Here is a 72089-nt window from a genome sequence, read left to right as displayed (position 1 = left end):
GAGGAGTTTCTGACAGCAGCTCATACAGCTTTCACAGGATTGGGCAATAAATCAGAGCTCACCCTGCAAGCCCCTCTATCAGTAGACTTTTCTACATGGGCAACTTTGCACTGATGGGGGAGCCAAGCATGGAGCAGAGCTGAGAGTGTCATGATGGGATGGCAGGACTGGTGGTTGCAAGATGACGGATAGGATGAGCACTCAAGTTGTACCTCAGTAGATGATGTTGACTAGCAGGCAGCTGCAGCGCTACACCACTTGCAAACACCCAAAATAGAAAGGCTTTTTCACTGTGCTGAAACTGTTTTTTTTCTTTACACCCAATCTGAGAATGGAAAGAAGGTACAAAGATTAAAAATGATAACCATAACCGCTGGGAAGCATCAGTGACAAAAAGTCAGAAAGCATCAAACAATCACAGCGACTATGGTGGGAGACAAAGACAGCCGAGGGACTGTGAGGATTCAAATGCTGTTTGATCGGTCACAAAGTTGTAGAACTCCTCTAACAAGCTCAGCAAGCCAAGTTTACGGACCTCTCATTTTGTGTAGCAGATTGTTGGGTGTTAGTGTGCAGATGGAAACAAAAGGCAGTGGACTGGAAAAAGAAATGGAGGTGGTTTCATTCGAGCCAACTATCTGTGTGATATTTTTCACCAGCTGGTCACCAGTGGATACTGACATGAGGTATTTGATGTTTTTAGTCACTGAACCTTTCCAACATCAGAGTATGATGCCAACGTGGCAAATTTTTGTTCCCTAAACTACTGCCCAATTTGTCCCGACAGAAGCGCTACATTCTTGTATATGGAAGCACTCTTAAAACACAGCTTTGACTAAATGATTTAATTACCGAATGAGGGGTTCTTTCGTCTCATTGTGGGACCCCCAGTTCAATTATATGCATTTTGCGTGAAATTTAATTCAGGATAAATGACTAAAGCATCATCAGCATTATCTTTCTGCAGGTCTGCCATCCTGTGGGATACTAAAGCCAAACTAAAAGCACAAAAAAATCTATAATTCTGATGTCTTCCCCAAGAGTCCATAACACAGGTGTGTTGACAACAGTGTCTCTGTCTGTAGCATAGAAACTAAAGACACAACCAGCATAACTAGTCTGATTGTAAAGTCTTGGGACTGAATCGCAGGGTCCACTCTTACCAAACAGAGAGAAGCTTTAGCTTTGCAGCACTGTTGTGGACATTTTTAACAGGGCTCAGCTGTGTATACATGACCAACTGTTGCCCCCTACAGCACATAACTGGAACTGCAAATGCACATTTGTGTTTTGTCATTTACTTTGCAGATTTAGAAAGATGTGCAGGGACAGTGCAGAAACATGTATTGCATATCTATAGAATAACTAAAATCAGCTTTCCATTCACCCTAAACATATCCATCCATCCATCTTCAACCTATTAGCAACAGTCTCAGCAGGGATGTCAATGACCCAAAGCTTGTGACCATAGGTGACAGTAGGAACATACAGTAGATTGATCGGTAAATAAGAGCTTCGTCTTGCGACTCCTTCTTCACCATGACAGACCTGTACAGCAACCGCATCACTGCGGAAGCTGCACCGATCCGTCTGTCAATCTCACGTTCCATCCTTCCTTCACTCGTGAACAAGACACCCAAAGTACTGAAAGTCATCCACTTGGGACAAGGACTCTCCACCAACCTGAAGAGGGCACACCACCCTTTTCTGGTCGAGAACCATGGCGTCGGATTTAGAGGTGCTGATCCTCATCCGACTCGCATTACACTCAGCTGCAAACCGTCCCAGTGCACGCTGAAGGTCCACGTTTGATGAGGTCAACAGGACAACAATGTCTGCAAAAACATGCGTAATGGGGAGAAAAGTCTAAGTCAGTCCAAAGTAACGGCTGTAGAAGGAAGTAAATTCACACAACTGTTTTGTTTTCACTGGTCTACTCATTATTTATATGTTTCTTTACATGTTAATATTTTTCTTACATTCAGTTTCTGTTTAAAACTGCTCTTAGCATCTTAGTATTTCGGCTTGTGACCACTTAAAAACATCTCATGTGTTTTATTTTCTTCATGGTGTAGGAGGAAAGACTGCAGAGTATGAGCTGTTCCCTTCTGAGACCAGTTTTTTTTTTTATTCCTTTGTAGTCACTTTCAGAGAAAAGAGACCTTTTTTTCAAAAGACAACAGCAAGTTCTCTAAATTAATTGGCAAGATCTGTTGTTTGTAAATTGCCCTCAAGAACGACCTGAGTGTCTATGTGGAACAAGATGACAAAATGTGTCTGTGCTTTCCAGATGTAAATCAAGAAGAGCAAATAAGAATCAAAAGAACTTGCTTAAGACAACAAGTGCTGTCGGCCCATTGTCTTGGTAATTTGGATCATGTGTTTCATGAGTAATTTTATTTTTAAAATGTCTAATTTCGAAAAATGTGAAAATGTTTTGGATGATCCATTTTGAGATTTTAAAGACACAATAATATCCATATTCATTTCATTTATTCATTTATTTCAGGCAAGGCAAGGAAAAAAAAACAACAACAACAAACTAATTAATTAAATAAGCAAATAAATAAGCAAAGATCATAACTCAACAATACAATTCTGCCTGAAAGGGAGTGGGAAGAAGAAAACGTATTTAATCCCACCCCAGTTCCTGATTCAGAGATCAACACACTGAGCTTCACTGCTGCTTCATTCAAGAACAACCACAGAATAATTGCATCATGATGGCATCACCATGGGCAACAATAATTATCACACTGCAATAGCAATTCCACACAACAATGTAAGGAAGGCACGATATACCAACAATGGTAATGGACAACCGCGGTGCACTGGCGTCGTGCCCGGAGTGTCCCCTGCCTCACGCCCTATGCCACTGGGATAGGCTCCAGCTCCCCATGACCCGCTGCGGCGGATGTAGCGGTGGTAATATGAAAATAACTGACTGACTGGTAATGGACAAATGGAAACAACAGTAATTAACAAATACCAACGATGGTAAAGAAACGCTGAGCACATGTTAACAAACAGAACAGCAGTTTGAGTTAAAGACCCTCATCTCTACATTTTGACCAGACATGATGTTTATATAACAGTTTGAATTTATGAGTACTTTGGCACTGCTTGTGTTGTGAGTCCAGGTTGTTCCAGAGTTTCACTCCACACACAGACACACAAAAATGTTTACGCGTGTTTGAGCTCTCGGCAATGAAAAATATCCAAAATCTCGTAAATTATGAGACCTGACTGGAGTTATAAAAAATCGTTGGAGGTTTGGTGGTAATAATTTGTTGAATGCTGTACATAAAACTATTGATGTATTATATTGCACAAGATTGTGAAATTTTAGCAACCTTAACTGCGTAAACAGGTTATGAGTATGTTCAGGAAAACCAACCTTGTGAATGATCCGCACTGCTCTTTTCTGTAATATGATCACAGGATTTATTGTGTTCTGATAAGTATTTCCCCAAACCTCAACACAATATGTGAGGTATGGGAGGACCAAGGTGCAGTATACAGTAAGGTATAGTTTTGCATTATTTATAATTGAGAGGGTTTTGGAGATTTTTGTTTTTATGTGTCTGACACGGGGTTTCCATGACAATTTACTGTCAGTTGTAACTCCTACAAATTTATTTCCACTTACAATTTCAATTTGAGTGCCATCAATACATATTTTCTGTTCAGACATTGTGTTGCGATTTCCAAACATCATTACCTTGGTTTTATTCATATTCAAAGATAACTTATTTGTGTCCATCCATTCTTTTACTGTGTTTAGTTCCCTGAGTGTATTTACAAGGTCAAAATGATCACTACTGTAAAATATATTTGTGTCATCTTCAAATAGTATGAGTTTCAGTACTTTGGTTGTGTTAAATATATAATTTATGTACAGATTAAACAGTTTTGGCCCCAACACTGACCCTTGGGGGACACCACAAGCAATGCGAGTACATCTGATGAATGTTGACCCTTTTTTACTAACAGTACCAGCCCTGTTAAATAAAATTTTAACCAGTCCCAGCCAACTCCCTAAATCCATATCTTTCCATTTTATTCAGTAATATTGCGTGATTAATAGTATCAAATGCTTTTTTCAGATCAATGAAGAGACCAACTGCATACTTTTTCTGCTCCAGTGCATTACTTATTGCCATTGATGTAGTTCTCTTGGTTCGTTAATTATATGATGTTTCTCAAGAAACTGTTCAAGTTGAGAGTTAAAAAGTTTCTCTAAAATTTTTGAAAATTGAGGCAAAAGTGAGATTGGTCTGTAATTAGTAAATGCATGTTTGTTTTCATTTTTGAAGAGTGGAATTACTTTAGCAATTTTCATTTTGCTTGGAAAACAACCAGTCTGGAATGACAAGTTACAGATATTCCAGTGTGATATGTGTTAGCTAACAGTCTGTAACATATACAAAGTAAAACACCCTTGACATTTGTCTACAGGGGAAGCAGGCAGAATAATATCGTGTTACAGGATGTGTGTTCAGCCTGAAGCTAAACCCCATTACTAAATAGCCATAGGGTCTCAACATGTTAAAAATAATGTATTTTGATGGATTGTTTTCCTGGCAGTTATGCCTGTCCTGAATGGACACCTTTCATGGTTGGTCAAAAGTCATGCAGGTTCAAAATATGATCATCAACCAAGGTTGATGATCATATTTTAGTTCAGCAGGTCCTTAAGTGAAGAAATTTGTAAGCTTTAAATGAAACCTATTTTTATACGATTTTATTGAAGCCAATTCTAGAAAAAAAAAGGTTCACGACGAATACACAAACATCAAGATGATCTACTCAGTCATATTTTAACTTGAGAGGCTGTTATACATAAATTAAAACAAAATGAGAAGTAATGACTGAATTAAAATTACACAAATGAAACAAACTGTAAAAGAAAACATACACGTAAAGAAAAATTATGACAGCCTTTCACCATAAACAGGTTTTCAGGAATAATTTAAAACAAGATACTGATTTTGTGGATCTCAGGCTGGCTGATAAGCAAAGGAAATTCTGAATTTATTCAAGACCGGGCCATGTATGGATTTAAAAGTAATGAGCACAATCTTAAAATCAATCCCAAAACAAATGGGCAGCCGGGGTACGATCATCAAAACATTTCATGGGGAATGTTTGACATCTCGCAGCAGAATTTTTAGCACTTTGGATTCTGTTGATTGATTCATACCTGTTAAAATACCATTACAATGGTCCGACTGCATACAAATAAAAGCATGAATGATTGTTTGAGTCATTAAAGCTCAGCATTGATAGCGGTGGTGTAAAATGTAAAGAGAGTGAGAAAAAACAAATAGAGAAAGAAAGATACTGTAAAAAGGATAAATGGGAATAATGGTGAATTGTTTGATAAGATTACCTTTGATATGCTACTGATGTCTTTTTTTTTTTCACAGAACATTATTTTACATCCATCATCAGAATGATCAAAAGAGCAATTTTGCTTTTTAAAACCATATACAAACTCAATAAAACACCATTAGGCCCCAGGTCTGGGTTCAAATAAAGGTCTTTGTTGATGTGAGGCAGCAGCGGTGGACACTGACACATTTTTCTCATGAAAAGCACATTATCTGGTAGAAACGATTGTTAGATATATTACACCCTACTGATATAATCTATTGTCCATTGGTGTAATTTGTTCCTGGGTAAAAAGAGTCTCGTAATAATACCTCTCTGTGGTACCGTAGATGTTTCACACATCGTTAAATTTATTTGAACTGATGATCTCTGCTTGAAATGGATGGCCTCTTGCTGACTGAATCTTGAAATTAATTGACGTGTTTTTCAGAAGGACATTCAGATATACCTACAGAGAACTCACACTCCCCCATTGTGTACATTTACAGATCTTTTGACTGAATCTTTTCTTCGAAACCTCAAATTTTAATCATATACCACTGCAATGGAAATATTTTTTCTGATGGTTCAGGTAGGTTTCCAGTACCCCAAATATATTCCAACCATGAGATGCTCCTTCCTCCGAGGGGTAGAAGAAGATGGAACTAGAATTTTATATGACCCTGCAGGGTCATCTCAGTCGAATCTAAAGGTTGAATATTTTCACTCAGAATACGCTGGTAAAGAAAGGGGAAAAAATGCAAAAGGCTTTTAGACTGATGGTGATTTCCGTCTTGATTTGCTTGTGGCCGCCTGAGTCAGCATTTGGTCACAGCACATTTCGTTACGGACTCAGTTGAATTTATCTTGCCAGTAATCGAATTTAAATGTGGGAGGAGAGAGTAGGCCATGTGGTGAATACTATCAAGGCCAGAGTGCTAAAAAGTTTCTATTCACACCCAGCTGAGGACACAAAGATAGAACATTAATTTTTCATGATGCATTGCCATTTGCCATTTCTTCTTTTACAGGGGGGTTTGATAAAGTGCTTCCAAAACTATAACTGTCATGCATGACAAGATAGTCTCAAGTGAGAATCTTAATTACAGACTGAATATATTGTGGTGCTGCAGGAGATGGATTATGATCCTTACCTCCCCAAAAATGTCCTTGCATGATCAGGGGTGTCACTGCAGATGGATTATTCATTCATTCACATGATAAATTCATCTGTTGATTTAAATATGAAAGACTTCCACAGATGGAGGATGGCAGGGTATCTTATCCCTGAAGCAAGTCAGTCTCAGCTTTAGGTCACATGAACAGCTTGGCAACAATGTCAAAAAAATGTTCAACTTGCAGATTCCAGCATATTTAATGCAGCCCATTTACAGTCTCTGTTGAAATCTTTATTGGTTTAAAGTTTGATTGATGACATATTTGTTGTTTAAAGTGTTGCTTCTGGCTGAGGGAGTCAGGTAGTTTATTGGCCCATCACTGCTAGTGCTACAGTATTACATTCCATTTGCATTCTAATTTTGTACAAATCCTCTACTTGTTCAGTGGACCTTAGTGAGATGCATGCACAGGTTTATAATAAACAGGGGGTATCATTATGCAGATGAAAGAAATATTACATCCAGGAGTCATAAAAATGTCTGGAGTGCGGTTGGTGGTGGTGACTCGAGAAAATGCGGCACAACACTGCTCATTGCCTAACGTAAATGTCATTATGGAAGGATTACAAGGGGAAGGACAACAGGTGAAGTGAACCAGTTGTCGACATGGATGGCAGATTGATCATTTTAGCATGGTAGTGTGTCCACTGTTGAATATTGAATGCTGATTTGCTCAGAAGATGTACATGGCTTTTAATAATCAGATTTACTGATCACAAAGCAAATGTAACTGGTGATAATTTTCTGCTAATTGGCATTTATGGAGAGTTGCTCAGCATGAAAGAGGGATGGTGAAGAGAGAAAGGGCTGTAAGAGAATGGCCGCTGTGGAGTCACTCGCAGAGGCTGCCTGTCACATTAACTCCTCTATGGTGAAATAAATAAATAAGAATAGCCAAACACTCAGTAGGAATGAAAATTGTACATTTTAAGAGCCCTTAGTTGGTATTCGGAGAGAAAAACTGTCCATTAAGGTTAATTTTCATTCTCTTTAGAGTTACAGTAATGGACAAAAGCTCCAGCAGCAGCTAGAGTTTGCCCGAGTTGCCAACTTAGCCAAGACAAAAGACAAACAACTCAATCTGAAACTGAAGGAACCGCATAAGATTTTACATCCTGCAGAAAGCGTGACTGATTTTTCATGGCTTTACAGTCGCATAGTCAGCTAATGGAAACATACACGCCAAGATAACCTTGACACAGATTGCTTATTTACTGCTTCTATTAAAACCATCAGTCAGGTTGTCACCATTTTGTTTTAACACATTTATCATCATGGTCAAAGTTGAATTGAGCTATATTAGTCTTTATCTTACCCCATCATGTTCATGCTGTATTCATACATTTCTTTATAAGGAGTGCAGCGGGGGCCCCAGGCCTTCTTTCTTAGTGGTATTGATGTGATGAATGACTGCCACGGGCTGACAGCACCTGCTGATGGATGGTGGGATGCTAATGGCCAATGGTTTAAAGGCCTTCTCCCACAGTAACTTATAGCATATTGAGAGGCTTTTGTCACAAACCTGAACAGATTATCATAGCCCTAAATTTCAGAGTTTTAACAAAAAAGGTGGAAAAACAACGCTGGTTGATTTTAAGCCACATGTGCGATGAGAGGTCCAATGGAGTGAAGCAGGAGGTGCCTGGTGTTCCATATGCTCCATGGCATGTGTTAGCGTAACATGGAGAGCACTGCTGTAAAATGGATATGTTGTTTATAGTGTGCAGAGTGCTTATCTGGTAAAACATCTGTGCAGATGGCTTCAGGCGATAACTCAAGGGATATATCATTAGGAAAGAAATAAAGCAGGACAGATTTTACATTCTCTGAAGTTAAGAAAAAGTTGTTCAGTATATACAGTACGTCACACAGCGTGCAAGTTGAAGTTTGCACATTAGCCATAGAGAAAGAGGAGTAGACTAGGAACTGATTTGGAACCATCAAGTTGAGAATTCTGTATTTCCAGTGTCGCTCTTATATCTGTGAGAAAGAATGTACCTTCTCAAGAGATCCTCTCTTTATCCTTGGCAAGCCTCTCTGAAACATTTATGAGTGGCAGTCTCACCTGTCTGCAGCTCTCATTATTTGTGATATTTAGAAGCTATGTACACAGTGTTAAAACCACATAGAAAAGGACTTACAGGGCAATGTTTGATTTAGCTCTAAGTTAGCTCAGTTACTGAAGTCAAAGGGTTCTGATTTTAGCAAATAGGTGGGGTGACTCTACCGTTCACTGTCTAATTGGCAGACCTGCCAACCAAGATGTTATTTCAGCAGATGTTCTCCTCGTGGCAAAAAAGAAAAAATCCCCCAGGGAGAGGAAGTCATTTAAAGCACAGTCAGTCTGGTGATAAATTCTGCCTTCATGAAGGTAAAGAGGTCTGTTACACATTTGATTCCTGATGCAGTGTACAGTAGAAATAAAAACGTGTCAAGCAAGCCAAATATCCCCTCTATTCCAACAGTATGGGTGTACAGAACAAAAAGATGTTGTTTGCAGCAAACATCAGAAAAAAATTGGTTAAACTAGGAATGAGGGATAAAAGGTGGGCAGGGAAAGTGATGAGACGCCAAGAAGAGCCACTAGTGGAGTAGGTAAGTGGCTTTCAGAACAGGCAGCAGTGCATTGGACCACAGGTAGAGTGAACGATTTGGCAACAAGTGGAAGGATAGCCGTGAGTGCGCCAACACAACCAGGGGCGGAGTTAGGAGCAGATGAAAACACCCAACCATAAAAACATAGAAAGTGAAAGGGAGACATTGGAAACACAAAGGGAGACATTGAAAGTCTGGGACCAAAGCCTAGACCACAAAATTAGCTGCTTTGTAGCTTTAGTTTGTTTTCTAACAAGTCCCAACATATCCTAGTGGAAAGAAAACGAATGAAACATGAGACTTGAAAGACTAGTAGAGGATACATTTTTTTGTTGTTGTTGAAAACACATTTTGAAGCAGAATAGACTACACATTTCTCAAATAAACCTTCATTTTATACCACAGGAAGCTGTACTTTGGATGCTTGCAAAGACGTCCTGAAACAGCATTGAAAACTTTGATTTTGAACACCGTGAGGTTCTCAATTGCTCCATACTGAGTGACATCACAGAAATATTCATCCTGGTTCCTTGACTGACTTTTTTTAACACTCAATAAATGTTAAAGTGGTGGCTTCTCAGCTATAAGAAAATTTGCTCTTGAAGAAAAGTAATGGCCCATTACAGCTTGTACTCGGTGAGCCAACTCTTTTTTGACACTTTGTCATAAAAGTGAGAAAAGAAAAAAAAAATTGTCACCTTGTGCAAATTTATCCCTGTGGAGCTGCGGTGCACAAGTTATCAACGGCTAATCGGGATAACATCCAGGAGAGCTGGAAATAATTTCAGGTCTAAATTGAGCATTCACAGCTTTCACATTTCATTCACTTCCTTACTTCTTCCAAATGTATCTCCTCTTAAATCTCTCACTTTCACACCTCCTTCCTTCTTTGTTGATATATATTGCCATCTTAATCTGTCTCCTTAAGTATTGACAGCACACGTCTGTATCAAGTTAGATAAACACCTGCTGTCGTGTCTCTATCACGGACTTTTGCATAACAAAGAACTTGATATGTGACATGAAAGATGTTAATTGGCTGAAACGTGTTATCTCTGTATTTCTCTGCACCGACTGTGTATGTACTGTGGGATATTCAGGCTCTGCAGAACTAATAAACACAGACAATATCCTGGAAAATCTATGAAGGGAAGCAGCAGTGACAAAATATGTTGTGTGTATGTAATTTGGCAACATGCGTGCATCATTCTCTGTTTACGAACAACACCACAGGTAATCATTTTCTCTATCTACATTACACAAACACAAATACTAGTATATAGCATATTTACTTGAACCATCTTAATTTCATCTTTATGAGGAGAAGGAGCTGTCGATTTTCTAGGTAGGTGGATCTATTTAAGTCGATAAGTACAGAAAATAGTGGCTAAGAAAAGTTCATTTAAACACCTTAAGAAGCTTGGCAACATAGATAGCAGCAATTTGTTGTACAGATAACATAGTCTGGGACATGCAGACTCTATCCAGTTTCAAACCACAGTCTGAATGTAGCTTGGCTTTAGTAAGATAGTTACCAAGATCCAGGCATGAAGTTACAGTAACTTCTCCTTTATTTAAGAGAAGCATTGGTGCCGTCTGTCATTGTCATCCCTTGAGAATTTTCCAGTTGGGGCGCAACAACTCCAAAATCCTCAAGTGAAATTATTAACCTCTGCTAAGTACACATGCTAGTGAACGTTAGAAATTCTACAGTTCTGTAAATAATGCAACACTTCACAAGTAAAGTTGTAACGCAATGCATAAAATGACTACAAATAACTACAAAAAAACTTTATATACAGTATATCAGAAAAAATAACTGGGGACAGAAATTGAAGGTTTCACATGCTGTTAAAGGAATGTGATGTTCTGCTGTGACCAAACATGTACAAACATTTGCCCCTGGCAGCTCATTTACCGATTATGTCATTGCACCAAGACCTTCCTCTAGAATTTAGAATCACATTAGCGTTATTAGTTTGATTGTAGATTTCAGGGATACACTGAATTCATTTGATCACCGTGAGTGAGTACAGCAAGGGAAACAACACGTACATAGAATTTCTTCATTATGACACGTGTGTCTGATTTCAGATTTCATAATCCTTTGAACAAAAAAATTGATATGGAAAGGGGAAGCAAAAAAATGTAATCAAAATCTGTTCATAGATGTTTTAGTAATTCTGCTAACACAGACACTAATAAACTATAACAAACTAAAGTATGGCCTCTAGGAAAAAATAGAAAAAGGTAACACATTATCAATCTCACACTGTCCAGAACCTGCACAACTTGCTGTGCCACTGTCCGATGTGACAGGCCTCAAATACTTTTTTGTTTGTGTTGTTGTTACAGGCTGTTGCAAATGTTTTCATTGTACATTGCAGCGTGTGCCACCCAAGATCAAGTTCTTGTTCTAGATCAAGGATTTTTCCAAATAAGTGAACAAAATGTTTGGCAATGAAAATCCTTTCACTTCACTCAATGTAAAGTGAATCACTGCTGAGGCATTAAAAAAAACTACAACAGACACCCCTGTGTAAGTAAATTAAATGTAGATGTCAGAAATCTTCTCATCAATCTCTCAAGACAGATTAAACCACACCGAACGTATACCAAATGTCATAAGAAAAGTGTTCATAAAGTACAATAGCAGACTGAAAGTGAGAATCTCACACCGAGACAGTAACTGGCATCAAATTATTTTCCATATTTCTTCAAATAAATTTTTATCTTAATTTACAGATGTTGCCTCACTTGTTTTTGGACACTTCATATTCACTGAAGCAGCTGTCATTGATTTAATTAGGCACTCTTCCAGTTTAATCACATAATCCCAACAGCACACACTTGCATTGCGACTGATTAAAAACAACTCAGTTGCCGGACATAAACATCAAGTGGAATTTCTTCCTGTAAAGTGCTTCCCATTTTTATGTTTCTTTATCGGTTCTCCATTCCGCTCTTAGCCCATCGTCACAGCACCAAGTTGCTGTGACTTTGTGCTACTTCCAAGTATGTGATTCAACTCTTACAAAAAAAAATAACAACTGCATATTCATCAGTCAGGATTTATTTGACTTTTCCACAGTGGCTTTGCATAAATCAACTTTGAAAGTGATCCCTGTAGGTTCATCACAGAAGTTGAAAGGTGGTAAAAACCCAGGATCGTTTATTATTCTTCACAAAAGTGGGAGCAATTTGTAGCAACAGTGTGATGTGACCAGAAAGTGTGTGAGATTTGAACTGCTTGACTTTGGGTCACCTCCTATAAGTACTGAAGTGTAGGGATGAGCTACTCCTACACTGCTGCATTGTGTGTTTGCTACTTGTGAAAAGAATGAGTCTACGGGACTTGGTGTTGCATTCATACACACACACTGCAGACCTCTGTGGATACACAGATCAATATGAGTGATGCAGTTTCAAGTGAAGAGATACTTGGCTTGTTGACACCTACACAAAAACCAATGCTTACAGAGACGTAACACGAAAGCATTCTCCTACGCTTGACATCACTTGTTTAACATGTATCTGTAGTGTTAATGTTATGTTGGATTGTTGTCCAGATAGATAAGAGATATTTTCATTTCTTTGTGTTGTCTTTATTATTGAGTATTGATTGCAGTAGAAAATGATAAGTCTGCTAAAGAAACAGAAGTCAACCAATTTATGGTATAATTATCATTTGTTTCCTGCGTTCTTTGAGAAATCTTGGAGAAGTCTACAACAAGGTAGTATTACAACATAGAAAATTAATATTGTTATCATTGATGTCATCAAGGATTGGGACATATTTCAACAGCAGGCCCTCAGAACAACCTGGAACCTGGAGCACGTTCAAAACTGTGAAGATGAGATTGGACTTCAGTTCTCCCCATCGCAATACTACCAACACCGTGTCTGTTCGACACAGTTCTACACTTCCACAATCATCTCCTCGTTTGACAGCAATGATATATCAACCACATACCAATGTGCCTTCCATTCATGACATGTGCAGCTCTAGAACCAGGAAAGGGGCAGAAAACACAGAATCTACCATATTGTACAGCTTTCTATTGCAACTTTATATTCATCTGAAATTCCTTGGATATCGATAAAATCTTTTCCAATAAAAGTGATTGCGATTGTGACACTAGGCCTACACATTGTACAGAGTATGGAAAGGTCATCAATAATGCAAAAATAGTCCAAGAAACATTGCATTAAATCGGGATTACCGCTAAATCTAAAAGTGACAGTAAAAATGCAGTTTCTTACAGATATAAAGTTTATGTTTCCTATCAGACATATTGGTCAAACCATGGGCGCCATTCCATCCTTATCGGGTGGTTCAACCACCTGCTACTTTTGGTATTAACAGCATCTCTGTGCTACATTAACAACTCAGTCAGCCACGTAATAGTATTTTCACATTTGAGTGTCATTCCACCTCCTGTCCCTCCCCATCCAGGCTTTATCTTGCTCCTACTGCTGATCTGTTTCCCAGCCTTAAAGTACCTTCTACACTGACTCCTCTGACCCTGCTTAGTTATGCTTGCTTTATTTTCCCTGCCTTTGCACACCTACAACTCTCCCTGAAGTCCTAGCGTTATCCTTGTCCATTTATTGTTTCCCACAAGACATTTTCATTAAGATCATGTCAGGATAGACACAAAACATTCTGAATTATGTGTACTCAAGGGGATGGAGGCGTAAAGGTCTTCTGTGTGATTTGAACAGGCTTTACATGGCTCCTTTTAGATAATTTGATGTAAATTAAACAAAGCCAAATTGGAGACAAAGATAAGATGAACAATTGGAAGAGGAATTAAAGAAATAGAGTACAACCTTGAACATGGGTTCCCGACGTTCGGACCCTCATTAACAAAAAAAAAACCCAAAACATTTATTTAGTTTAGTTTTTCTTTCCGGACATGTTTTTCCAACAGACTTCACCTTCATCACATTTGCAACAACAACCACAACAACAACAACAACAACATCCAACAACAACCAATGCAGTCAGAGACTGCAACATCCCGCCACAGCCCTGAATTCAAAATTTTACCCTGACCTACTGATATAGGTCAAAGATCAAAGCTAGTGCTCTGACCTACTTTCATAGATCAAAGCAGTAGCTTTGATCTTACACAGGCCTTCTCCCTCGTCTTTCTATTTTATCCAGTTCTTGAGTGGACAAAAGTTAAAATTTGACCTTGAGCTAGTTTTCTCAAGGTCAAGGTCATCATCTCATTTTCATCTCCTTTGCCACCTGAGTAATGTGCTTTTCTTTCATCTTTCTATCAGCAGTGGTTGCAAAGATATTTGGTGGACTAACGGACGGACGGATGGACGAACACACAAATGCTGACAATTACAATACATCACTTCTTTGAAGCAGGATGTAAAAAAGAAAATAGGCTGACGGGTAGAATCCAATTGGCTTGTGAAATTCCCGTCCCCAGATTCAACAACATCTCTCTCATTTTAATGTTATCAACCAAACTCGTACATTAAATTTCACATTTAGATTATTTTGGTACATTGCTGTTTTGAACAGTACATTCAGTCCCGATAGACATGCGTGTTTGCACACGTCTTTATCAGTTCTTGGAGTGACTTCAAGTTTTGTTAATGACCTTTAATAGTCAATATTCATGCAATATAATGAAAATGAATTTTTAATGAATTTTCCAGTCCCTCCATCCCTCTAGGGATCCGAGCTCCTGACGCTAAACCACCTGATTAACTTCTCCTCAACTTGCATTCATCCAAAGAATTTCCATAAAACAGGTTTCAATAATAAAAGAACACACAACACTGAAGTAACACAAGTTCAAATATAGTGAATTTCCATACAAAAAATGCATCATGCTCCAAAACATTTCTTTCTGTTTTTCCAATCATATCTTTGAGTTTTCGGCCTGATAAAAGTCCAATCTTTCCCAATGATGAAATGATCCGTGATTCCAGCTTGTGATAGGAGCATAATAATGTTGCCTCTTGCTCGCCTGCAGTGCAGTGCTGCATCTTATGCTGATACTAATCGTAACACCACGGCCTTGTCTCAAACTGATGATCACTTCCTTGTTGATATAGAACCTCCGAACTTTAGAATTACCTAGAAAAGAAGACAAAAGGTAAGAAAAGTAAAATGAGCAATAATTATACGGAAAATCCTAAAATTTTGGTTCACGATTAAATGTATTTAAAACTAATGACTTAATGATCGACTTTCCTGGCTTGTGCATAAAGTTAACTGGCTATTACCATGCTAAGCTAAGATGAGGAATGTGGTATACATAATTACCAAGCAAGTAAATATTCATATTGTAGATAATATTAACATAAATAATAATAATATTAATATTAATAATAAAATACATTTTATATATTAGGTACCTATATATTAGGTGACATGCACGGTCACCTCGCAACACAGATGAAAACAACAACAATGCACATTTATTTGCATTAAAATACATATTAAAAGACATTACAATAAAACATTAAAATGTTAACCTGTACACCAAACCACAACCTCACTGTTAGCGGCAACACCAGCAGTTAACCTTTTTGCTAAAGTTAGTATATATCTGTTTTTTATGTTACCATTTCATTGACATGACCATTAATGATGCATGTACATGCTGTGTGAAAAATGTGTTCTCAAAGGGAAAAATAATGTGAAATGTGAAAGCCAAATCAGGTTAGGGATTCTGACATGACCTAACTGTTGTTAGAAATTTTTACACAAATGTTAATGCATCTATTGAATTACACTTGTGCAGAATGATCTGAATTATACTTTTAAATAAAGCTATACACAGATAGCAAGATGTCTTTCAAAGGCATTGAATAATACAGCATCCTCTGGACATGTTGTTCCAATATAATGAGTCAGTAGCACATGAATGGAGAAACTACTTCCCAAAAATGAAAATGCTGTGGAACGTAACATTTGTGAAGGAGGTCACAAGTCAAAAATCAATGGGAACAGCTAAATGCAGAGAAAAGTCAAATAAAAACTCTATGTCACAAGGAAAATTGCTCTGTATTACCTGTGAAGAAAAATGCAGCGAGGCAAAATAAAGCCACAGCGACTCAATTGCCTCCATCTAACCCAGTCTTCTGCATTCTCTTCTCTCACACCAACTACCTTCATGTCCTCTTTCACTACATCCATAAACCTCCTCTTTGGTCTTCCTCTAGGCCTCCTGCCTGGCAGTTCAACACTCAGCATCCTTCTACCAATATATACTGTATATAATCGTATATAATCTTTCCTACCTCCTGGTCAACAGCAGTCACCTCTTCTAGTCTTTGTTCTCTCTCATTTTCCTCATTCATCAACTCAACATGCAAATCAAATTGTGCACTATTGTGTAATAACTCATAATGAGGCTAATGGAAGGCCTGCAGTGTTGCGTCAATTAAAGTTAGTCTTACATCAAACTTTGCAGCACTGACAATGTGCTTAACATTTAAAACAAGTCCAAAATGAAACAACTCCTCCAAATGCAGGGTATTTGGAGCTGTAATATAGAAGTCTGTCTTAGGTCATTCCTGCCATGGTAAGCCAGATCACAGACTGTTATTAAAGGCCATTTGTCTGAAGTGGTATCCTCAGTGCTGTCATAATGAAGCCTCAGTTCAAGATATTAACAATGCCTTGCACTGTATAAGTCATAAATTCCTACGCTCTTCATTAGTGTCAAGTCTCAATAGATCTTTGCCAATTAGTCTCTTTTGTACAAGATATGTAGACAGAATCCAGCGTGAGTAAGTACCCCGACATGGACTTTAAAAGGTATTTCTTTTGTCACTCATATTTTTGCTGTTGCTTTCAGACAACCAACAGGCTTTGCAGTGACACCCTGATTGCAGCCCTCATTACACACAGTATGTGTTCAGCCAGGTACAGTCTGTGAGAATCCAAGCGTGGGACTCTTAAACTGGCTCATAAGGTTTGACAGGACTTTAGCTGGATTAAGATTGTATTTTACAGTTGAAACGTGTGAGGAGAGACAGAAGCTCCCAAACTGGAACTCCTAGCAGTTCTTGATGATGTTTTAGGGGTTTATGAGCACAGTCAAGAATGCTTCTCTGGTTTCCTTTCTTTTCCCGACAATACTGGAAAGAAACAAGTGAACTTTAAATTGAATGCAGTTCCAAGAAAGTTATGGGAGTATTTCCAACCATTTATTTTCTTGTAGACAAGACAATCGCAATTGTCTTGTTTACAGACATTTATCCACCTTGTGGGTCACAGGTCTGCTGGAGCCTACCCCAGCTGGATACAGGTGAAAGTCAGGGTACACCCCAGATAAGACACCATCTGATTGCAGGGCCACATGAAAGACAAACAAACAAACATTTAAACAAATAAAACATTTTTCTTTGTTTTCTGTTCCAAATAGGAGTGTATATATTGGGAATCTCTACCAGTCAGTCAGAACTGAAGAAGCCTTTTGGATCAGTGGTGAAACGACTTTAACCAACCATATGCTCTAGGGTATATCTGTGACAAGGCCTAATATCTGGAAGTGAACGTCTGTCAAAACACAATGTATGAACTGGTTGACAACATTTAATGTCTGAATTGACTGACAAAATATTGTAATGATAGAGATCTTTGTTTATTCTGGGGGACAGGAATTTCACAAGCCTATTGGCTTCTACCCGTCAACCCTTTTTTTTCAGTTGTTGTTGATGTTGTAACTGTGATGAAGGTGTGAAGTCTGTTATATTAAATTTTAAATTTTTAAAAAAAAATATGTAAAAATTTAAAAAATTTAGTCTGTTATATTAACATGTCCAAAAAATAAATACACTAAATAAATAAGCGGTTCAAGCTGACTCTTTTTTGCTCTTCTTGAATGTTTTAGTTTCTCTCAAGCCAGTTAAATGTTGACCTTTTCAACCACTTTTTCACCACTTGCCAACACTGAGGGAATCCCCACCTTCTGCTGACCAGCTTTACTCAGGTACTCATCCATGCAAGACACCCTGCATGGGAACTTTACAAGACTTTAAAACTTTTGACAATGAAATGCACATGATTTCTTCCTCATTCACATGCCATGTGAGTAATGCATCCAGTGATGTTCAGCTTGAGCTCATTCACCTGCAGTCTTAGAGCACTTCTGAAAGCACACTTCAAGTCCAACTCACTGCTTGAGTTTTACTATTCCCTAAAGTAGAAACCCATTTATTTATATTTTACAGCATTTTTATTTCACAGCTACAAGTTCATCAGAGTGATGGGATTTTAAAAAGTGTGGTTTGTTGAAGCTCTGCCATGTTAGTGAGATTCTATAAGCAGACCTGTGTATAGAAGATGTCAGTTCCCCACTTTCATTAAGGACAAAATCTCCACCATGTACTGAGATGAAATTCTGTGCAAACATTCATAGTTCCTAGAGGATGAATCCTAATAACTTTGGTCCCCTGCAATTCCTTCCAGCAAAATCTTCAAATTGTACTTTTGGGATTTTTCTAAAATCCTTCAAATTATGAAACTATAATTCCACTCATATGTTTTTCTTTAGCTGTTACAGAACATGTAATTAAAAACATGATTTTTAGTCTTACAAGAATTAAAAGTGTAAAAATTACTTTTTTAACATGGATTATTAAATGAGCCCTCATGTGTAGGTACAGTATATTTAACCCCTTGAGGGGTAGTTAGCACTATTGCCTCAAGCAAGAAAATTCTTGATTTTTTTAAAGGCCCTAGTCACAAGTGTGGTTAGGACTTAAATGCAATACACTAGGGGAGAAGTCCACATTCATAGTTTTAATAATCAAAATCCTACAAAAAGTTGGCCGAAAATCCGGCAAGGAAAGGACAAATAGGCAAAATCCAGGGAACCAGCAAAATGACATTGAAGTCCAAGAAATCTGAAGAGTATAGGATGGATCATTGACAATCTGGCAGCGAACTGAGTACAGTAAAACCTGAAGGCAACACAGGTGTTAGGAATGAATGGGTTAAGTGAGAGTGAATTCAGGATACTGAGGACAGGAAGGAAAACTGGAACTGGGACCATGAAACCTACAGGTTTCTGCAAACAATGAACAGTTACAGAAAATGCATATCATAAAAATATACAGTATCAATCGTCAGTCACTTCTAGAAAGATTCAGCTAAAAATGACTGAATACACCATACGTAGGTCTTTGGAAAATGTGTCTCTTGCAAAAGTAGACAGACTTAATCCAAGAGTTTAAAGGTAATCCGAGTTTTAGAGTCATCCGAAGGATGTTTGGAGAGAGGCAGAAAGATTTAAAAGAACCATTGAACAACACTGCCCTCTACTGGATTGTTGAAGTAACTCCTAATAATATTTAATTTTTTCAACGTTGAAAACGTCTCTGAAGTATAACACATGTAATAATAATTACATTAATAAATAATAATTAATAAATAATAAAGTCCTTCATCCCCCAAAGTATGGATTTTTGATATCATTTTAACACCATTCAGATTTTGTAGTAGTGTTTCATTACATCATGTTCATTTTAAAAGTAATTAATATTTTTATCAAGCAATTTAATCTTCTTCTTTTCCTTTCAGCTTTTCCTAAGGGTCGCCACAGTGAATCAGTTGCCTCCATCTAACCCTGTCTTCTGCATCCTCTTCTCTCACACCAACTACCTTCATGTCCTCTTTCACTACATCCATAAACCACCTCTTTGGTTTTGCTCTAGGCCTCCTGCCTGGCAGTTCAAAACTCAGCATCCTTCTAAGAAGAAGTGGGGCGCTGAGAGGACTGAGGAGAGGAGACAGGAGTACAGGGAGATGCAGCGTAAGGCGAAGTAGAGGTAGCAAAGGCCAAACAAGGGGCTTATGATGACTTATATGCTAGGTTAGACAGTAAGGAGGGAGAGACTGATCTATACAGGTTGGCAAGACAGAGAGACAGAGATGGGAAGGACGTGCAGCAGGTTAGTGTCACAGTCCCTGCCTCTCATTCCCCTCCTGTCACACTGCTGCAGTATTTTTCCACTCTCCCTCCCTCTGCTCCACTCTACCTGCCGGCCACGCCTACTGCACCAGCCCCCTCTGCTCACCTGCTGCAGATCACCGCAATCAGGCCTGCATATAGTCTCTCCAGCACCTTCACTCCTTGCCAGATTGTTTTTCAGCGTCATGCAAGACTTTCCAGTGTTCACTCCCTGTCTGATCTCTCGGTGTCGACTCTGCCTGTCCCTGACCTGCCATCCTCGTCTGCCTCCCGGTAAACTCACCTGCCTTCTGTCCCTGACCTCGTGCTCTGCCTCAGCATCTCTGGTATCTGCCTGCTCGTCTGATTTTGACTCCTCCGCCTGGCCTCGTCTCCTCTCCTGCCTGCTCCCCAACTGTCTTCCCTGACTGCTCGCCTGGCTACGACCCCCCCGCCTGTCTCCGACCTCTCTTCAGCTCACTCCTCGTCGGCCTCACAGCACGTGCAGCTGGCTCTCCAGAACGCAGAGCATCCTGCTTGTCTTCTTGGTGATAATAAAGGTCATTACCAACTGTTACTGTCCACCTGTGTACTGCATTTGGGTCCAAACCACACCAGTTTCAGTTAGGGTGATTAAGGACAGGGATGGAAGTCTATTGAAGTTAAATATGCTAATTAATTCTACTTTAGCTGTGTCTTTGCCTCAGGATGAACAGAAAGCCAGCAGTTGCAGATATTGGAGCTCAGATTTTTACTGATAGTCGTTTTGCCTGTGAGACTGTAAATCCATTCACCTTATAAATACTACATTTTACTCCCTCAGTAATTTAACCGCTTAGCTATAAGTTAACCTAATGTAGCCGCAAGAGGACACAAGCCAGTGTCTTATTGTGCCGGTCCAAAGCCCGGATACATACAGAGGGTTGCGTCAGGAAGGGCATCTGGCGTAAAACTTTTGCCAAATCAAAGATTCTAGTCAAACCTATGACTTCCATACCGGATCAGTTGAGGCCTGGGTTAACAACGACCGCCATCGGTACTGTTAACCTACAGGATGCTGGTGGAAATTGGACTACTGTTGGTCGAAAAAGGAGAGGAGGAAAGTGTGTTCGTAGGAAGAGAGGGAAGAGGAACGCCAAGAGTACAGGACTGAGAGTAGGGATGTTGAATGTTAAAACTACGACAGGAAAAGGTAGAGTTGGTTGACATGATGTAGAGGAGGAAGGCAGAAGTGTGTCCAGGAGACCAGGTGGAAAGGTAGCAAGGCTAGAAGTTTAAGAGCAGGATTCAAGTTGTTCTATCATGGTGTAGATAGGAAAAGAAATGGAGTTGGAGTTATCTTGAAGGAGGAGTTTGTTAGGAGTGTCCTGGAGGTAATAAGAGTTTCAGATAGAGTGATGAGTCTGAAGCTAGAAATTGAAGGTGTGATGTTCAATGTTGTTAGTGGGTATGCTCCATAGGTGGGATGTGAGCTGGAGGAGAAATTCTGGTTGGACTTTGATGAAGTGATGCAGAGCATACCTAGAAGTGAGAGTTGTCATTGGTGCAAACTTCAATGGACATGTTGGTGCAGGAAACAGAGATGATGAGGAGGTGATGGGCACGTTTGGTATCCAGGAGAGGAATGCAGAAGGACAGATGGTAGTTGACTTTGCAAAAAGGATGGAAATGGCTGTAGTTAATACTTTCTTCCAGAAGAGGCAGGAACATAGGGTGACCTATAAGAGTGGAGGTAGGAGCACACAGGTAGACTACATCTTGTGTAAACGGTGTAATCTGAAGGAGAACAGTGACTGCAAAGTAGTGGTAGGCGAGAGTGTAGCCAAACAGCACAGGATGGTGGTGTGTAGGATGACTCTGGTGGTGAGGAAGATGAAGAGGGCAAAGGCAGAGCAGAGGACGAAATGGTGGAAGCTAAAAAAGGAAGAGTGTTGCAGGACTTTTGGAAGGAGTTAAGACAGGCTCTGGGTGGTCAGGATGTGTTGCCAGATGACTGGACAACTACAGCTAATGTGATCAGGGAGACAGGTAGGAGAGTAATTGTGTCATCTGGAAGGAAAGAAGATAAGGAGACTTGGTGGTGGAGTGAGGAGGTACAGGAGTGTATACAGAGAAAGAGGTTAGCTAAGAAGAAGTGGGACACAGAGGACTGAGGAGAGTAGACAGGAGTACAGGGAGATGCAGCGTAAGGTGAATGTAGCGGTAGCAAAAGCCAAACAAGGGGCTTATGCTAGGTTGGACAGTATGGAGGGAGAGACTGATCAATACAGGTTGGCAAGACAGAGAGACAGAGATGGGAAAGACATGCAGCAGGTTAGGGTGATTAAGGATAGGGATGGAAGTCTATTGACAGGTGCCAGTAGTGTGATGGGAAGATGGAAAGAGTACTTTGAAGAGATGATGAACATGGAAATTGAGAGACAACAAAGACTAGAAGAGGTAACTGTTGTGGACCAGGAAATCACAAAGATTAGTCAGGATGAAGTGAGGAGGGCATTGAAATGGATGAAAAGTGGAAAGGCAGTCTGTCCTGATGATATACCTGTGTGGAGGTATGTAAGTGTCTAGGAGAGGTGGCAGTAGAGTTTCTGACTGGGTTGTTCAACAGGATCTTAGATAGTGAGAAGATGACTGAGGAATGGAGAAGTGTGCTGGTGCCCATTTTTAAGAACAAGGGAGACGTGCAGAGTTGTGGCAACTACAGAGGAATAAAGCTGATGAGCCATACAATGAAGTTATGGGAAAGAGTAGTGGAAGCTAGACTAAGGGCAGAAGTGAGCATTTGTGAGAAGCAGTATGGTTTCATGCCAAAAAAGAGTACTACAGATACAGTATTTGCTTTGAGGATGTTGATAGAGAAGTACAGAGAAGGCCAAAAGGAGCTGCATTGTGTTTTTGTAGCTCTGCAGAAAGCTTATGACAGGGTGTCCAGAGGAACTGTGGTATTGTATGAGGAAGTCTGGAGTGGCAGAGAAGTATGTTAGAGCGGTGCAGGACGTGTATGAGGACTGTAAGTGATCTGCAGTGAGAGCAGGGAACGGATGGAGAAGGAGCTAGACAGGTGGAGGTTTGTCCTGGAAATGAATGAATGGAATGAAGGTTAGCTGCAGTAAGACAGAGTACATATCTGTGAATGAGAGGGACCCACGTGGAAGAGTGAGGTTTCAGGGAGAAGAGATCAAGAAGGTGGAGGATTTTAAGTACTGAGGGTCAACCGTCCAGAGCAATGGAGAGTGTTGAAAAGAAGTGAAGAAGCGTGTACAGGCAGGATGGAACGGGTGGAGGAAAGTATCAGGTGTGATAGAAGAGTTTCAGCTAAAATGAAAGGTGTACAAAACTGTGGTGAGACCAGCGATGTTGTTTGGTCTAGAGACAGTGTCACTGAGGAAAAGAAAGGAGACAGAGCTGGAGGTAGCAGAGATGAAGATGCTGAGGTTCTCTTTGGGAGTGACCAGGATAGATAGGATCAGGAATGAGTACATCAGAGGGACAGCACATGTTAGAGGTTTTGGAGATAAAGTCAGAGAGGCCAGACTGAGATGGTTTGGACATGTCCAGAGGACAGATAGTGAATATATTGTTGGAAAGATGCTGAGTTTTGAACTGGCGGGCAGGAGGCCTAGAGGAAGACTAAAGAGGAGGTTTATGGATGTAGTGAAAGAGGACATGAAGGTAGTTGGTGTGAGAGAAGAGGATGCAGAAGACAGGGTTAGATGAGGCAACTGATTTGCTGTGGCGAGCCCTGAAGGGAAAAGCCGAAAGGAAAAGAAGAAGATGAAGCTATAAGTTACCCTCCAGATTAATATTTCACATGCAAAACATTTCTCCTCTTCATCATTCATAATGCATTACTGTAGATAGAACTACGGCAGCCCAGCAGCATCCATCAACCATCAAACTGATTATCTTCATGGATCCATATAGTCATCTCATATCCATGGGAGTTTTCTGCTTTCATGATTTACACTTGTATTTGCTATACATTGTTTATTCTTCTTCTTTTCCTTTTGTATTTTCCCTTCAGGGGTCGCCATAGCAAATCAATTGCCTCCATCTAGTCCTGTCCTTTGCATCCTCTTCTCTCACACCAACTACTTTCATGTCCTCCCTCATTACATCCATAAACCTCCTCTTTGGTCTTCCTCCAGGCCTCCTGCCTGGCAGTTCAAAACTCAGCATCCTTCTACCAATATGTTCACTATCTCTCCTCTGGACATGTCCAAACCATCTCAGTCTGGCCTCTCTGATTTTATCTCCAAAACCTCTAACATGGATGTGCTGTCCCTCTGATGTACTCATTCCTGATCCTATCCATCCTGGTCACTCCCAAGAGAACCTCAGCATCTTCATCTCTGCTACCTCCAGCTCTGTCTCCTTTCTTTTCCTCAGTGACACTGTCTCTAGACCAAACAACATCGCTGGTCTCACCACAGTTTTGTACACCTTTCATTGTAGCTGAAACTCTTCTATCACACATCACACCTGATACTTTTCTCCACCCGTTCCATCCTGCCTGTACACGCTTCTTCACCTCTTTTTCAGACTCTCCATTGCTCTGGACTGTTGACCCTACGTACTTAAAAACCTCCACCTTCTTGATCTCTTCTCCCTGTAACCTCACTCCACTTGGGTCCCTCTCATCACACACATGCACTCTGTCTTACTGCGGCTAACCTGAGGTGAAATAACCTTTAGTATTTCACCTCACATGATGTATCACCAGCTAAATAGACTGTATAACACTGAAGGATAGACCTCCCTTTGATTGCTGCTGTGTTGAATTGCTTAAGAAAATTCTAATGTAAATGTTGAAGGTAATGTAGACAATCATTACCATTCAACTGAACGTATCTTTTTTCAAATGGGATCATATAATGCTCTTACCAACAAACAACTGTTTTAGCTTGTGGTAAATGATTTAAAGACCGCCAGCAGGGGGAGACAAATACTACAAATTGTAGGAAAACGTTCTAGAACTTACTAGAAGTCCAATTTGTTTTGTTTTTTTCCTGACTGCAGCTAATTAACAATCATTACTCATTTGAATATACGATGAGAAACTTTTTAAAATAAAATTTTTCATGGAATAAAAAGGTCATCCATCTTTCCTCCAGCAAGATACATGTGAGCATTCTTGTATTATAGTGTAAGTGTAGGCAACAAAATGCATTATGTACTGACAGAGAAACAGTACTATAGCAGACACCCATTATGTTCAGTCTCATTGTACTGCCTGTGAAGACAGACCAAACCTTACAAATGCCCCCATGAATGGCTGAAGGTGCCCACTAAAACATAGATATGATTGGATTTGGTAAGTGCGTGCATTTTTCAAATTTTCATAAATCTACACCAACCACATCATATAGGACACTAGTAGTCTCAGCCAACAATACTGTGTTTATATTTTTTTTTATTTGTTTTAGTACAACAGTTCAAGTCAACTAGCCACAGTTTCTATTGAGATGCACAAGTGTATTGCTCATTTACATTCCATTTGTAGGCCCCTGTTGAGTAATCTTCAAGATGACATCCATTCACATGTCAGACATGTTATTTCACAGCTATATATCAAGAAGTCATGTGCTTTGAGAGAAAACTCCATTTTACAAAAGCAGTGGCACAACTATGATCTGTAGGAGCAAAACTAGTACAACCTGGGTAGCAAAGCCAGCAAGAAACACCTGCATGTATAACAGCCGATGCCATGATCTAAAATTGTGCTACTTTACTTTTTTTTTCTTTTTAAATATACAGTAAGTGCCGACAACAGGTGTGGTTCACAGGAACATTTTCAAAAACCACTATGAAATAGGCAGGGATAAAAGACCTATGCATAGAAACATGCTTCCTCAAAAAGGATAAGAACACACTGCTGATTTTCAAAAAAGGTCAGAAGCTGCACTGACAAGCTACACCAAATGGTTTAGACTCAACAGGGAATAGGGGTGATGCACATGTAAAACGAGCTCAAGTACACTTATAGCAAGAGAACTGAAAAATACAAAGTGGAACTTGTATTTAATATTTCAAAAAGGTGAGAAGTGAATAACAACCAAAATGCTGGCTGAACAAAAAAATCAATCAATCTTTGGATACGTAAAAAAACCCTGTACAATCCCCTGCTTGCAACTTTCAGTCTTCCGAAGTTCCCTCTTGGGTTTCCTTGTTCTTTCGAACCTCTTCGAACTTCTTGTCCTATAAAAAGAACAAAAAAACAGGAACAATTAATCAATACATTTCAACATCCTGACAAAAAAATCATTCAAACTAAAATCCACTTCACTTATGAACTAAAATCCACCTTCTCTTTGAACTTTTCGTTCATCGCTGCCATAAGTGCTGTGCGGTTCTCTTTGTTGGCCTCCATCTTTTGGTTGAGCTTCTCTTCTGCCATCTTACTGAAGTTGTTGTTCTCCTCCATTGCTTTCTGCAGCACTTCCTTTCCATGCTCACGCTTCTCTGCTAAATGTTTCAGAACCTCGGCTTCATGATTCTGAAAAATAATGATTAAAAGCTAAAATGTTCATACCTAGCCCATCACATATTAGCAAGACAGAAATGGCTAATGATTAAGAAAGCCTGTTTATGTGTCAGAATACATTCTTACCTTGCGTCTCTCCTCTGCAGCATCCAGCTTCCTTTGGATTTCTTCAAGCGAGACATCCTTCTTTTTGGGAGGGGACAGAGGGAAGTCTCCCTTGCCATCCGGGGTAGCCAGGATGACCTCAAACGCTTGGCCAGAGGCCCGCTTGTCCAGCTCCTTAACCTGAATTTCTAAACACAGAGGTGGTGAAAAAGATGTTTGACAGCACAATGACTTGCATCAAAATCTGACATTATCAATAATAAGAACCATTATGTAGGAGCTTACCTTCTGGGGTTGCCATTTTCAGACGGTGCCAAAGGTCAATTTACCTTAAGAAATAAGATAAGGAGAAGGAGAAAGCTGTGATTGGCTAAGATAGAATCATAGACTAAATTTAGCTAGCTCTTGATGTTTCACTTTCATGTATTGAGACAAAGCTGACTGATGTACTGATGGGGAACAGTAGCGCCACCTAGTGGCCGTCTTCAGCACTACGCGCAACCACCGCCCATCGATACAATATAAACGGTTCTCTGGCTTACAGACACACGCACCATTGTTTGAACCTGTGGCAGTAATCATTCAAACAAAGAATTCGCGCATTGAAGTGTGTGGGTTTTTAAGAACCCGCTAACGGTGGCGTTAGTTGGTAATTTTAAAATGAACGACACAATGCTATTTTTTTTCTTTTCTTTTTTTTTTTGTTGGGGGGGACAAAAGGCTGTGATGGGGGTGGGCATCGTAGGCGCCAACAGGCATGAACTCTACCCATCAGATGCAAGGTCTCAAGTGGAATTAGTGAGCAGACCGAGGAGAAACGATCACAGGGGAGCACCTGTTCCTAACACCATGTGTTTGTGACCCAGGAGGGGAGGACTGCACAAGTGCATCACAACAGACCAAACACGCAGAAAGGATTTGGATCCACGTAAGCTAAATACATAAATAATGTAATAAATAAGCAGGGATCTTAATCTTACAGCTGCCACGCCAAGGAACCAAGTTCCTTCCCTGATTCTTCAATGATATTAATGCAGGATTTGTTTGGCGTTTCCTGATAAACAATCAGAATTACACAAACCCGCATTTAACCTAATAATGTTTTGGTGAATGCCCAAACATTACCTTGCCCACTGTTTGGCATTTGAACTGATTTCGTCTGAACAATGACAAAACATCTCCATCTCCATTCAAGCACAAAACAAAGGCGCTTTGACATCAACAGGACAAGCAGCTGCTGACAAACACGGCGCATGATTCCCACTGAAAATGTCGAACAGCAACGATTTTCTCAAACCGTGGGTGCGAACACGTCTTGATGACAGACATGATGAAGAAAGTCTCTCCCAGGCTGCCCCTCCTCTGTCCTCGTTTGTGTGTCGGTGCCAATGGTGCCAGTGTCTCTCGTCATACAACAGACTAACAACTACCCCTCCTCCCCCCGCCGCCTAAAACAGCACTACCACCCGCCTGTTCGGATTTCAAATCCGAAACGAATACAAATCCTCCGCAACGTCGATAATTTCAACCAGTTACCTGTCTGGCATCATGTTTTCAAGCTCAAGTGCTAACAAACAAAATTCGAAACAAAATTAAAAGGAAAATTTGCGCAAAAAAAACACTGAGTTGGAATAACAAACTTAAGTCGGATGCGTCTCTTAACAACCATACGACTTAAACAATTTACTTACCGACACAAAAAACTAGTTTCCAGTGGATTTCTCGAGCTGTTCGCCGCCTGCCAGTCAGTCACACCCACCTTCCACAGGCTGCGGATGCTGCTCCTCCAGCAGAAACGTCTCCTCTGCGCGAGCGCATCAGGCGCGTGCATTAATGGACCAACGCGCGTGCCGTCACGCCCATTGTGGCCAATAATTGGTTGACTCCTCAGGCGAACGAGCTTATGGGAATTGATGTTTTTTTGTGAATGTAACTTCAAAAAACAACAACGATCTTCACAGCTGATGAGCCACACAATGAAGTTATGGGAAAGAGTAGTTCAAGCTAGACTAAGGGCAGAAGTGAGCCTTTGTGAGCAGCAGTATGGTTTCATGCCAAAAAAGAGTACTACAGATGCAGTATTTGCTTTGAGGATGTTGATAGAGAAGTACAGAGAAGGCCAAACGGAGATGCATTGTGTTTTTGTAGATCTGGAGAAAGCTTATGACAGGGTGCCCAGAGAGGAACTGTGGTATTGTATGAGGAAGTCTGGAGTGGCAGAGAAGTATGTTAGAGCGGTGCAGGACATGTATGAGGACTGTAGGACAGTGGTGAGGTGTGCTGTAGGTGTGACAGAGGAGTTCAAGGTGGAGGTGGGACTGCATCAGGGATCAGCTCTGAGCCCCTTCTTGTTCCCTATGGTGATGGACAGGCTGACAGACGAGGCTAGACAGGAATCTCCGTGGACTATGATGTTTGCAGATGACATTGTGATCTGTAGTGAGAGCAGGGAACAGGTGGAGGAGAAGCTAGACAGGTGGAGGTTTGTCCTGGAAAAGCGAGGAATGAAGGTTAGCCGCAGTAAGACAGAGTACATGTGTGTGAATGAGAGGGACCCAAGTGGAAGAGTGAGGTTACAGGGAGAAGAGATCAAGAAGGTGGAGGATTTTAAGTACTCAGGGTCAACCGTCCAGAGCAATGGAGTGTGGGAAAAAGAGGTGGAGAAGCATGTACAGGCAGGATGGAACGGTTGGAGAAAAGTGTCAGGTGTGATGTGTGATAGAAGAGTTTCAGCTAAAATGAAAGGAAAGGTGTACAAAACTGTGGTGAGACCAGCGATGTTGTTTGGTCTAGAGACAGTGTCACTGAGGAAAAGACAGGAGACAGAGCTGGAGGTAGCAGACATGAAGATGCTGAGGTTCTCTCTGGGAGTGACCAGGAAGGATAGGATCAGGAATGAGTACATCAGAGGGACAGCACATGTTAGAGGTTTTGGAGACAAAGTCAGAGAGGACGTTGTAATTTGTCAGGTTATTAAACCTAAAGAACTCCATCAATCAAGGATCAAACTATCCAAGAGAATAAAGAAAAATAACATCAAACACAAGTTAGACACACAACACAAGTTTGTTCAAATTGTTTTTGTCAGTGTTAAAATGGCCTAAATTACTGCATTGTTAGAAATGTAGTTTTGGTCAAAGCATACTTTTGACCTGTATATTGTTAGACACTCTGACCTTTTATTCTCTCGTTGGCCACATAAAAAGATATGGCGGGCCACATTTAGTCCCCGAGCCTTGAGTTTGACACATGTGCCTTAAACAGATGATAAAAACAATAACAAGCTACCTCTGGTATGCTTTTCTTATTTTCTAGATGTTTAAGCGTCTCCTTCACTCCATCCTTCTTCTTAAGTTATTATAACACATGTCCAATTTTGGCATTAAACTAAATTTTACATTGATACCTTACTTTTTTTTTTGTAGTTTCTGCTTCACAATTTCATCCTGCATTATGAAAATGCAGATGATTGGCTAGAATTCATCTTCAATCGACCCAACCCAAGCTATTGAGTTAACGTCTGTTTTTAGCTCAACATTATTCTGACAACAGGAGGAGTAGATCACAGTTTGTTCAGTCACGTTGGTGCTGCACTAGAAATATTTGTGCCTCGCTATGTACTGTTAGATCTATTTTTACTGTTGCAAAGTGGATGTCATTTAATCTAGCGATCTAGGCCAGTGCTTTACATTTTGTTGAAGACACTTTGAATGCAGAGAGAGGGGAAAAATCCATGTGACTTGGTGGAGATATGAATTAGCTCCTCTGCTCAGTTGAGTCATTTTGTTGCTCTGGCTGAGCCGATCAGATGCTTACACACAGCATGATTCAGCATCATCTTTTACAAAAATAGAGTCACCAAAGAAGCTGCATGATTTAGCACTCTGAAGACGAACACAATTTGTCACATCAGCTTCAGACAGGATTTTTCACTCCCCAAAGGTCACTGGAACATATCCCTCAACTCAGGAGTTCAAACTTAGAAGACTATCACACATAAATAAAAGGCTGAGGACGTTTGAGTCACCGATACACTGCTGTTTATTTTTTAACTGCAGTTGTTAGCTACATTTGGAAAAACTGAGAGTGAATTTGTATAATGCCCTGATCTTAGTGTGGATGTATTAAATAAATGACCATATTTTGCATATACTATTTAAGAGAAGGTCATTGAAACCATTCACAATTGTGCCAGTTATTTGTCTTTGGGATCTTAATTTGAACAAACTGCTATGATAACTTTGGAGGTACAGTTATTTTTCATTTATAGAGTTTCTCATGTTAGTATTGTTTATTCCATTTCCCTTGTTCCCATTGTTTTCCTCTCCCTGTCTGTTGGTGTTGGCATCAGTCTGCCAGTGTGTCTCTAAGGCGTGGCTGTCTGGACAGCTCACGCTCTTGCTCTCACCTCCTCCTGCTCTGCTCACCTGGAGACAATTGACTCATCACTTCAGCCTGTTACCTGCTCCTTAACATGGTCTATTCAGACAGCATTTGTTGTTTTATGGACTCACCTTTTTAGGGACATTTTCGACTGCTACCCTTTGTTTTTCTGTCTCAGATTCACTCCACATGCTGCCTGCCTGCCATGCCTTGTACATCCAGTGAGTTTATCTGCCACTGTCTGCCTGCCTGCTCTTTATCCACTCCAACCAGGAAGAGTTGCAGATTCTTGACTGTATCGTGTATGATAAATCCTTTGTGAGACCTTCTCTGTTTTTGGTGTCTGATTCCTGCATTTTGGGTCCTAAATTTGCTGATTTCAACACTTCAACAACAAAGTATGGATGTTTTTATAGTCTGTACCACTCAACTGCGGTGTAATTGGTGTGATTACAGTATTTCACAAAAAATTATCAACAGAAATATACATGTGTCCCCCACGGGAGACAAATTTGAGTGTACCTTTTTCTCTGTTTTGAATTTTAATGCTAAGCTAGCTGAACTATTGTCAGGTAGTAGCTCCATGTTTACTGTACAACCAAGTAAATACTCCCCAAAAGAAAATAATTTCATCATATCACATCAATGTAATGAACTGTTTGGTATTATTGTTCTTAAATAATCTATATTTAGATTGTACTGCAATGTTTTGAAAGAACCCAAATGGGGACTGGAGTTGAGAATTAGCACTAAAACATCAGCTGCAAGCTTGTAACTATGTTTGACTGCATTGTTCCTGTCAAATACATAAACCGTCCCTGTTATCAAGCATGTTATGCCTCATCTATAGACACTGTAGTATAGACTGTTCCTTCCTTTTGATATTAACACATATTGTGTGTGCAGGAGTATGCAGTGCCCTGGGAGTCCAGTCCCATTCAGTTCAGTGTAGCTGAGCTGCCTTTCTCACTGAAGAGGAGCAGATGGTGGTTATGGCCTGCCAGCATTAGTCTCCCCCACAAACTGGATCTGTGGTCCTTCATGGGACAAAGACGGCTCATGAATGGGAGGTAGAGACCGAGATGGGGAGGGCAGGGGATGCACATCATAACTCTGCATTAGCACAGTCCAGGGACAGAACTAGCCAAATTTTGTATACACAATTTAAATTTTATTGAATTAAAAAGAATTTTGTCAGGTAACTTCTTTGAATTGTCTGGTTATCTGGTCCCACAAAAAACAGATTTAATTGTCAAAGGGGGAAATACAGCTTCTTCAGTGTTTTTTTTTTAAATTTCTTTATAGTCCGGTTAATATGTTTGCAATTTTAAACTTGGTGTTGTTTTTTTCAAATGTCATTTTTCAGTCAAAATATTGGAATACATCGTTTTGCCAATAACGTTGCCATCCAAAGAACAGTGCAGGGGGTTAACTGCTTGGATGTTTCAAGGATTGGTGATAAAAGAGAGGACAGGCGGTTGAATGATAGGAAACACCGGGGGTTACTATTAATCTCTGCATGTCCTACTGAGATGCCACTGTGCCACAAACGCATGAGCAGACGATCCATGGGAGGCATTGAGGGTAAGAGTGAGTATTTCCATTCAGAAGAATTCAGCTAAACTGCTCTGTGCTGTGGCGGTCTGTGAAGCCTGACCCATTTTTCATCCACAAAAACAGATTGGACAGTGTGGGCTGTGTCCAGTTAGGAAGCCTGGCAGATGTAATAAGTAGAAAGAATACAATCACACAAACATGCATCAACAAAGATAAACATTTGCTAGTCATGATGACAGTTGATGATGCATTGATGAAAATTCAAACTGCTTCATAAGGAATATAGAAACAGTATGTCTCGTGTTACCACATTGTTAAGTCTATAGGGCAGTCGTGTTAAGGGAAGTCATAACTTTTACATAACTACAGGTTACATAATCATCGGCTCAGCTGCTCTCCTCCCTGGGAGGCTGCAGCCTGTCTCAAAGTAGTTTCAGCATCCCTGCCCCCACCACCGATTTGCTCCGCATGTGTGCACCCTGAGTGCGGATAAGTGTGTATGTCTAAGTGATGTATCCACATGTGCAGAATTACAGTAAGTAATGTAAACCCAGGACAGAAGTCCCACATTAAAAGCCCATACAAATAGATTTTATATCAACACAATAGGAATAAAATCCATTATTTTAATCAGGACAAACAAATCAGAAAAATATTAAAAGCAATTTGTTTATTACAGTAGGTGATGCCATTTGATAATTAGGTCTGTCAGACAGTTTTTGACATTTAGATCCATTGTGATCAAACCTGAGTAGCATCAGCATAATTCTGTCTATGTAACCTGGAGACTGGTGGTGGTGGCTGCTGAGTCGGTTGAGACTGTTGACGCTATGAAGCTTAGGTATTCATGAGGAGGTGGACTAACAATAACAAACATGTTTATGTTTAATGTTTCCCATTATTTGTTTCATTAGACTAACAATGAACGATCAATAATCTGCTATTGGACCAGCTGACGAGAACAGCTGATATCTCAACAGGCTGAGACAGTGACACCGAGGAAATTAAACCTGAGCAAACATTGAATGTGTGAATATTATGATGTTATGAGAAACAAACAGACGCTTCAGCGCACGCCTTAAAACATCCACTATACTTTAATAACATGTAACGGTTACATTTTTATATTTTGGGTATTTTGCTTCAGACCCATTTTATGTTTTGGGCATTTCAAAAATGAGAGATTTTCATTGTTAACATAAGATCCAACAGTGTCAATTCTTGTGCAGTGTTTTTTTTATGCCATTGTATGTACCATGTGTAACATCAATATACTGTAGATATACTGTGTAATTCACAAATAAGCTGTTGCCTATGTAAACCACAGTCAAGAATACATTTAACAGTGAACCACATGGAAAAAGCATTACAAAAAGATGGAAACATAGTTTTATTAGTTTATTAATATGATCAATATACTGTTGACAGCTGAGCAGTCTTTCAGAGGACTAACTCGGTGCTCCTTGTCTTATATCACTTGGAATCTTTGAAACTATTGGTGGAAAATCAGAGCTGTTCTGTGAATTAGCACGTGATTAACATGATGTTTGAAATCCTAGCTTTAAAGTTGATGCAGATCCTCACCCTTAGCTACTGCCCCATCAGTGCATTGCTATAGAACTGTGACATTAGCTGATACGGTTACCCACATAACACACACACACACACACACACACACACACACACACACACACACACACACACACACACACACAAACGCATAATTACCCATTCTATTCGACCCCACCCTCCACCTCACCATCGACCTCCCGCTGTACTGTTGCTTTTGGGTTTTTGTCTCAAATGAGGCCCAGATGGGACTTGCACCTACTGATGGAGTGGGCAGGGACAGAACAAAAGGAGATTCATTTTTCTTGCACAGGCCTCCGGAAAACATAAAAAAACATGTCTTTGTACAGTAGCTAACAGGAGAGAACACATCAGCTTGAGGAATAGATGGTATTAGCTTTAAATGACTGGATTAATAATGAATGCTATCAGCATACAGGGTAATGGCACTGTGTTGGCTTTGCCTCATCAGCAGTTGTTGAAATAGCCATTCATATTTCAGACTAAAAACTCACCCTAAAAGGGAATGTTCAACCAAACATTAAAACTGAGTCAGTATAGTATAGGACAGTCAAGGAAGTTTCTAGTTCACAAAAAGAAGGGGAAAACACAACTGAAAACATGCTGAAGATGTTTCCATTAAGCTTGTGCATCATAATCAAAGACTCCATAAGTCTGCTCGCCTGTCTCAGACAACGTGATGCAAACAAATTTAGCTTGCATTGATGATTGGAGTATTTATTATTTACATTTATTATTATGTTTTGACATTTTTCAGCACTTCGGCTAATAACTCTGAAATTATAAAAGCACATCTATCAGAAATTAGGGTAAACCTCACCAGTAAATGATGTTAAAATGGCCTCAATGGAGTTCCCTTTGTTTTAAGTTTTTTTGAAGCGTGAAACTGTCTATTGATGAAAACTTGAAAAATATCTGAGACCTTTTAACAAAAACAATACAAAATCTTATGCCTTCAAAATGGGAATCAATCTAGTTGAAGAAGGTAAAATATTTGACACCCTCCTCCGAATTCCTGCTCTAGATAAATATTTCATATTGGTGGTGCTATGATGATTCTCAGTAATGAACTGGAGCCATCGCAGATACAGCCTGTGGTAAAGTATGAACCCTGCCCACTTGGGAGACCTTGTTTTCAGCACAGTAAAGGCAGTGTATGCCCCAGAGGCTGCTTAGGCTCAGGGGCTGGGCTTATTTGGGGAGGGGTGGCTTGTAGAAAGGAGGAGTGCTTGGAGGATGAAAAAAGAGGAATACAAAGTGAGCAACCACTCCCATAAAATGTTACAGGGTGGGGCGCATTGATGGGACTACTTGGTGCTGACTCAGGGCTTGTTACCATCAGTAGGTTGTTCGGTGATGATGTCAGTCCCAGAGCGAAGCAACAACAAACAAAGAGATGAAAAGGATGAGAGGGAGGTGGTGCTTGAGGGGGGAACCACAGGAGGACTGGCCAAGAGGACCTGGAGAGATGAACCACAGATGGACTCTGAGTGGATAACAATGGAGATGTATTAGAGTTTCACAAATCAGATTTCCCTCACATAATGAAATAAAGTTTGAATAGAACAGAATAGAGTGTGTGAAAGGCAGTCTTGAACATACTAATCATATCATGTAAGCCCATAAATTAAGTTTGTAATGCATTTCAGTTGCATAATTTATGGATTTTGTGTATATGAGGGATACCTAGATATATGCTATAGGCACATTCATTTATCAGTGTGCAGTGCCCAGAACCCTTGGTGTCTATCAGGCAAACAGCTTGTGTTGCTTTTGTCACATGCTACTTAAATTTTAATCAATTTGTTTTTCGAACAAAAATTATTATATATTATATAATAATTTTAAAAACCTTTCTGTTTGTGTTTAATTTCTCTAAAAAAAATGGTGGATCAAAAATGGACTAACTACACAAGAAATATGGTCAGTATAATCAACATTTATTGTGCTATAAGGCTATAACTGATCAAGTCTCGGGTTGTCTGATGTTCTGAGCGAAAGGGACAGGGTTCTGGACTGAAATGATTCAGGGTGACATGGAATAGTATTCTTGTTAACAATTTCTTACATTGATTATCTTAATGAAGCAGCATAAAAAAATTAGCTGATTGGAGGAAACTCTAAAGGTTCAGTCTTGGAATAAGTTTAGATTATGTCTGATTTACAGAGGGAATCTGTTTGTGTACTGTGTGAGTGATAATCATAATCTCAATCTGGCAGATTAGTGTTATCCTGATATTATCATACTAACATCCTCTCATACAAACCAGATGTCTGTATTTCAGCTCAGCTCAGTTCATTTCAGGGTATTATGTCAGGCTGTCTGAGCATTTTAGTCATACAGCTCTTACATGCAACACTGATCTTTTCAGCTGTGCTGAAATGACTCCTGTACAGCTGCCATTAAATTAAGAACCAGTCTGCCTTTCTCAGCACATAACTTTTACTGTGGTTTTTAGCATTTAGTCTGCAACAAAATCCAAAAGATGCAGAGATATGAGTGTATCAGATATCTGGTTTATACATTCTACACATCTGTTCATGGTTTCTTGGGGAACACAAGCATGGCCTAGAAACCCTGCTGGGTGATCAAAAAAAAACAAGTCTTAGGTGGATGGTAAAACATGGAAATGGATTACGGAATAAAGGTTGATTTGGTGGTTCCTGCCTCTTCATGATTGCCATTAGCCTGTGGGATCCCGAGATATTGTAGTTGTCTTGGATGTCTCCTACCCTACCTTCTGGTAAGTCCACCCCTTCAGTTCTGATCATTTTGCCTCTCCTTAATACCATCCAGCCACATTTGTCTAATCCAAATGACATCCCTATGTCGTCGCTGTAGATCCTGGTGGTGTGAATCAGTGAGTTGACTTCTCACTCATTCCTGACGTACAGCTTGATGTCATTGAGGTAGATTGTTGCCCCGCTTCAGAATCTGTATCCATACCTACTCTTGAGACAATCTGACTGAGTGGGTTCAGGCCTATCTAGAACAGCAGTGGTGATAGTGCATTCCTTGGCAAATGCCAGACTTGATGTTGACTTGGCCAAATAGGGTTTGAGTTGGTCTCTAGGGTTGTCTTCCACATTTCCACTGAGTTACTGATGAAGGCTCTTAGTGTCTTGCTGATGTTTTACAGTTCCAGATATTCCAATATCTATGTGCATGGAATTCAATCATAGGCTGTCTGGTAATCAATTCAGGTGGTGCACAGGTTTGTCTGTCTATTCTTACAGTCCTTGTGGACTGCTGGTAGCTGGTGGTTGGCACCCCTGGTGTCACTGCCAATTCCTTTCTGCATCATGCTCCTTTGATTGTGCCATATGCCTACTCATCTTAGCTGCCATGAAGCTCGACAGAAGCTTCCATTTTGTATAAAGATAGGTTATTGGCCGGTAGTTGGATGGGATGGGTCCGTTCTGGAGGTACTTTAGGATGAGGACTGTTCTGCTTTCAATAAGCCAACTTGGGTGGGTCCCAACCCTTAGTAGCTGTTTTCTTCTGTCTGTATACTGTATATACATACATCATATTCAGACGTGTACCACATTGAAAAGTTGTTGCCTTGAATGACAGCTACTTTAAAAGGAGTTGAAACTGTATAATTCAGGAGCTGTAAGTTGATTTACAGCTGAATAACTGAGCATGAAAGTCTTCCGTTGTGAACTTTTGCTAAAGCCTTATTTGTTCACTGTGTTTCTCCTACTGATGGTTTATAAATGGGCACAGTATGAAGCCAGTCAACTGACCAATTACTATGCAGAGAGATTATTGATGAGTTGCGACAAGATAGTTCTCCCTCAGACGTGAAATTGACTAATTAAAACCAGGCTTCAGCTAAAGAAAGTAGAGGTCATGATTCAGGCCTTGCTGCGATCTCACTGTATTTGCATTAAGACTATTTGGAAGAAAAAGCAGAGGAGGGATTAGAAAGGCATGACATGCCAGACCGCAGAAGGAGCACCATGCTGTTTGTCCAAAGTGAGTTGGTCTCTGTGAGAACGGGGTCAGGCTGATGCTCGTTTCATCTTATTTGGTGAGAGTAATGCCAAGCTGAGCTGTCTGACAGAGAGCTTATGGAGGGAGAGGAGTTATGCTATCTCACTGGGAACGTGTGGGTGACGCTAGGCTTACACTACCAGTCTCCGCTCTGTCACTCCCTGGGTGATGTCATATGTCTGCTTGTGTGAGTAAATGTGTGCCTACAGGCTTGTGATCCTACATTGGACAAAGAATGAAACCACTGTCAAGCTTGAATGTGATGAAAAAGACGGAAGTGGGGAGGCTGATGTAAATCATTTTTTGACATCCCTCATCTTTTGACCATCATATTATCTTCTGTACAAGGAACACAGATCAGAAGGATGTCTTGATAAACCGTTTTCAACTAGCAAATACTTGGACCCCGAAAAGCTGAATCAGACAAGATTTCGAAAATCAACAGTTTTAATCCAAATAATTAAACCCAAAAGTTAAATGAAAACCTGTAGGCAGCAGAGCAGGATGAAAAAAATCTACAGGCAAGAGAAAAAAGAGCAGGCAGCTGTGAGATGACCAATTAAACAAACATAGCTGAATTTTTGGTGGAGAAATGGAGGAATGACCGGTCTGAAATAGTGAGGATGGTGACAGATACAACTCAGGTGTGTCCCACCAGCTGCCTACATGAGATGCACCCTGCCTTCTTGTAACACAAACCTAAAACACCTGCAAACAGGGAACAGAAAACAGAACAAAACAAAACAAAACACAGGATCGTGTGTTCATTACCCTTCATTACTAGTAGACTGATGTTTTGACATTGCTCCGCAGCCTGTTTCATAGATTTCACAGCAAGAGTGTCTGTTTAATTGTCAGGCACCCGATGCTTTGATTGTTTTACACCTCACAGTTTGCTCTCTTTAAAATACATTTTACTGTCAAGTTTTTGACGACTGAAAACAGCGATTTGTTGTCATCCAAATAAAAACTTGACAAAATTGAATACAAATGCTGATTTATTTATTTTTTTTTACAAAAAAAAAAAAGGCCAAGAGGTACACTGGTATGAAAAAGGTTTGGGCACCTCTGATAATTTTCCAGATTTTCCTTTATAAATCACTGGTTGTTCGGATCAAAAATTTCAGTTAAATATATCATATAGCAGACAAGCAGAGTAATATTTGAAAAATGAAATGAGGTTTATAAGATTTACAGAAAGTGTGCAACAATTAAACAAAAGTAGGCAGGTGCATAAATTTGGGCACCCTTGTTGTTTTATTGATTTGAATACCTTCAGCACTAATTATTGGTACACAACATTTGTTTAGTAAGCTCATTGATCCTTGACCTACATACAAAGATGGAGCCAATCAGGAGAAAGGGTATTTACTGTGGCCAATAGTAAGTTGTTGCCTTCTTTGCATTTTATATGAAGGGTGGCAACAACTGTCAAGTGACCTGAAAACAACGATTGTTCAACATCATGGTTTAGGGGAAGGATGCAAAAAGCTATCTCAGAGATTTCAGTCGTCAGTTTCCATTGTGAGGAACATAGTTCCTCACTGTGGCCCTACCTGGGGTATACACTTCGGTCTTATTTCTAACAAGGACAACTAGCTAAAATCGGTTGTTGGTTGGAGGTAACTAGGTTGCAGAGATTCACATAGAAGTCAGCATAGATGCTTTCTGTGACACATCTTGAAGTCGTGCATTGACTTGTTAAACATTGAGCTGTTAAGAAGCAGGTTTAGAACACATACAAACAAGCAGAAAATGAAAAGCAATACAGTATCTGCTGTGTCTTGTGGTTGACTGAAAACTATTATATGGAGATGGATAAATGGATACTTTATTAATTGTGAAAGAATTTTTAGAGGATAATATGTGCAGTTGTTCAGTCAAAGCTGTTGTTTGTACATATTTCTCTAAATACTCTAAAAACACAAATGAGTTATGACTAACAGTTACTATATTTAGACTGAGTTAGTCCAGCCTACACAACCCTGAACATCAAAGACATATTATTCCGCATCTAAAAATAGTTCCCTGTCAAATGCATTACTTCTTCCTGTTTTTGTTGATCCTTTTAATAACCAAGTTTCTGTTTCTGTGAAATCACGGGACTTAATTTTGAAAATTAAAACAAAATGTTTGTGAGATGTGAACAAAGTATGAAAATGAATGAATGTTGCCGTGGAGCAGCAGCCGTGTTGAACTGATGTTCAAGCAGCTCCTGTGTATCCATCCCCCCTCCTTTCTTTGTCACTTGTTCCCCGTCTTGCATTGCATGTCTTCTTCTTCTCTGCATCCTTCCTCCTGAGGCTCCTGTGTGTCTTGTAAGCGACACATTGACTTCCACATGAAGGCTTCTAATTTTGGCGGGCTGCCTGTCTGTTTGCATGGCACCCTCTCTATGACCTGTGTCTGCAAGGAAGTGTCTTGTTCTATCAGGTTTGTAAAACTGTGAGATGACATAAAAGATTAATGTTAGCATGTGGGGCTGGCAATTTGCTAGTTTAGATTTTGCCTCTATGCTGAGGCAAAGTCAGCACTGTTCTATATGATTATGAAAAATTTCACAGCCATATTCACCCACACCTCTGAGAGGTCTCATACCTTGTAATAACCAATCAACATCATGAACATGTCTCATGTCTTCATTGGAGCCACAGCCCTCCAATCAGTTCTCAACATTCTCTAATTCTCTGTAGCCATGACTGCATACAATGTAATAATGTAGGTTACCCTAGCAACAAGTTACGTAGAAGCAGTCTGGGCAGAGAGGCTACCTCACAGGAGAGGAGGACCCCTGAAAGTGGAGGTGGAGTGTAAGAAAAATATTTCAGCAAAATCCATGATGATTACACTTTTTTGTTTTGTTGAAAAAAAGAAGTCAGTATTTATTCATGATTCCACCACACGTGGAGCAATTGGTGTTCATTCAATGAATAGTGTTTTGGTTACATAATGTATGGACTGCAGAATCTGCTTGAAAGCATGGTGTATTATACACCAGAGCTTTGCTTTGGTTGTGTCTGGAGAGAGACAAAGAGCCATTGGTCTCATCTCCGGTTAAGCAGGGATGATGGGATTCTGCCAGACAACCAGCCTGCAAAATCACAAATGTTTACTCGTGGCTTACAAACCATTTCTCTGCAACACACCTCCCTCAATGTTTACCTCCACCTCCACCTTTCAGGTTTGAGGTGATAAAACCAAATAAAAACCAAACAAACAATAAAAAAACTCCAACAAAAGCACCCCTGTTTTTGTCACATCACTCCCTGGGCAATGATACACTGGGTGTGTCCAAATCCAATTCCTTGTATGGTTTACAACTGAAAGCTGTGTTCAGGGTTGTCAAACCAAAATATCCAAATCACAATTTAATCACTGTCCTATACAGACTAGTATTTTCATGACTAATGTTGTAAAAAAACAGTGCTGTAGCCATTTTCTTTGTGCCAGACATAACAAAGAAATTCTTGGTTGGTGTGGAAACATGAAATTAATAAAGCAAATGTCTCCATCTGCTGCACATCTACTGGAACTGCTGTATTATATAACAGGAGTGTAGGATCACAGCCTTTTTGGAAGGGAGAGTCAAGTGCATGTTTTTTCCTTGTCTTCCCTTTCTTTTTCTTTTCTTTTTCTTTCTTTTTTTTTTACATTTCACAAGATACAAAGATAGATTTTCAGGGTTTGAAGTACCTGACACAGCATCAGAAGCAGTTATTATAATCAAATATGAAGTGCCATACTTAACAGAAAACAGAAGTGTGTGTCTGCTTGCCAACAGCTTAAGACATCACCAGCAACCAACATTACAAGACCTCCCGACGACAGTGGAGCTATATGTTATATTGCTCAAAAATTTTTTTCATTAAGTAGGACTTATGGAGACCCAGAAGTCCCTCTAAAATGTAGCTTTTTCTGATAAATATTTATTTTGAATCCCTGGCTGTTTAAATCTATCCACTGGACTTTATGTTTCTGGAAGACTTTACGTCTCATTCAAGTGGCTTCTTCAGTTCTAGTGGTGGTCGGTCTTTTCCCAGTTTATTAACCATGTGAGGTGTGGTCAGTGCTATTCACATTCCAACAACCGTTGTCGAAACCCACCTGGCTCCTCAAAAATGGTTGATGAGGGTGCCAGGGGGTGTCAAAGGGAGGTTGTTGAAATGTGAGTTTAACTGAGACACATCATCTGCCAAGTCGTTCTTTTAGGGAGTTTCAAAAGGACCTGATTGTAAATGGGCAAAAGGTAATGTCACATAACACCCCCCCCCCCCCCATTCAGAGATGGCTTCTCCACTTTGATATGGATGGCTTCTTTCACTCCTCTCTCAAACCATCTGTTCTTGCTGTCCATAATCTGAACATTGGTATCCTGAAATGAGTGTCCCTCTTCCCTGAGGTGAAGGACTACTGCCGAATCCTGTCCTGATGGTTTGGCTCTTCTGTGTTGAGCCATGTGCTTGTGTACACCTCACAGGTTTAATAAGCTGAGACAAGACCATCACAACTGAGAAAGCCTCTTGGATAAGAGGTGACACATCTTCCAGAAACGTTCTTAAAGTCCAGTGGATTGATTAAACAGCTTTGGATAATCATGACCTGGAAAACTGAGGACCTACATAGACATTTATTTTGATGCTTCCAAGTATACCGAACTAACGTTTCTATGAAAAGGATGACTGTGGTTAAGACTAACAGACAAACATTCATCAGGTGTTGTTCCCTGAAGGCAACAGCAATGCTAGCAGCTGCAGAATAATGTTGCTCTCAAGATAAATACTAATACAGTTATGTTCATGCATGTTAAAATGTTGACAATTACCATGCAATTTTTTAAAAAAATGTTTAGGATGTAATCATGCTAATGCTTGGTCACCATCATCATACACAGCTGGTAATAACCTTTGTTCTGCAGCCTTAATAAACCAAAGTACAGTATTGGACAAACTTTAATCTGCTTGTGGCTTAGATGAAAAGTCAGAGGATCAACACTTTCTATAGGCATAATTCTCTGAGGGACATTAATGTCAGCTCAAATTTTCACGACCATCCATCCAGAAGTTGTTGAGCTATTTCAGTCTCAACCAAAGCAGTGTAATGACCTTGCTCATGCAGAGCTCTGTGTCTAGCATGGATAAAAACACACAAGATATTATTGTTTTTTGATGTCAAACATTAAGACTGACATCCTTTCATAGAAATGACAGCATCCAACACAGATATATTTAAAGCTTTTAGGTTTAATGGCAATTTTGACCACCAGATAGAATCTACATGTCAGATTCAATCCAGCTACATAAGATATATGCACCACTGAGAGATCAGGACACTAAAAGATACACCTGTGGTTTAACAACCCCCGTTTCAAACAATTTGCTTTCTAGGTAGCAGCAGATCATGCTTTTTATGTTGCATTGATGAAACACATCCACAGAGAGAGACACACAGCCACCAGCTACACATCTTTAAATGGAGACAATTACAGAGCATAATTTCTTTGTGGGTACAGTATGTGCATTATCCTGGGAATCATACGAGCATGTATGTAACACATGGGATTCACTAAATCACGGTATATACACAGTAGCAGAGAAATGTGACTTGCTACCTCTTGCTTCGAGTCCTGCATCATATTCACAAGTCTGCTTATGTGTTGATGAATGCGAACAGACTTTTCTGTCTGTTGAGAGTATATGCTGCCATGTTCAGCACTCAAAGCACATTGTGGTAGGGTGTTGCTTGGTGCTTGCTCCCAGGCCAACTCTATGGGCATATGCTGCGGTCACTGAAAGAAGCGTGAGCGTGGCGCATTGGGTTGTAAAACAAGTTACCGAACCCATTTCCTGATGGAGCATAGGATCCAATGGCAGGTAGTTTGTTACAAAAGTGTTTTTTTTTTATATAGAGTTCAAGCAGTAAAGAGGTGTTGTGATACCCCCTGTTAAAAGTCAGGAAATATTGGTGTTGATAACAGTACTTCACAGAGAACGAGCACAACACAGGTTTTCGGTTGTGAACTGCCACGAGGCACATTTTGATTGGTTTGGAAAATGACTATTAAAAGTAGCATTGAGTTTAAAAAAAAAACCCAATAGTCTCTTCTCAGTATTATAATGAAGCAGTGTGTCTACTGCTGGCAGTAGGGCACTTTTCTCTGAAGGAATGTCTCAAGATATGGACGGCATTTCCACATTATCACCTCACTACATATGGATACCACAAAAAATTGATCAAATCCCTGGTTGCTGTTGCTAAGATCAAAACAGTCTGGTAATAAGGGGTTAAAACTGCACAATTTTATTGTGTGTGTGTGTGTGTGTGTGTGTGTGTATCAATACTGTACATAGCATCAGATTTGAAAACATACGGTAGATTATATTCATTAGTGTAAGAGCATAAGTGTTCAAGACAACACAGACATCCTGTTTTTCTTATATTTTCTATTTTTTGTCTCGTGTGTATTTTTGCATCCAGCTGGGTTAGAAAGCTTTGCCACCACAGGCTACAATTAAACTCCCTCCTGCTTTTCTCAATGTAAAGTAACACACATCACTATAAAAATAAACAAAAAACAAAACATTAAGAAATGTTACATATTACAGTTTGACTTACGGGTTTCTGTTCATCTTCAGTTGTAAGCAAATCATATAAAAATAGTAGTGTACAGGTACAATCTGTCATGGTGCCTCTGATTCTCAAGGTGTCCAAAGTGAGTGTATAACTCACCTCTCCACACACTCATTGGCTCATTACCAAGCAATGTTTGACTCTTGTCAGACAGTATCAAACAGTCTGAAGCTCCTGACTCCAGTCCTTTGGTTGTCAGTCCATTGCTCTACTTCCAGGACTCCGTTGTTTCCAAAACAGACCGACTCTCCCACAGGTCTCCTGCCTCGTTCCTCATCCCATCTTTCAGATTAGCTTCCCATGTCTCCGAGGAGGTAAAATAACAAGTCCTTATGATCCATCTTTTCCCTCTAAGCTCTCCGGCAGTGCTGGAGGCTCCTCCGCTGAAGGTGACTGGGCACCTCCTGGTCCATCTGTATAAAAATCCAAATAGACATTTGGACATTAGTGGACTGCTTTAGAAGCTCATATGGGACTTTTTTTGTGACTATAGGAATCAATTGCATCATATCTCCGAATTCATGAAGGACATAAGTAGGATCATGCTTACACGTAGCTTTCATGCACATCATTTAAAAAAATAGTGTTTATTCATTGGCAATAAAACTGTGAAGCACAAATGCAACATGGTTTGAGGTTAAATGGTCTGAAATTCAAGATTTTTGAGTGCACAGAGGCTTTGAGTATAAAGCATAGTCTAATCATACAGGGCATGATTATGTTTTTCCTTTTTCAGCATCCTCATTTACTTGCTACCCACATGGTCAGAAATAGTCAAGCCAACTGTGGCCAGGCTCACACCAGAGTCTTGACAGATGGCAAATTGACTTCTTACACCCAAATTCCAACACCGCCCAAAACTGGCTCATTTTAAACCCTTAATATTCCTTTCTAAATCTTTTCAGTTATCTCATATCTCCCAGAATCTTGCACAGAGGACTATGTATTTCAGTCGAATGTTCTCAATGTTTTGGCTGAGAAACAGTGTCCAGACTGTGCTGAGTCTGAATTAACACTGTTGCATCATAATGTTATTCATAATTTCAAATTGGTCACTAATGTTCAATTGGATCATTTTACAGCATGTTCTCTCAGTTAATGACAGACAGTCTCTCACATAGAATTATTACATTAACAAAATTATACAGAAAGTACTCACAGTATTCAGAATGTAGAGCAAGTCATTTTTAATTGTCAATAATATCAAATATTCCTCCAAATCTCATTTTTGTTTTGGTCAAACTTGGAATTTTCCTTTTGCTAAAACAAAATGCCACCATGTATGTTACCTTTGAGGGACAGCTCAGCCAGCTTTAGTGGCAGGTCACCAGGATTTACACCCGCCGGAGACCCCAGGATATCAGGAAGGGCATTTCTCCTCCCCGAGCGCCCCGATGAGGCAAAGTCCAACACTGGCTCTACTTCCGTCATCTCAGGACCCCTCTACCGAAAGACAGGGTTGTGTGTTAAAGTTTTGTCATTCCTATGAATGTTAATAACTGAGTTAAGGACTGAAATATAATTTAAGTGTACTCCTAGATTAGTTTAAATCCAAATCACCGTCAGTCGGGTTTATACATCCGTGTCAAGCCCCAATAGTCCCTTTTAATTCAGTTAAAGGGGTCCTCTTATGAAAAACACATTTGTTCAGGTCTCTACATATACATAGTGGTCCACTCTAACCCTACTAAATCCTAGAATCTGGAAAACAATAAATATTTGGATATTGATATTGAGGGCCACAGTCAAGTTTGGGGCCCGACATTTCAAATCCAGTGTAAATGCACATCTGGCAGCTGAATGACATTACTTAAAAAAGGCATAATATGGGACCTTTATACCAATCAAATTCACTTATTACTCTAACATAATCATTTAAAAAAAGAAAAGAAGTCTAGATATATTAGAAATGATATTTAAGAAAAGCTCAACATGTTGGGTTTGGTATTCTTGTGCAAACCGCATCACATTAATAACAGTGAATTCTTCTTTGTGACATGACTCACTCAACAGCAAACAAACTCATACAAAAGAAAACAAATATCCAGTTTATTCATTATTTTCCCCATAACATTCCAAAATTTAAATAATATAATAATACTGTATTACTTTCTGCTTTAGTGCAATATAGAGCACAGCAGTGGCCATTTATCCTGACATGGCCCAGACAAAAGTACCAATGTGTTAAGAATCAAAGAAAGGATGTCTGAAGCAGTAGATGTGTCTGTTTGGTCTCATGGCAACCAGCAGCTGGAGATCCAGCTCTAGGCTGCACTGGTGACAGGCAGAATTACACCCCCTGTCACATACACACACATGTACATGTACAGCGGGCCTCTGTGTTGCCATGACAACATTGCGAGAAAGCACCACTTGCAGGTAAACATATGACTCAAATCCATTATCTCACTATCTCAATTTCTCTTGCCAGCTTTGCCTCTTTTTGTGTTTCTCACTTTAAATATCAGAACCCCTCCGTCGAGAAATATCCCGTCTTCCATCCATCTCCTCCAACAAAGGAACAAAGCATAACGCAATGCATACTCGCAGCCATAGTCACACACACACACACACACACACACACACACACACACACACACGCACACACGCACGTACGCATCCACACACGCACATACACGCACACACTTGTTCTCTAGATCACCAGTACAAACTTCCATTGGTGGTTAGCCTAAAGCGCAATAGCAACCTCTCCATTTAGCTCATATAAAATATGGTCTGCTTTAAAAATAATTAAATGAGCTTACTGATATATCTCCCAACACTCTCATCTAATCTCACCTTGCTGAACCTACCGGTCTGCATAGAAGTTAACTGTTAAAATTCCAAAGCCTGAGTGATTGTCTTTATTTAACAGCAGAAATAGCACAACAGTGTTCTGAAACTCGTCACCACATTGCCATAAGGATCTGTTGGTGTCTCACAGTATGGTTAGCTATAGGTTGATGAATAAAAATAATACAAATACAAAAATAATTAAAGCAGCCACGATTTATCATTATCTGAGTGCTACACAGGTTAAACTCTGTTGAGCCCCATTGTCACGGCCAGTTCATCTTCTGAGCTCAACAGTTTTATTGAAATCCAAATATTTGCTTATTTAGTTTTGTGTTCAGGTATTTCTTTTTTCAGTTTTTTTTTTATTCACTGTTCAATGATGATGTCTTTAGTTTGTATGTTTTCAGATAAAATAGACTAAACGCTATATTAAGTTTTCTCCCCAGATACTTGAAAAACATTTCTATGGAAAAGTCTTGACAACTTTATTAATATATTATTATTTGTTTGTACACAACCGTGCACTGTCAACAAAGCACATAATAAAATAGCTTCTGAAAGGGTCGGACAAACAAACCTACCGTAAGAGTTTCCACTCACAGGTGATTATTTCACAAGTTTATGTTGTTTACTCAACATCTCATTCACATTTAAAGGACAGGACTTCCTAAACATGCTTCCAGAACTCAATGTGCTCTCAAAGTCAACGATCCTCTTCTTCTGTTTTGAACTGGTGAATTATTGTTATTATTATCTGAACAAACTGCTGCATTCATTCATTGAAAATAACAAAAGACTTAAAACAGGACAGACAGATGGTGTTTTGGGATGAGAACAAGGCACAGACCATACTGTGAACAGATGTGTAACATGTGATGCATCAGTGTTTTAAGTCAGACAGAAGGCTATACATGCACACAACGTGGCCTCGGTGGCTTCTACCAGCAGTCTTCCACCTTCATGTTTCTGAACGGAAGTGCTCTCTGGAGAAGCATTCTATGCCTGCAGGACTGAACCTGGCCTTTCCATTGGTTTTTTACGTCTCTGCAACACATGACAAAGCTGTTCTTTGTCCCGTGGATCAATGCCACAACTAAAAGTCCAACAATAGGAGTCTAATCATGGCTCAGCAGCAGGAAGGACACCTCACACAACAGACAGCGGCTGAGCCGCTCTCCCTTTCTGGCTGTCCTGTCAAACCTATCATTGAGGAGCTCGGATTGGTCTGTTAATCTGGACAGTTAAAAATACACTTGGACATGTCTATATAGATTTATTGGAAAGTACTATTAGCAATCACCTGCTGCTAATGTCTCAGCTTTTCTGTGTGTATGGGAAAGTTAAGAGGTTTAAATGTTAGGTATGGAAGGGGAAACTCATTCTATGGTAAAAATGACAATTAAATATCATGTTGAGCTGGCTATAAGTAGCCTGAATTCAAAACAGTCCAAAGTCAAAATTAGAACATCTGTTTCGACATTTTAATTTAACCATCAGATTAAACACTGACCAGAGAGTGACCTTTTATCTAATCAGGTTTATTTTAACTGATAATCCATCAACTGTTTGGAAGGGATTATGTTGTTAAGACAGCTGACCTAGATAGTGTGAAGCCTGCACTGGATCAGACACAAAAACAAGCAGCAGGTATGTTGCATAATGAGGCAGGTTATTTTTTTAATTTTTAATTTTTAAAAAAAAAAAAGCCTTTTGACTGAAGAACAGGTCGAGGTCAAATGATCAAATGATGGCTTCAGAGATGATCATTAAAAAAAAAAAGACAAAAACAGAGAGTCTGTCTTTGTAAACAGAAACACAAGTCTGAGGACCCTGAGCAGGAGGGCTCGAATGGAGGCTTTCAGCACCAAGGACAGGGCAAGACAGAGAACGCTGCAGCAACAAACTAAAGAGACGCTGAAAGCTCTTTGTGCTTCCACGTAACCAACAGACAGATGGGCTCGTCTGTTGTTAAGGGAAATGTCATCATTATTCTCTATTCAAGAGTAAAACAAAGAAACTTTCATTTGGCATCAACAAATACATATCCAACCTGTTGCACTTGATCGAAAACCTTTCAGAAACAGTCAGTATCCAGGCATTCGTTCAGCTCATGTCAAAAAGCCTTTAGAATGCTCAAGTTCTGGTTTTAACCTCCATCAAGGGGGTTATGTTTTTATCTGGTAACTGCTTCCACGTAAATCATTAGAAGAAGGAAATTTTGCACTTCTTTGACATTTTCCCTAATGAATCAATCACACTGCAGGTTTAATTTGGAGTGTTATATTTCATGAAAAATAATTTATAAAATCAAAGATGAACATAATCTATTCAAACTATTCAGAAACTAAATTGGTTTAATACTGACCAAGCACTCTACATAAAATATGATATTGTCACTGGACAGCACTAAAATACTTCCATTCATTGAAGGTCAGATGAAAGAGCTAGACCCTCTACAGAACAATGAAATAAAATGAATTCATTAATGCAGCTCTTTCAAGATGATGACTGTAATCATCTCATCTTCAGCTGCTTATCCAAACATACAGGTCACGGGTTCTGCTGGAGCCTATCCCATCTGGCTATGGGGTACACCCCAGATGAGACGGCTACTCATCACAGGGCCACTCAAAAGACAGAAAACCATTCATGCTGACACTCACACCTATGGACCAATTCACCTATATTTGGTGGGAGGATGCCGGAGAGAATACAAATGTCCTTCTCACCGTGAGGCAACAGTGTCCGCTGATGCTGAAATTAAATTAACGTACCTTAATCTTAATTGGGAGATTATTAAGACTAAAAGTACTTTCTGAACATTATTTCCCAGAGAATAAAGTCAATTCAAGCTGTTGGGAAACCATAGATACCATCTTTAGAGTTTTGAATATATTTTAAAATGAAGAAAAATAAGAAATCTAAGAAAAATAAGTATATGAGGCTTATGTTAGGTACACTTCTGTGTCATTGATTAAAAGTGTACGTCATTAACAATTGTTAACAATAATAATAATAATAATAATAATAATAGTAATAATAATAATAATAATAATAATAATAATAATAATAATAATAATAATAAAAATACATGTGTAGATGGAGAGCGGTTAGATGGCTAAAGGCTCTAAAGCCTGTGTAGTTCAAGCAGGCAGGAGGTAAAGAGAGGCTGATGGGGGAGGACGGTCTGAGGGTGTGGGAGCATATGCAGGTTTGAAGGAGATCAGAAAGATATAGAGGTGTCACATTTCCAAGTGTCTTGCAAGTAAAAATCTGAATCTTGAATCACTGTGGATAGACTCTGGGGATGGGAACAGGTAGCTAAAGATTCCACCCTGCTGAATAAGAAATGCTCACTCCTCTGGAATACGTAGCTTTAAACATTAAAAAAAAAAAATTATGGACGGCTCCAAGTATTGTGTGTCTTCTCATGATGGAAGAAACAAAGCACAAGTTTGATGTTTTATCTCAAAGTAAGCAATTAGAAGCAGTAAAAGATTGCTTGTAATAATCCAGGCTCACCAGAGCAGCTCCAACCCATCCGGAGTGTAATGTCTGTGTATTGTGACTGTAGCCTCCCCCGCCCAGGCCGTGGCATCAATCAGTCAGATGGTGGGAGCTTAGGTCAGAGTGCGGCCTCTCCGCATGACAAAGAAGAGAAGAAATGACGTTTTACACAGACACCAGAAGTTTAAGATGAATAAATAATGCCTGGGATTAAGTCTATTTTTAGTCCAACGTGCCCTGTGATTATTCCCTGTCCTTCCCCACACTTTTTTTTTTTACTGTTATCCTAAAGCTTAACATGCTCTAGCTGCCATGGAAACTACACCATTGTTATGAAGACAGCTATATTGTGGAGGAGGGGAGCCAAGGCGGAAGCATCTTTGTGCTGCAACACTCCTGTGTTTTTTTCCAGTCATGGAGCTGTGTTTTGTAATAGTAATATTAGATCTAAAGTTATGTGACAGATTTGAATGTTATAAACATTAGGCAGAGATGGAGTTTAAAAAAAATTTGTATTAAAACTACTAAATAGAAAATGTTTCATGAAGAAAACTTTCTATATATGATGTGATAATATGTTAAATGAAAAGACACAGCTAGCAAGAACAAATAACCTTAAAAGGTTCACTGTGAATACACACAGACGCTGGAAGGGTGAACCACTGTGGTGATAAAAACAGTAGATTTAAAAAAATAAAAAAATAAAAAAGGCAGTTTAGTTCCTGAGAGGAGGCAGCAGAGACAGAGAGTTGAGACTGATCTAATGAGACAGTGTGATCACAGCCTGCTTTCAGATCTCCCGGACATCCCAGGCACATCTTCCTGTCTTTCCCGCTGATATGCGCAGCCCTTTTTTCTCTTTAGAAATCTGCTTTCATGATTTAGAAGCTGGGACTCTAACAAAATTCCATTGGAACAAGCTTTGAATTTGGAGATAATTTGCTTATGGAGTGAAACGGGGATCTTTTGAGAGAGGAGTTATCAAGGTGCTACAGGCCTGTGCTTCTTCGTGTGTCATGATAGTTATTTTAGAAACCACATGTCCTATTTCTCTAATAATCCAATGCATTATTATTACTCAAGAAAAATGACATTCCATTGACGGTGGCTTTTTTTAAAAGAAGTAGATCAGTGACCTAAAGATGAATAAAATTTGACATCGAAACGGTTCTTAGCTTCAATATGAGTTTCAAGACTGTCTCATTATGTTATTTCACAGCAGTGAATATCCTGTGAGCCCAATACATTTAAAGTTGTCAATCTTTCCCTGTTAAGACAGCGCTGTGTGAGTTTAAGATAACATTAGAATTCTTACCAGTTGACACATGATTTAAAACTGAAATGAAGATGGAACATAATTATGTAGGAGTGTCCGTGTGCCAGGGTTGCATGAATTAAGAATATACAAAATATACACTAACCCATCACATCCTTTGATCACAGGGCTCTTACTTGTAAATCTTGGGTAGCCTCACTACAACAACAGCTGTGGGAGCAACATTTACACAAAGTCGATGATCAAGGACTATAGATACAGAATTGGCTTTTCTTTTACTTATGTGAAATACTGAAGGAATATCGCTTCAAAAGTTACCACAAATATGAGGCAGATCAAAGGTCATCCTCATCTGCATGCTCAACTGGAACACTTTTAACACATCATAAGCTTTATAAACACTCAGTTCTTCAAAAAACACTTTTCATGAACTGACAGTAAAAGAAAGCTGTCACTAATATGATTTGGATTCACCGTATTGTCTGTTCTAGACAACGTTCGTACCTCAGTAAGTACCCTCTTTGTAATTAACACTGTTTGATTGTGTAACAATGACAACAAGCCATTATGTGAAATGAGACTGAGAAAGCGGAATCCACTTTGCCAAATATGAGACAGATTGAGTGGATTTTCATGTGGGTCAAGCACAACAACAGAACACCCAGCTATTTACAGCAATTATAACACTTGACAGAAAGGCAAAAGTGAAGGCTGGCAGGCAGCGCTGGCAAAAGGCCTCAGGAGGGAAATGAAGCACAGACCATGTTGAGCAAGAACAAGCTGCTTAGGGGAAGCAGTTTTTACAATTCGTGTTAGTATCCAGCTCAGATTGGTTATTACTCTCCTGGAAAACATTTACATGTCATTAGGAACCCAATTTGCCATGTGAACAGTTGTCATGTTTAGTGGGCTCTGCTGGAGCTGTTCTAATCTTCATGATCACGTGGTGTTTTTTAACTGAACCCGCAGTCTGGAGTTTTGAAAGCGAACAGGGAGAGTCCAAAATTATGTGACTGTTGAGAAACATTAAGGGAAGTGTAGTAACCAAAACCAAGCTCATAAAAACATCTCTGATGACTCTATAGTACCAATATTAGTATAAGGGGTCAGGACTACTTTTATTACATCCAGCTTCAAAGCGGTGAAGTATTGTAATTGTCAGTGTTGATGTGTTTGTCCGCTCGTCCACCAAATCTCTACCTATGCTTTGATTTACCTGCAACATCCCGCGACACCCCTGAATTCAAAATTTTATCCTGACCTACTTGCATAGATCAAAGAAAACAAACAAACAGATGAACACATGAACACTGACAATCACAATATAACACAGCTTTGAAGCAGGATATAATCACACAGTTACAGGGTTGTACAAAGTGGTACAATGTATTTTACACAAGGGAAGAGATAAATAAAATTCCAAGAAGGAACAAAGAAATATTTGTAGGAATTTTTCTTAGTGAATCTGTGGCTTAATTCTGTCATCTCCAATTATTCATGAGTACCTTTTGGACATGGGGGCAGAAACCTCAATGGGTTTAAAAAAAGAATGCATTAAAATAAAAGTTTAATGGCAAACTCTTCTTCTCTGTCTAATTTTAGTGTAGAGCTAGTCGATCAATCAATCACAAATCTGACCAGATGCTTTAAGAATCCAACCATTATGGTTTGATAATCTCCAAAAGGTTTAAAGACTGTTTTACCAATCAAATGAAAAATTAAAATAAAACAGAAAATAGGTTTGACTTGATTAATAACATTAAAAAAAATTCTATACAAATTGTGATAAGATAATTTCCCCTCATCTTCAACTAAACCTTGTGGTTAATTCCAAAGAAGCAGTGTTATCTTTCAGAATCCATGTATCAGTCACGTCCTGGTAGCTGCAGTGAGGCCAGGAGAATAAATCTGACGTATATGTCACCCTTGTCTGATACATGTGTGACACCGGGAGGACAGTGTGTGCTGCCGTCACATCAATATTTCAGTGTGAAGCCTGTTGTTCTAAAGAGTGTAACTTAGGCCGTCCTCGTCCCCAGGCGCTCCATGAACTAGACCATCGAGTCAGCAGCCACAACACGATCTGCCCGGGTGGCTTCAGCTACACGTGCTATTCCTGCACAGCGGTACTACCCACAGGCCTCTGGCACTCTCTGACAACAAGCCTGGCAAATGGGGCACCGGTTGAGACATACACATACATAAAACCGCTATGAAGTCGACACACACAGACAAACACACTGCCACGATGCATCAACACGTCAGCCTCATGCGCTGCCTTTGTGATTTAAGCTGCACTCGGCAGTGGGAGTAAAATTGGAGCTGCAGCAGAGGAGGAATTCATCTTCAGCAGCAGAATTTCCACATACCAATTTATCAAACTTTTACAGGCACTGAAATAGCAGCGGATGACTAATGTCCATTTCCCAAACATTTCCTTTAGCTCTTCCTGGAAAGTCTCACATTAGACAAGACGGACAGTCCCACCCACATCAGATCTAGAGCTTACTCTGGGTTGCAAACACTTTCATTGTGTTTATTCAGAATTTTATTGATTTGATCTCAGCATAAGAAAATACTTAATAAAATTCTATGACATCTTTCAAACATCCAAGATGATGGTATCCGATTGCTTATTTTGTCACTGTCCTTCCTTTAATGTTTTGGATATTCTCTGCTTCTTCTGCTCCTCTTATGTTCTCTCTGCCTTTTGGTGCGGACAGATTTTATCAGTTTACACTCATTGATCACTGATCTTTCCTGAGGGCCAAAAAACTATAAGAATAAACTAAAGATGACCGGAAATCTCTTCAGGGCTAAGGGAAAGTATAAGTAGGTGACATATTAGGAATTCAGAGGCACAGTACACACCATACTCAGTCATCTGATCCACTTTTATAAAATATATTAATTCGTGGAATCTATTAGACCTGAATAGATAAGTCTATCTGACGTGAATGAAAATACTCTGATTTGTAACTGGGGGTTTTTTTTGGGGGTTTTTTTTTCAGACATTTCCCTCTTGCTGCCCTTTGAAAATGCTAATTTGCTGCCATGGAGAAGCCTCTTGAGTGTAACCCCTGTTTGATGGCGCCCATTGAAATTCATTGCAATGCAAAAAAAGCAGTCGCACCTGTCAACCTCTTCTGGCCTCTGCAGTTACTAATCAACAGAACGAGCATATCAGATGGTTCTCAGCTAGTGATTTGAAATTATGTCCTTGTTTCCAGGGCGGTGGAATCCTATGCACTAATTACGGGAGAAAACAGAGCTGCTGATCCTATTGTGTGGTCTGATACACTGAAAAGGTCACTGATCTGTGGCTTAAATGGATGCCTGTGGAATTACAATCTATCTTTTGTCTCCATCCCATCTCATCTACTGCTCACTTCCAAACTCATCAGTATGGAGAGGCTCTCAGCAACAAAAATTACATTGATGAGCCCGTCTCATACAGGAGGGCCAATGCATGCTGAGAAATTCTATTGAGTTATGCTGCAACCCCCCCCCCCCCCCCCGCTTCTCATCAGACTGGCCTACTGGGAAAATGGACACACAAGAGGTTGAGGTCAGTCGAACACAGGCCGCCTCTGTTGATCCGATCGTCCTCCGTCCTCTAATTTGAAAAACATGTTCCGTGGTTTATGTCCTCCACACCCAGATGGAGAAAGAACTAACGTGGCAGTCAGTCACAGGTCACGGTAAAGGGCAATGAGCCCTCAATTAAATGCTGTCTCATTGTAAACCATCAGAGGTCACTGGTCAATACAGAGGAGAACGATATATGTAGAATTTAAACCGGGAAATTCCTAGTGGACAGGCCGACAATCAATGATAATTCGATTTAGGTGCCAGGTGGTAAAAAATTTGAGGGATTCAGATTTTGCTGAGGTTTAAGATAGTGCAAAGTAAAACAGTGAGAGGGCTGTGTGTGTGTGTGTGTGTGTGTGTGTGTGTGTGTGTGTGTGTGTGTGTGTGTGTGTGTGTGTGTGTGTGTGTGTGTGTGTGTGTGTGTGTGTGTGTGTGTGTGTGTGTGTGTGTGTTGATGATACACAATAAGTGTGTTTGGGAACTGATGTCAAATACCCACAGTCTTTTAATACCTTACTTTTGTGGAATCTCACATTTTTTGGTGTTTTAAACTCCAGACGCTAAACTTCTAAATGCTGTGTGAGCAAAAGTGTCATAGCAGCAGATAGATGGACCATAATTCAACTAAACTGTCATTGTGTCTCACAGCATTGTGACATTTTTTACATCAGCTTTGTTTTTGGGGAACCAACTAACAAACAGCAGTGATGAAGACATCTCACATGACCTACATCGTTTCACACACACACACACACACACACACACACACACACACACACACACACACACACACACACACACACACACACACAGACACACACACACACACACACACACACATAAATAGATGATAGAGATTTTTTAAAATTATTTTAAGCACTTAATGCTACAAGTCAACAAAAACCTAATATTAGGTAGGTAAATGAATGTTCTATTGAAATTTTGTATAGATATATTAGCGTTAGACTGATTAATTTATACAAAACCCAAAACAAGTGAAGTTGGCATGTTTTGTAAATTGTAAATAAAAACAGAATACAGTAAAATGATTTGCAAATCCCTTTCAACCTATATTCAATTTAATACGCAGAAAATATTGCAAATATTATCTCATTTGACATTTCATGTCAGCAACATGTTTCAAAAAAGCTGGCACAAGTGGCAAAAAAGACTGAGAAAGTTGAGGAATGCTCAACAAACACATATTTGGAACATCCCACAGGTGAACAGGCCACTTGGGAACAAGTGGGCGCCATGATTGGGTATAAAAGCAGCTTCCATGAAATGCTCAGTCATTCACAAACAAAGATGGGGCGAGGGTCACCACTTTATGAGCAAATGCGTGAGCAAATTGTTGAAAAGTTTAAGAACATTTCTAAACAAGCTATTGCAAGAAATGTAAGGGTTTCATCACCTACGGGATGTAATATCATCAAAAGGTTCGGAGAACCTGGAGAAATTATTGCAAGTAAGCGGCAAGGCCAACATTGAATGTCCGTGACCTTCGATCCCTCAGGCGGTACTGCATTAATAACCGGCATCACTGTGTAAAGGATATCACCACATGGGCTGAGGAACACTTGAGGAAACCACTGTCAATAAATACAGTTTGTCGCTACGTCTGCACGTGACAGTTAAAACTCTACTATGCAAAGCGAAAGACCCAGAAATGCTGCCAGCTTCACTGGGCCCAAGCTCGTCTAAGATGGACTGATGCATCTGTGGTGTGACGAGTCCACATTTCAAATTGTTTTTGGAAAAAGTGGTCATCTATGACTATGACTATCTTATCCTCTGGACCAAAGAAGAAAAAAAAAACATCCAGACTGTTGTTGGAAGTTCAAAAGCCAGCATCTGTGATGGTATGGGGGTGTATTAGTGCCCAAGGCATGGGCAACTTGCACATCTGTGAAGGCACAATTAATGCTGAAAGGTACATACAGGTTTTGGAGCATCTGTTGCTATCCAAGCAGCGTCTTTTTCACAGACGCCCCTACTTATTTCAGCAAGACAATGCCAAGCCACATTCTGCTTGTGTTACAACAGCGTGGCTTCATCGTGAAAGATTGTGGGTACAACACTGGCCTGCCTGTAGTCCAGACCTGTCCCCCACTGAAAATGTGTCGCGCATTATGAAGCATAAAATACAACAATGGAGACCCCGGACTGTTGAACAACTTACGCTGTAATCAAGCAAGAATGGGAAATTATTCCACCCGAAAAGCTTCAAATATTGGTCTCCTCAGTTCCAAAACATTTATTGAGTGTTGTTAAAAGGAAAGGCGATGTAACACATTGTTAAAAAGGCCTCTGTGCCAACTATTTTGTAATGTGTTGATGCCGTTGAATACTAAATTGATGATTATTTGCAAAAGAAAATAAAGTTTCTCAATTCCAACAATGAATATCTTGTCTTTATAGTGTATTGAATTGAATATAAGTTTGCTAAACATCGTATTCTGTTTTCATTTATGACTTACACAACGTGCCGACTTCACTGGTTTTGGATTTTGTACAATCTGGCCTATGTGCCTCCTAAAACACACAATTTACTGACAAGTCTTGGCTGTTCACTGAGGGCAAGTGTCAGACAGATAATGAAAATAAGCTTCTCAGGTGTGTCACGGCCAATTAAACAGATTTTATTGCCAAAGCAGTTGCCTCTTTACTGATGGTAGTAAAAAAAAGCTTTACCTTGTAAAAGATAATAGGGTGACTTCAAAAGGTTGGTTATGAGGTTAGTGATAAAAAAAAAAAAATTCGACCAGTCAATCACATCCAGCATCTCTGAGAATCAGCGGGTGGAGGGGGGGCAGGGTGTGATGTCATCATCTGTTCGCCATCAGAACTTAAGTGGCAGTAACACGAAGTCTGGTTTCCAAGAAAGGACAGAATGTGAAAGGAGAACAGATTATGGGAAAGTCACATGATGCACACAGCAGTGACAGAACAGTGCAGACAGTCTCTGACAACACCACAGGATACCTTCACATGACAAAATATTAAGATACTACAGCTGACTGAATTCCACAGACTGTAAGATATATAGAGTATGGAGCCTTTGCAAAGTCATTCCTGACATAGCCCAGTGTGGGTGGATTCAGCCATCACCCTCTTTGCAGTACCTAATTCAGATTAACTGCTGTGTGATCCAAAATAGGCAAACGTGGGTGATTCTGAGGTTAGTCAAATTCAGCCTGGTTATTGACACACAACTATCTGAGGGTAACAAGTTGGCTGTACCCAGTTTTCTTACACGTAGCTTATAGTCATCATTGTTGGCACTAACTTTGAACCTGACCTGAATTGTGAGCAGATTCGATGTTTGCTGACATCCCCATGCACATAAATACGTGAGCGTTTGTTCTCTCCTCAGATGTGCAGAGATGTAGATAACAGAAGGGTGAAACGTTGCAGATGACACACCAACAGAAAAGCTGAAAAGACCACATAAAGTCTGACATCAGAGCAAAACCGTTCACGAGGTTTTAGATTTGCTGAGTTATTTTGACATGATGTGTGAAATCTTAGTTAGTGTTATGTTTTACAGACCGTTTGCATTAGGCTAAATCCTCTTTCCATGTTGGTGTGATTGGCTCTTATCCATGGTCCTGAAGCCTAATGACATCATCTTCCACATTATGGCTGGAACAGAAAATGTTTCATGTTTTTTTTTTTAACATGAAACATTTTAAAATGTTTGTATTAAACACAAACATTCAACTGTTTGGAATTTAGATTAATAGGGCCTACCATTAACCTAAGAATTACACCTGTTGATTGATTATTTTATCGTGATAAAAAAAAACCTAAATTATCCACAAAACAGTGAGCAACAGTATATAGTGTTTTTTATCTTTGGCATTAATGCCAGCGTCTGACTCAGCACTCAACAATTTTTCTGTTTTCTCCCTGTATGCTCTTAAATGAAAGCACATTCCTCCTTTCCCTTTTTTTCTAATCCCAAAAAGGGTTAAAAAACAAAACAAAACAAAACCTTGACTCGGATTATTTACCTGATGCTCCAAGCCCTGCTCAAGGCTCTGATTTCCTTACCTCACCACCATTCAGCAGCTACTTGCTAGTTGACTGTGTCACTAGTGAATCCCAAACACCTGCATCTGTTACAGCAAAGCAACCTATGATCCATGGTTCTAGCACAAGTTTAACAAGACAGTCAGAGACTGCAACATCCCGTGACACCCCTGAATTCAAAATTTTAATAATTTTAATTTTAATAATTTTAATAAAAGACCCATGATACAACATGTAACTGGTGCATTCTATTTGTCATGATGTTTCACAGAAGTGTACCTAAAAAGGTATGAAAGTGAAAATGTGACCTTGACCTAGTTTTTCAAGGTCAAGGTTGTGATCTAATTTTCATCCCCTTGCCTTCCTGAATAAAACGGCTTTTGTTTCGCTTTCTATCATATCTGGTTCCTAAGATATGTGCAAAAACATCTCAGGATAGAAAATATCTCAGATCATAGATCAAAGCATTACTCACACTGGCTTTCTCCCTCGTCTTTCTATCTTATCCGGTTCCTGAGTGTACAAAGATTGAAATATAACCTTAACCCAGTTTTCTCAAGGTCAAGGTCATCATCTCATTTTCATCCCCTTTGCCGCCCGAGTAATGTGTTTTTTTCTTCATGTTTCTATCTGTAATAGTTGTGAAGATATTTGGTGGACAAACGGATGGACGAATGGAACACACAAACACTGACAAGTATAATACATCCCCTTCGCGGGATGTAATCATGTTTAATAATACAAAGAGATTTTATGAGGAAGAGCCATTCATTGTGCTGTTGCATTGATATTTAGAGTCTCATTTGAAAGCTTGAGTAATAGACAATCACCAACTTCGACCTGCAGCTGCAGCCATCTGTCTATGTTCAGTGGGGTCGGGTGGGGTGAACGATCTACAGGTGGGTTTTTTTGTTGTTGTTTTTTTAAGAGTTTTAGGCTGGTTCATTTGTCCTGCAAATTCAGCAAATCAGTTTTCAGAATACTGGGCTTGTTTGACTTTATCCAACACTGAGATCTACCTTCTCCTGAATGACTAAGAATCTTCCAATTTCTAGTAGGTATTTTCTGGAATAAACAACAGGTAGTATGTGTTTTACAATATTTGTCTGCGTTAGTAATCAGTGGAGGAACTAAGTGAACAATGAGAGACTGCCAAGCCAAAACACAGGTTCCAGCAACACAAAAACACAGAAGAAAAGTATATCCTGGTGTTGCCCACACGCTTTGATTGGCAGGTGATCACAGCATCTCACAGCAAAAACAACAAAGCAACTAGACGCTGAACTAAAAGAGACTTTTCAAAATGACCTCATGGATGGGGTGAAACCACACAATTACTGTATAATAAATGCACCAGAACAAAGATTATATTAAAAACATGGCGAATCAGATTACATCCAGGATTAATTTCTCTGTGTGACAATGTTTATCACAACAATGATTCTCAAGGAAGCGTACATTCAAGTACTAATACAGGCAGAAGCTCCAACAGGGTATGAAATGCTCTGATTTGTTTTTGACATTTTGTGCTTTGGGTTCACAGAAGCATAAAGACTTGGGGCTTCTTCAAGGCCTCAGCACACACATGGAACTGGCACCCCACTTCTATGAAGGATAAATACATGAAGGACTGACACACACACACACACACACACACACACACACACACACACACACACACACACACACACACACACACACACACACACACACATAGACAGACACACACAGATTCCATCTTGTACTTAAGGGAGAGTGTCTCTAATGGGTTACTAGATTTAAGGGTTTTGTAAATAAAATCTTATAGCCTATAATATAACAGCCTATAATATAACAGACACGTTTATAAACAGCCATTTTCTAGGCAAGTTTTAGTTTTTCATCTAAACACGCACACAACCACAAATATATACAGTAAACTGATGATTTCTGGCCATAGTGTTTACAATTCATCATACACGTCATCTGAAGGTCACGGTTTCTGCACCTTTTAATAAACCAGATCAGATAATCCAAGTGTCACGGAGCTCTCTGTAGGGTGCCAGTGGCATTTTCATTCGAACAGCTGATACACACAATGCCGTGAGTCCATATGGAGCTGACAGGTAGACTGATGGAACACTGTAAATATAATGCAAGCCTCTTTCAAGCATCTGTTCCAAGTGAAGTGTTAAATCAGGAGCTGAAGACCTAAGTGATGGCAAATAAATTAATAATACATTATTTTTTTCTCAGCTTCTGCTGTTTTGAATCTCCCTTCAATAAAAAACAACAACTATATTTTACGGCCTACAATAGTGTAACCAGCTGTTTCCTCTCCAAAAGATTCCAAAAGCTAGGGCAATGCCCTACCTGTGGAGCAGGACAGGTGACAATGTGCGCAACGACAGACACTCACCAACCAACTGATTTCAGTGCGTTTCGCCGAGGACAATAATCCAGGAGTCCGAAGTTGGCACTAACCGCCAGCCACCATCTTCTGCAGGAACGAAGAGGGGAAAGTGTCAGGTTGTCACGGGATCCGTCCAGCGCCACTCATCACACCGTCTCATTACAGCTGATGTCGCTGAACGCGTAGCGAACCTAAAACCAGCGCTGATCCCTCTCAGAGCCGAGCGCCGCACGGTGCGCTCATTCCCAGCAGCAACAGGGAGGCGCGTCAAGCCGCACGCACCGATCCCGAAGGCTACAGGGGTTTACCCTTTCATAGTAAAAGCAGAGCAGAGTCGCATCAGGACATTTTATAAATATTGTATGTCGGTCTTTGTAAACTGTTTCTTCAACCTCTCCGTTCACGTTTGAAGTGGCATCTTCCTGGTGTGTTCATCGCTCACTCACCTTCCATCACACTCACACATATGAAGAACATGTGATCCAAAGTCAGAAATCGAACCCAGCATTCTGTCTGGGATTTGACGTTAACTAAACAACCTTTCAGTTGTCCCTCAGTAATAACACTAAGGAAAAAAAACCAAAGCGATAAGATATTATTATTATTAGTAGTAGTAGTAGTAGTAGTAGTAGTAGTATTACTATTAGTAGTAGTAGTAGTAGTAGTACCGTAATATTATTATGGATGGTGGCAGTAATAATGATATGCAGGAAAGGCTTTCATTGTCTTTAAGTCTTTTATTTTGAAGGCGCAGTAATATAGCTTTCTGTGTTATTCTCACTAACTCCGGTTGCTTCGTCTTGCTGCTGATGCTCCGAGGTTTGTACCATTTTCTTTTTAGTAGGGGGTTCCGAGAACCCACACATTTATACGTACTGTATATCAAAATATGGATCGGCCTTTTTGCCTGTTATTTGATGCAATGCAACTCGCTGTTTCGTCCTAAGTGCCCAGCTATGTGTGGTTCATTTACATTCAATCCATCTTATTCTGTACCACTTAAAAAAAGAATCAGTTCAATAGTGTCCAGTAATATTCACCACAGACTCCTTTCATATTCTTAGTAATTAATGTCTTTCTTTTTAGTGTTCAGAGGGTGAAAACTATTGCTCTGAACCAACAGACCAACGATTAAACCTACCCAATACAACACTGGAACTCATTGTCACCAAGAGGCAACAAAGCCACAAAAAAAAATTATAAGGAACATGTTGCACTGATAACACTGTCTACGACTGAGGAAACGCATGAGCAGAAGGTGTTTGGATTAAAATATCACTTTAACCAATATCTGCGCCTGGAGGAATGTTTGAATATGAATGGTAATGACGCTCTTACCAGATGAACAAAATTCAACAATTCAATGACACATGCAGGCATATCAGCCATTCTCCCATGAGCATTCTTCTAGGCCGCAGAAATAAATTAAAGGAATAATAATAATAATAATAATAATAATAATAATAATAATAATAATAATAATAATAATAATAATAATAATAGACCTTTATTGTCCCACAGTGGGGAAATTTGTGAATGGAGAAGTATCGCATATCGTCGCACTGAATAATCACAGAGAACATCTCCAGTGTACCTCTGGAGGGCAGACACAACAGTACAAGCATTGAAAGCACTCACCATATACCTGTATGTATTGCATGCATTGACAATTTACATATATATAAACTGGAAAAAAGATACAATAAACACTAAGCCAATCTAGCTGCAATACAGAAGGATTTCACTGACATTTCATTAATTGAGATTTCAACATAAACCATATGAAAAATGTTTTGCATCTCAAAACAGAGAGTAAAAAGATTTAAATATTTTCTCAATTATTTCTCAAATTATTATTTCATTTTTTTTAAATTTCCATGAGTGATGCAGCAGAACAAATATAATTTCAATATTCAAAAACATTTTTCAAGAACTTTCAGTAAATTGGAGTTGTAGTAGTAAAAGACAATTATGCACTTTGAGACTGAATACTTTCTCTTCTCGCTTTAGAATAATGTTTTATAGATTATGCATATAAATCGGGCTTTGATCATTTTCCAACACGACATCTTCAGATTTATTTTTCATCTCAAAACAACCATTACAATTTCACAGACATATGAAATCCTTCTTCATATCTCCAATTCTGTATTTGTGCCGCATCTCAAAAAGTCGAGAAAAACGTCCAAGATATCTTGCAGACAGACAGAAAAACAAGCAAGCAAGTAAATAAATAAACAAACAAACAAACAAACAAACAAACAAACGAGGTGATATAATAAAACGAGAATAAACAACAATGACTGAAACTGAATTTTTCAATATGATTACAGTGCACAGTGTACCAAATACAATATACTTATATTAGCCTTTTTTTAAAAATTTTATTTTATGGCCATTTGAAATGATAGTTTATGAACAAAAACACCTGTAAACGCCCATGGAAAGAAACTTTCGACGTCAAGCTTTTTATTTGGATTTTGCCCGAGCAATAACGGAAGTAGAGTGAATTTACCTTCAAATTAAACCAAGAATTTACGTGAACAGCACCTTAAATAGAGACATTTCTTATTTTTTTTAAACTTCATGATCATATTTAGTCAATAAAGAATAATCAAACTGAAAGAATCTCACATCATTGCACATGACATGTGAATCGTATGTTCCGTAATTGATCAAACGCTTTTATGTTGAAAGTACTGCCAGCAGGACTTCCGTTTACTGTGTATTTTCTTCACATCGCCATTTTGGACGAGTTTCTTCTTGAACTTTGTCAACTTTCGAGTCCTCTCCGTTTGATTTGTGTAATTAAAAAAAATATGGGTGCTTGTTTAGCACTGGGTTCCCTTGCCAGCTGTGTGAGTACACATTCACTGTCATTTTGTCGCTGTACGGTATAATACGCTTGACTTTGTGTTTCTTAGTGTCTTGATTATTTAGCTAGCGTTGGGTTGAGCAAAAACAACTTTAGGACGTCGACACCACGTGACGTGAAACTCATTGACGTCAGCGGCTAAAGTCAGTATTTCAAACATGTGTTATTTATGTTTATATTGGCAGTTGTACTATATAGGCATTGTCTATTATCTTATAACTATTGTGTTGAACTACTGTCACGTTCTGAGTCCTGACACCGTCTTCTCTTGATGTCAGTATTAATGTTCAAACTCACTATTTAACGGTGGATCGTGTTGAACGTCACAAGCAGGTAAACCTGAATGAGTTTGTTCACTGACGTTCAACTTCGAGGCGGCGGTGATTCGCCTGATTCCAGATTAGAGTCGCTCTTCCGGTGATGGTAACAATTTTTTAAAGGTGTTAATAAGATTTTTTTTTAAATTAATCTGTTACTGAATGTAAATCAACAGTAAAACCAGTAATGTGAACAAAATGTAGTGTTAAATGTGTGCGATGTGCGCGGTGTTGTTTAAGAGTGCGCAACTTCCGGGTTGTACTCATGACTTTGCTCAGTCTTCCGTGAATTGTGCGTCATTGTTTCCTTGTCATGATTTATATCAGTGTCAATGGAATATAAAAGTAGTTGCTTTTTCCCCCATGACTTTTATTTGTACGACGTATAGAATCAGATGTATTTACCTGCACTCAAAAGTTGTAAAAATACTTTACACCACAATGATAAATTGCAAATCTATATTATGTGTTGCATGGAACGACTGCTTGTATTGTAGTTATTACAAGGTCAAAGTTATTTTCCTGATTTAATCTAACAAGGTTGTAAATCCTGGTGCATAGTCATGTTTAGGCCTTTCACACCCCTTAGCCATCTAAGATGTTTTAGCAGTCCTGAAGTCATACAACAATCCTCTGTTGTCCTCTGCAAAAGAACCAGAGAGAGAGATTTGTATATTGGCACCTTTAATCGCCGGCTTGATTTCTGTTACTGAAATCATTTGTCTTTGTGTCTCTGGAAATGTGCAAAAGAAGGAGAATGATAGTTGCCCTGACAACAGACACTGTTGTCAGGGCATAGTGTGTTCATTTCTCCCATCCCCAGTTTATGCAAGGCATGCATGAATTAGCCTGGTTATCCCACACCCAGAGCCCAGCTCTTGAGCATCTTACTGTAAGAATCTTTATGGAGGCCTTGCTAACGTTCTCCCACCTCTCTTCTCCAGGCATCCTGTTTGTGTGGCACAGGGACCTGCCTCCTGTCATCATGCTGCCCGTCAGCATACAACTCCACCATGAGCCGACTGGCCTTCTCCTTCCTGTTGCTGCTGGGGACATTCGTGTCTGTCATTATGATTCTCCCAGGCATGGAGGACCATCTTAAACGGGTACAGATATGACTGGATCAAATGTAATGATCCACACATCATCATCAGGCTCTTCTCATCATTACACATTACAGGCCAAGTATTGTTACATTTTTCTGACCCATGTGGCATATCCATTTTAAGATGAGATCTGTAACCCAGAAACAGTGATATGCTTGGATTTTTTTAGTGTAATTTTTGTTGTTATTTTTAGCCTTGAAAGAAGTGATCTTTTCATTAAGATATTCTACCAAATGTAATCAGTCACTGCTCCAGCTGACCCAAATTAATCTGTGTCTGTCCACCTCTTCTTTCTTTTGTTTTCACATTGTCAGATTCCAGGTTTCTGTGTTGGAGGCAGTACCTTAATTGGAATAGAAAACAAGGTTAACTGTGACATCATAGTCGGATACAAGTCGGTGTACCGCATGTGCTTCGCCATGGCTTGCTTCTTCTTCCTCTTTGCCGTCATCATGATCCGCGTGCGCAGCAGCAAAGACCCCCGAGCCACCATCCAAAATAGGTTTGCACTTTGCTTCAGTACCACATTCCCGAGTGATCAAAACATGCTGCTCTCTGGTGGCCAAACAGATGTACTGCAACTGTCTGAGCAAATTGCTCATAAAAAGATGGACTTGGATTAATTTTTCTTTTTTCTTCCTAGTTTCTGGTTCTTCAAGTTCCTGTTGTTGGTTGGCATAGCTGTGGGAGCTTTTTTCATTCCAGATGACACATTTACTGCAGGTATTCAAACTGAAAACTGGCAATGTATCACTTTTTTTGTTTTTGTTTGTTTTTAAAAGTTTATTCTTTGTCCAAATAGCCTTGTTTTTAATTGTTTGTGTATAAAATCAGTGTGTATGATAAATGTAGTTGATTGTTGTAGTGGAATACCACAATAATTATCCACAGAAATGTGCTGTAAATATTGTTTTTGTCTGTCACTGCATAGTCTAGTAACACTCCTAAGAATTCCCTGAATTGTATTCTGTCTGGTCTCAGTATGGTATTACTTTGGAGTGGTGGGCTCTTTCATCTTCATCATCATCCAACTCATCCTACTGGTGGATTTTGCACATTCCTGGAATCAGTCCTGGCTGGAGAAGGCAGAGGAAGGAAACACCAAGTGCTGGTTTGCAGGTAGAAGGGCAACACACCTTCCATTTGAAATAATCCTTAAAATACTCCATAAAGTTTGAGGAGAATAACTGCTGTGTATTCTGCTGGAGCTGCAGCAGATACTTCTGTAGCTCTCGCCAAACAAAAGAAGATTGATTAGGCTGTGGCTTAATATCCTTTGACAGCACATCTCCTCACTAGTACTGGTGCTAATGATGCTTTAAGGGCTTCTGTTTACTGTGTGTAGTTCTCTCTTCACCTGGACTGATAAAATAACGTTTAAACAATGAGTTTGGTTTCCAGTCAGGGAGTTGACTCTGCTCTTTGCTCTTGTTTTCCTCACAGCTCTGCTGACCGTCACCTTGGTCAACTTTGCGTTGGCTTTCACAGCTGTTGTTCTTTTCTATGTGTTTTACACCCAACCTGATGACTGTACGGAGCACAAGGTCTTCATCAGCCTCAATTTGATATTCTGCATCATTGTGTCCATCGTTTCTATTCTTCCCAAAGTTCAGGTAATGCAGAGATTTCAGAAGTCAGTTCTCAGTCTAGAGGATAAACTGCTGTGCAATAAGCTTCTTTCCTAGCTGTACTTTCTGTCTTCTCAGTGACAGAGAATAACATTTATTGAGCAGTGAAGAGTCTGATTTTTCCCGAGACACTGATTTCTAATCCTCATTTCATGCTATATCGTTACAGGAGGCTCAGCCCAGTTCAGGCCTGCTCCAGGCCTCCCTGATCTCCCTGTACACCATGTATGTCACCTGGTCAGCCATGTCCAACAACCCCAGTAAGACCAATGAATCTTAATTCACAACATGAATCAACATAGCTTACAAGAGTTTAAAGGAACTATACAGATGTGTCACTCCACACACTGACCAACATCCAATTCTCTTTTTATCTAGTTATCGGTTTCTGTCGCATTGTCAGCTATTTATGTTGTGATTTTTTGTTCCCAACTCAGACCGGAATTGTAACCCCAGTCTGTTGAGTTTGGTTCAGTCCAACGGTCCTACTCCAACAGCACCTTCTCCGACACAAGCGCCTCATGTCCAGTGGTGGGATGCACAGGGCATTGTGGGATTGATCATCTTCTTGTTCTGCACTCTCTACGCCAGGTATTTCATAATCTGCCTGAACAACAAGAAGAGTTGATTTGAAGTGTTAAAATCCCAGAAGAGGTGTGAGTGTAGTTGATAAAAATAATTTTGCAATTGCAGATTTTTGATGACATTTATTAAGTTATACTTTACAATATGATATGAAAGAAGAATAACTTGAGTATGAAATTCTAAGAGGAGGCATTGAGTGTTAGGATCAGTTTCAGTAGAGAAACAAAGATTATGTATATTCAGAAGAAACGATAATTTACCGAATAAGATGGCTTACCTTCTTCAACTAGTAATTCCTTATAATCCACATGTTGTCGTGTTCTGTCACTTGTTACCATGTGTCAAGACAGCTTGTTGTGCTCTCGCCCACCACAGCATCCGCTCCTCCAACAACGCCCAGGTCAACAAGCTGATGCAGACGGAGGAGGGCCAAGGTCTGACCGTCTCCGAGGCCCCGGTAGGGGAGGACGGAGTCAGACGAGCCATAGACAACGAAGAGGAGAGCGTCACCTACAGCTACTCCTTTTTCCACTTCTGCCTCTTTCTGGCCTCCCTCTACATCATGATGACCCTCACCAACTGGTACAAGTAAGTAATCGATCAGTCCTTTGATAGACAGTCCTGCGTCTGTCGCCTGTTTCATGTTGATAGGCTGCCTGTCTCGCAGCACTGACCTCTGTCTGATGTTTCTTGCTAATCAGGCCCGATGACAACACGCAGACCATGAAGACATCTATGCCAGCTGTGTGGGTGAAGATTTGCTCCAGCTGGCTTGGCTTGGCCATCTTCCTCTGGACCCTGGTTGCCCCGCTGGTGCTCCCAGGCAGAGATTTCACCTAGAGACAGGGAAGTCTGTCAACCCGTAGCTTGCACCTTGAAGACAGATAGCTTTGGCTTAAAAATGATCCGTTTGAGTCTCTTGTAACACTATATTTAAGTCTGGAGAATGACACATTGATATACTTTTTTTTTAATGAGAGGTGCACCAACTTCATTTGATAATTGATTTTTCTAAAGTGTCACCAAATTATTTTGGATATAACCAAACTAGAACTGGCCAAACTTAGACTGTTCCTGTTTGGCTGCTCAGTCACTGCACCACCCATTTTTCAATGTTTAAATTTGCAGTTTTCTATTGTCAAGTTGAGTTTTCAAAAAAATTTCTATCTCAGGTTATTGTTCGTGTTTTTTCTCCTCCATGGTTACTGTTCTGATTGAGAAATAATCAGGTTAAAACCAGATGATCCTTTAAGGGAACTGATACTGATTTTATTTTTTTCAACTTTATTCATTCCTTCGGAAGATGTCCACAACTTTAAGATTATTGTATTCTTGCCTTTTTTTAACAGTGGTGCCTTACTACAGTTTGCAAATTGAGTGGGACCAGTTTTGAAATCCTTCCATCCACTTTTTATTTTGTTAAGACTTCAGTGTAAAGTTGCTTCCTATGTATACTGTTGTTTCGCTTTTCACCATGATCAATAAAATTGCTATGTTTATAATCAGTGCAGGAAACATTTAGTCCTGTAGGTGGGGCTGCTGTTCACAGACCGGGACTGTTTCTGTGTGGAGATGACTGAGTTTCAAACCAATGTCGACATATTTGGTCTGAGCTTCACACAATACTTTAACCAGTTCTCGCTATGTTAGAAATTGGCTTTTGTTTTTTTCAGAAATGGAAAACACAGTGTCATCGAGTCAGATCAGTAGGGATTTCCAAATGCTTCCTCCCTCCATTAATCACATAAACCTGCTAAAATGTGATTTATTATGTTCCACCCATGCAGGATTCCCCAGTGCCCCAAACACACACTCATGTAGACATGCACATTTGGCAAGCAATCTAGAGGGAATGTGTTTTTCTCCTATTACAAGAACAGCCTGTGCAGGAGACTGAACACAACACTTCATTATACTTATCCATTCACTCAAGTTTCTTTGGGGTGGAACCACCAAACTACTGTTGTACTTGGAGTGATGACAAGTCTGGGAAGTCGTGCAATGCTGATTCCAAAGACGGGACACAATGAAACATAAACAACCATAATGTAATTGTTAAAAAAAGAACTGTTTACAGACAAAGTGTTACTGAGTCCATGTAGTAATAGCTTTCATACAATGATACGTTTTAGAAAGGGAAAATGAACCTTGCCCCAACACAGCTGATGACTAAACATTTCTTACTCAATCAGGATGAAATCACATGTCAACAGCAGAGAGGTTATAAACTTGAAGAAAGGCAAGTTCATACATCACCAGCTACTAAGTTAGGGTAATATTAAAAAAATGTTAACATTAAAAAGTACACATCTGAAACCTGATGAGATATAATCACAAAAAACATTTTCAGGAAGCCAGAGCCACAAAAATGTATAGGTCAGGGAAAAATGTTGAATTCAGGGGTGTCACGGGTTGTTGCAGTCTCTGGCTGCCTTGTTACATCCCGCTTCAAAGTAGTGATGTATTGCAATTTTCAGTGTTCGTCCGTTGGTTCGTTAGTCTACCAAATATCTGTGGAACTGTTGCAGATAGAAAGATGAAACAAAAAGCACATTACTCGGGCGGCAAAGGGGATGAAAATGAGATGATGATGTTGACCTTGAGAAAACCAGGTCAAGATCAAATTTCAACTTTTGTACACTCAGGAACCGGACAAGGTAGAAAGACGAGGGTAAAGCCCAGTGTAAGACAATACGTAGATCAAAGCTAGTGCTTTGGTCTACCTATGCACCTACCTAGCTTTAACCTACCCTGAGAGGTCAAAGCTATGCACTTGTCAGGTACTACTTTCAGAGTACCCTGACCTACCCTGGAAGTAGGTCAGGGTAAGTCACGGGATGTTGCAGTCTCTTACTGCCTTGTTAATTTATGCATTCATTCATTTTCCGTACCTCCAATTCCGCGGGTCACGGGGATTGCAGGAGTCTATTCCAGTGGACATAGGGGCATGACATTCTCAGTGCATTACGGAACCACACGAAAGACAAACAACCATTCATGCACACACTCACACTTACGGACAATTTGGAACCAATCAATACACCTGAAGTGCATGTTTTTATTTGAGACCAATAGAATGTACTTTTCTCTACTTTGGTTCCTGAATTCTTGAAGAGAAGGATAGAAGTACAGTATTTACAGACTAGTTATATGTT

General features: G+C 39.7%; 3 protein-coding genes across 7 annotated transcripts; 1 reads left to right on the top strand and 2 right to left on the bottom strand.

Moving 5' to 3' along the window:
* Positions 1-25481: 25481 nt before the first annotated feature.
* On the bottom strand, positions 25482-28470 carry LOC137607342 (stathmin-like). The gene is made up of 5 exons (XM_068333035.1): positions 28361-28470; positions 26955-26998; positions 26691-26857; positions 26385-26576; positions 25482-26278 (listed from the first exon to the last, which is right to left on the bottom strand). The coding sequence occupies exons 2-5, from the start codon at positions 26968-26970 to the stop codon at positions 26216-26218; spliced, it is 438 nt and encodes a 145-aa protein (XP_068189136.1). The 5' UTR covers positions 26971-26998; positions 28361-28470; the 3' UTR covers positions 25482-26215.
* Positions 28471-44506: 16036 nt separating this feature from the next.
* pkib (protein kinase (cAMP-dependent, catalytic) inhibitor beta) lies at positions 44507-62658 on the bottom strand. 4 transcript variants are annotated; one of them, XM_068333342.1, is made up of 4 exons: positions 62430-62658; positions 58691-58867; positions 46116-46269; positions 44507-45239 (listed from the first exon to the last, which is right to left on the bottom strand). In XM_068333342.1, the coding sequence occupies exons 3-4, from the start codon at positions 46255-46257 to the stop codon at positions 45157-45159; spliced, it is 225 nt and encodes a 74-aa protein (XP_068189443.1). In that variant the 5' UTR covers positions 46258-46269; positions 58691-58867; positions 62430-62658; the 3' UTR covers positions 44507-45156. The 4 variants fall into 4 exon arrangements, with proteins under 4 accessions (XP_068189443.1, XP_068189444.1, XP_068189441.1 ...); XM_068333343.1 differs by lacking the exon at positions 62430-62658 and adding an exon at positions 59298-59369; XM_068333340.1 differs by lacking the exon at positions 58691-58867.
* A 2498-nt stretch (positions 62659-65156) lies between these two features.
* serinc2 (serine incorporator 2) lies at positions 65157-70436 on the top strand. 2 transcript variants are annotated; one of them, XM_068333608.1, is made up of 10 exons: positions 65157-65281; positions 66560-66721; positions 67036-67223; positions 67365-67444; positions 67703-67840; positions 68165-68334; positions 68519-68609; positions 68787-68940; positions 69310-69522; positions 69636-70436. In XM_068333608.1, the coding sequence occupies exons 1-10, from the start codon at positions 65243-65245 to the stop codon at positions 69772-69774; spliced, it is 1374 nt and encodes a 457-aa protein (XP_068189709.1). In that variant the 5' UTR covers positions 65157-65242; the 3' UTR covers positions 69775-70436. The 2 variants fall into 2 exon arrangements, with proteins under 2 accessions (XP_068189709.1, XP_068189710.1); XM_068333609.1 differs by lacking the exon at positions 65157-65281 and adding an exon at positions 65425-65441.
* The last annotated feature ends 1653 nt before the right edge of the window (positions 70437-72089 follow it).

Source organism: Antennarius striatus, chromosome 14, assembly GCF_040054535.1.
Source record: "Antennarius striatus isolate MH-2024 chromosome 14, ASM4005453v1, whole genome shotgun sequence".
NCBI classification, from domain to species: domain Eukaryota; kingdom Metazoa; phylum Chordata; class Actinopteri; order Lophiiformes; family Antennariidae; genus Antennarius; species Antennarius striatus.
This window is presented reverse-complemented; position numbering and strand designations above follow the sequence as displayed.

Excerpts from the sequence above, each read along its gene's own strand:
- LOC137607342 (XM_068333035.1), bottom strand. Across the intron at positions 26,577-26,690 it reads CTGCAGAGGAGAGACGCAAG|AATCATGAAGCCGAGGTTCT; the intron begins GTAAGAATGTAT and ends ATTATTTTTCAG. Across the intron at positions 26,279-26,384 it reads ACGAAAAGTTCAAAGAGAAG|GACAAGAAGTTCGAAGAGGT; the intron begins GTGGATTTTAGT and ends TTCTTTTTATAG.
- pkib (XM_068333342.1), bottom strand. The coding sequence starts at position 46,257 with ATGACGGAAGTAGAGCCAGTGTTGGACTTTGCCTCATCGGGGCGCTCG. Across the intron at positions 45,240-46,115 it reads GGCTGAGCTGTCCCTCAAAG|ATGGACCAGGAGGTGCCCAG; the intron begins GTAACATACATG and ends ATTTTTATACAG.
- serinc2 (XM_068333608.1), top strand. The coding sequence starts at position 65,243 with ATGGGTGCTTGTTTAGCACTGGGTTCCCTTGCCAGCTGT. Across the intron at positions 67,445-67,702 it reads AGATGACACATTTACTGCAG|TATGGTATTACTTTGGAGTG; the intron begins GTATTCAAACTG and ends GTCTGGTCTCAG. Across the intron at positions 67,841-68,164 it reads CACCAAGTGCTGGTTTGCAG|CTCTGCTGACCGTCACCTTG; the intron begins GTAGAAGGGCAA and ends TTTTCCTCACAG.